This window comes from Rhinoderma darwinii, chromosome 2 (genome assembly GCF_050947455.1).
Source record: "Rhinoderma darwinii isolate aRhiDar2 chromosome 2, aRhiDar2.hap1, whole genome shotgun sequence".
Classification (NCBI taxonomy): domain Eukaryota; kingdom Metazoa; phylum Chordata; class Amphibia; order Anura; family Rhinodermatidae; genus Rhinoderma; species Rhinoderma darwinii.
This window is the reverse complement of record NC_134688.1, coordinates 252,522,433-252,594,521: the sequence shown is the minus strand read 5'-3', so window position 1 is coordinate 252,594,521 and position 72,089 is coordinate 252,522,433. Positions and strand designations below refer to the sequence as shown.

The 72,089-nt window shown below is 43.2% G+C and overlaps 1 protein-coding gene across 2 annotated transcripts; it reads right to left on the bottom strand.

Annotated features, from left to right (window-relative positions):
- Nucleotides 1-26,215: 26,215 nt before the first annotated feature.
- On the bottom strand, nucleotides 26,216-69,863 carry KHDRBS1 (KH RNA binding domain containing, signal transduction associated 1). Of its 2 annotated transcripts, none has more exons than XM_075853136.1 (9): nucleotides 69,655-69,863; nucleotides 50,995-51,122; nucleotides 45,844-45,960; nucleotides 45,578-45,724; nucleotides 44,573-44,715; nucleotides 28,642-28,837; nucleotides 28,380-28,447; nucleotides 26,994-27,052; nucleotides 26,216-26,798 (listed from the first exon to the last, which is right to left on the bottom strand). In XM_075853136.1, the coding sequence occupies exons 1-9, from the start codon at nucleotides 69,746-69,748 to the stop codon at nucleotides 26,698-26,700; spliced, it is 1,053 nt and encodes a 350-aa protein (XP_075709251.1). In that variant the 5' UTR covers nucleotides 69,749-69,863; the 3' UTR covers nucleotides 26,216-26,697. The 2 variants fall into 2 exon arrangements, with proteins under 2 accessions (XP_075709251.1, XP_075709252.1); XM_075853137.1 differs by having other exon boundaries at nucleotides 44,573-44,691; nucleotides 69,655-69,862.
- Nucleotides 69,864-72,089: the final 2,226 nt, after the last annotated feature.

Here is a 72,089-nt window from a genome sequence, read left to right as displayed (position 1 = left end):
CACATAAGTGCGTGATCCGGGTTTCCTTCATCCGGATCGGATCTAAACTTAAAAGGGAGCGGACGGGTCACTTGAGTTAACTGTTATCTCGTATACACCTCCTCGAGCAGTCCCACAAGGCTTCCTTGGACCGGCTGATGGGGGTGGAGTTGGGGCAGTTGCGTATTCAGGTCCGTTCTCTTTGTCTTGCTAAGGCTAGGGCCTCCCTAGTAAAGTGTAGATGACATTTCTACGAATTCAGTAACAAACCAGGTAGGACTTTGGCACGGGCATTGCGGAAAACTAGGTCACGCACCTATGTCCCCCAGGTACAGGTCCCTGGAGCTGGGGGTTTACACCACCCCCAGGAAATCTCGGAAGCCTTCCGGGCGTACTACCACTCACTCTACAATCTCCCGCGGACCTCTCCCACCGCAGATGGGGGAACTAGATGGGAGCAGATGGAGGCATATCTCCGCTCCTCGGGGATGAAAAGTATCCCGCAGGAAGCTCTAGCGGCTCTGGAAGAGCTGATTTCGCCAGAGGAGTGGTCCTGGGCCCTGAAGGATTCTCCAGTGGGGAAGGCGCCGGGCCCGGATGGGCTCCCTATTCAGTACTACAAGGTCTGTTCAGATCTTCTCGCGCTTCATTTCCTGCAGGCCTATAACTCTCTCACAGACGGGTGCTCTCTACCTCAGGATGCCCTGCGGGCATACATTACGGTTATACCCAAAGAAGGAAAGGACCCCACCAGTTGCCAAAACTACCGCCCCATTTCACTGCTTAATCTAGACCTCAAGCTGTTTGCGAAAATCTTGGCCCATAGGCTCACACCCCTCCTCCACAGTTTGATCAACCACGACCAGGTGGGCTTCATGCCCCTTAGGGAAGCCAGGGATAACACCACTAGGGCAATTAATCTGATTTATCACGCGGCTGCCTCGTCTCTGCCCACGCTACTGCTGTCCTCGGACGCGGAGAAGGCCTTTGACGGGGTAGACTGGGACTTCATGTCGACCACTTTGCGGCACATCGGGCTGGGTTCCCACATGATGCAATGGATTTCGAGCCTCTACTCATCTCCTTCAGCCAGGGATAAGGTTAACGGTACCTTATCTTCCCCGCTCTCTATCTCCAACGGTAGCGGCAGGGATGCCCCCTGTCGCCCTTGATTTTTATTTTGTGCCTGGAGCCCTTCCTTTGTCGGGTTCGCTCAAACCCAGACATAGCGGGTGTATCAGTGGGTGGAAGATCCCATAAAGTGGCTGCGTATGCGGACGACCTTCTGTTCTTCCTCACTGCACCCAGGATCTCCTTGCCCAACCTCATGGCGGAGATGAGTAGATACTCGAAATTGTCAAATTTAAAAATTAACTATCAGAAGTCCAAGGCTCTAAACATATCACTGCCGCAGTCCCTAGTGGATGACCTGTCGGGGTCCTTCTCCTTTAAGTGGGCCAGAGACTCGCTTCAATACTTGGGGGTCCAGCTCTCCAGGGATCTCTGTCACCTTTATGCAGTTAACTATCCTCCTCTCCTTCAGCGTGTAAAAGGTGATTTGGATTCCTGGACGAAGGGTACCTTCACGTGGTTCGGCAGATGTGCAATCTTCAAAATGAACATTCTCCCACGGATACTGTACTTCTTCCAAGCCCTACCGATCCACATTCCCTGCACTTTCTTCTGAGCTCTGTTGTCCTTACTCCACCGCTTCATTTGGGTGGGGAAACCGGCCTGTATAGCTCGCTCCACGCTTTTTCACTGAGAGTGAAGGGGGCGTGGGGCTCCCTGACTTCGTATCTTACCATCAGGCCTCGCACTTGGCGCGCATTCTGGATTGGTTCCACCACACGGAGGTCAAACAATGGGTGTCGATGGAACAGTCTTCTATGGCTTTCGCCTTGCAGGCCCTACCTTGGCTGGGCAGGGATACCCCTCTACCAGCAAGGACTCACCCGACGATAGGGCCTTCACTGGCAGTTGTGTCGAAGGTCTTCCCTCGGACAGAGATCTCCCTTTCCCCGTCCCCCATGTTTCCAGTCCTGGGCAACCCGGAGTTCCCTCCAGGGTGGGAGGGGGGTCCATTTCGGAGCTGGTTGCAGGCAGGCAGGGCCCCCGCCTCTCATTACCTGCACGGGGAGTCTTGGATGACAGGCCCGCAATTGTTGTCTTTGACAGACCCTCCCCCCTCACTCCCTGGCAGGTAATTCAGCTGAGACACTTCCTGGTGTCCTTGCCTAACCCTGCGGAACATGCTCGTGTTAAAACCCTGTTTGAACTCCTCTGCGTGGGCACTGGTTCTATGCGTCACACACTATCCAGACTATACTCCCTACTGATCTCCCCATCTACCCTCTCCACACCCACATATTTGCTACGGTGGGAAAGGGACTTGGGAATCACGCTCTCGGCGGAACAAATAGATAGGATATACACAACGACACATAAATCGTCCATGGCCAGCAGGTATCAGGAATCAGGTTTTAAAATGTTAACGCGCTGGTATAGGGTGTCTTCCAGATTACATGCTATGATTCCGGCGGTCTCACCGCTGTGTTGGAGATGTGGTGACCAGGTGGGAACGATACTACATGTCTTTTGGGAGTGCCCGCGGCTGACTGCATTTTGGTCAGAAGTGTGGCGTATCACCTCCAAATTCACGGACTTCCCGCACCCGTGCACACCGGCCTTCTTCTTGCTCCATCTGTGCGAGGTCCCATTGTTCTCATATCGTCGCTCTGTGGTCCGCCATCTGGTGAATGCTGCCAGGGCCTGCATACCATCGCTGTGGAGACAATCGGCTGCGCCATCGCTCAGCATGTGGTTCGATAAGATACAGGAGATCATGAGGATGGAGGATGTCACGGCTTCTATGAGAGGTACTCACGCCAAGTTCATCAAGACTTGGTATCATTGGGTCAGGTTTCAATCATCTGTTTAAATTGTTTCATTTATCATTGGGCCTGTTAATATTCCAGGTAACAAAATTAAGATTGTACCTAGCCATTATCCCCTGGAAAGAAAATGTCACGGGGCCCGTCGATAGAGAGCATGGTGTGAACCCACTTTGTCACCAAGGGATTTGACATAGGATTAAATCGGGAAGCAAAGTCTAATACAGGGGTCTAAAACTCGGCCGGGTAAGTGGGCCACATATAGAAAAAATTAGAAGTTGACGGGCCGCATTTCAACAATCCAGTTTTCCAGTTTAAGTGTCGCTAAATGCAGTCCAGAGGCTCAGTTGGCAGCGTTTGGCAGACACACAAATGTCAAGATTGGACAGCCCCTTTTAAGATAGTGCCACGGAGCCCTCTGTAGATACTGCCACAGAGCCCTCTGTAGATACTGCCACAGTGCCCTCTGTAGATACTGCCACAGTGCCCTCTGTAGATACTGCCACAGTGCCCTCTGTAGATACTGCCACACTGCCCTCTGTAGATACTGCCACACTGCCCTCTGTAGATAATGCCACACATCCCTAGATAATGCCAGTGTCCTCTGTAGATACTGCCACACACCCACCCATAGATAATGCCACAGTGTCCTCTGTAGATACTGCCACAGTGCCCTTTGTAGATAATGCCACAGTGCCCTTTGTAGATAATGCCACAGTGCCCTTTGTAGATAATGCCACAGTGCCCTTTGTAGATAATGCCACAGTGCCCTCGGTAGATAATGCCAGTGCGCCCTGTAGATAATGCCACACAACCCTAGATAATGCCAGTGTCCTCTGTAGATACTGCCACACACCCACCCATAGATAATGCCAGTGCCCTCTGTAGATGCCACACTGCCCTCTGTAGATGCTGCCACACTGCCCTCTGTAGATGCTGCCACACTGCCCTCTGTAGATGCTGCCACAGTGCCATATATGGACAGTGATGTCAGGGGCTTGCCCAGAGCTGGAGTCCTGGAGCAGAGCCACTTCTAGCACTCTGCCTGGGACTCCAGCTATGCGCCTGACATCACTGTCCAGCTCTGGGGAAGCCCTAGACATTGCTGTCCATATGTGGACAGCGATGTCAGGGAATTCCACAGAGCCCCGGAGCAGATCCTATACTAGCGCTCTGCTCGTGACTCGGCTATGGGGAAGACCCTGACAACACTGTCCATATATGGACAGCGATGTCAGGGAATTCCACAGAGTTCTGGAGCAGAGCCGATACTAGCGCTCTGGGGAAGACCCTGACAATACTGTCCATATATAGACAGCGATGTCAGGGAATTCCAGAGTCCCGGAGCACAGCCTGTACTAGCACTCTGCCCGGGACTGCGCTCTGGGGAAGACCCTGACAACACTGTCCATATATGGACAGCGATGTCAGGGAATTCCACAGATTTCCGGAGCAGAGCCGATACTAGTGTTCTGCCCGGGACTCCGCTCTGGGGTAGACCCTGACAACACTGTCCATACATTCTATGAATGCTCGTTTGCCTGATAATTGGCCAGTGTAAAAGGGCCTTAAGCCAATAACTGGCAGTACACACTGCCAGTGATTGGCTTAGTTTTACATTTTTGACGCTCTGGCTGGGGATTCCGAGATCTAAAAGATCCTAACGTCACTATCCATATATGGACAGTGACATTAAGGGCTTTCCCAAGACAGGAGTCCCCGTCCAGAGCGCTTGTGATTCTCTGGCTGGGAACTCCTTTGATGTCAGGGGCGTTCAACTCTGTCCATATATGACAGAAAAAATGTAGAGTGATGTGAACCAGGCCTTAGGCCAGGGCTACTCCTAGACTTTTTGTAGTGCTACTGACTGATTTTAACTCCTAAACTACAGCTGCAGTCCTAAATGAATACATTGAGTTGCATGCAATCTTGTGGACTGCAGCTGTCACTCAAGAGTTAAAACCAATCAGTAGCACTAGAAAAAGCCTAGGTGTAGCCCTGTCTTTCCCAGAGCACACATAACATGGTAATTGTCAATGAGCTGCCTTAATTAATGTATGAAATAATAACCATCTTTATTTATATAGCGCCAACATATTCTGCAGCACTTTACAATTCAGAGGGAAAATATACAGACAATATCAGACATTACATATTTACAAAACTAATTTACAATTCAAACAAGAGAAGTGAGGACCCTGCTCGCAAGAGCTTACTGTCACGGGCACAGGGTATGTGGACCCACTAGGCCGCTCCGCCGTAACGGGGAGGCAGATGACCAGGTCACAGTCTAAGCAGAAGTAAATGACAGACAGTATGCTTGGGTACCTGAAATAGTCCGAGCGGTGGCTGTGGCTTCAGCACGGATGGAGGCAGGTGCGGCAAGTGGCGCCAGACGTGGCGGGCAGTATCCGATGACACTTGACGTGGCAGGTGGCACTTGACATGGCAGATGGCACTTGACGTGGCAGGTGGCACTTGATGTGGCAGGTGGCACTTGACGTGGCAGATGGCACTTGACGTGGCAGAAGACACTTGACGTGGCATATGGCACTTAACGTGGCAGATGGCACTTGACGTGGCAGATGGCACTTGAACGCGGGTAGGCACAGGAACAACACGGAATACAGGAACAGTAACAGGGCACGGGTAACAGCTGGAACGGGAGACACTACGGAACCATTTGCGAGACAGACTGGGAAAGACTAACAACGCTCAGGCAAGGATTAGAAGGCCAGGGGCCTTCTTATAGACCAGGAAATCGTGGCAGTTGATGGTGATGACGATTTCCTAATTGCGCGCGCTGGCCCTTTAAGGCCGGGCGCGAGCGTGCGCGCGCACCCTATGGGATCCAGCCGAACGGAGCGGAAGTGAGCGCTGGCATCTCCTAGGAGGGAGACGGAGGCCAGCGCTCACAGATCCATGGCTGCGGGCGTCGGGAGGTGAGTAAACCCGACGGCCCGCGGCCATGGGCGCTACACTTACAATCTGAAGAAATAAGGGAGACACAAAATGTAAAAAAGTGCTTGCTAAGTACAATAGTCCAGCCATATTTTATACATATAGGGCATCACACATAAAGCTGTATGAGCCGGTCACCAGCCAGTATCTGTGTATGACAGACATTGAAATTAATTAGGGTGCAAGGAGTGTGGGGGATACTGCTGAATGAGGGGGTAAAGTTCTAATGACTAATGTAAAAGGGGGGCCAGGGAAAGGAGTTAGATTAGGGAATGTTATAGGCCTGTCTAAAAAGATGTGTTTTCAGGGCATGTTTAAAACGGAGGATGTTGGGAATTATTCTGGTTGTCCGGGGTAGTGCATTCTAGTGCAGCACGAGGAAAATCCTTCGAGACGGTAGTGGGAGGTTCGAATTAGGGTGGATCTAAGGCCTCATGCACACTTCAGTTTTTTCCTTCAGGGTGCTATTCGTTTTTGTCACTGATAGCACCCTGAACCCATTCATTTCAATGGGGCCATGCACACTACAGGTTTTTTGACGGTCTGTTGCTCCGTTCTGATCCAAAGTAGAGCATGTCCTACTTTGGTCCGGGATTCCGTGACCGTGAGGCCCATGCAAGTCAATGGGGCCGTCAAAAAATCTAAAGGCACACGGAAGGCATCCGTGTGCCATCTGTGTGTGACGGAGCCGTTGCCTAGCAACCGCCCGGCGGGCAGAAAAACATTAGAAAAATATTACACTAATCGGCAGCCACTTGTCTCTATCAATAACTGATAGAGAAAAGAGGCAGGTAATTAAAAATAAAATAAAAAGCATTTCATACATACCCGGTCGTTGTCTTGGTGAAGAGTCCCTCTTCTTCCTCCAGTCCGACCTTCATTTGTGACGCGGCAGCCTGTGATTGGCTGCAGAGGACGCTGCTGCCTGTAATTGGCTACAGAGGCGGTCACGTGGGATGAAGCGTCATCCCTGGAGGCCGGCCTTCTGACATCATCCTGACGTGCGTGACCGCCACTACAGCCTGTGATTGGCTGCAGCGGCGACATGGATTGAACGTCATCGCTGGAGGCCGGACAGGAGGAATGTAAGTATGAACTTATTTTTATTAATTTTTTTATTACATTAAAATATTATTTTCCGCGCGCCGAACATGGTACTGTCCAGGGTGCTGAAAGAGTTACCGCCGATCAGTGCAGCCCATAAACTCTTTCAGCACCCTGGACAGTACCATGCTCGGCGCACGGAAACGGAAACACGGAGTGCACACGGGTGTGCATACGGAAATCACACGGCCGCTAAAACGGGTTCACGGACCCGTCAAAAGCGGCAGTGAAAACGGTGATGTAAGTGTGCACGAGGCCTTAATCTCGTTGGCAGACCGTAGCGTGCGAGTAGGGTGGTAGATAGAGATGAGGGTGGAGATATAAGGAGGTGTAGCTCTGTGGAGAGCTTTGAGGTTGAGAGTAATAAGTTTGAATTTAATTCTGAAGGGGATGGGCAACCAGTGCAGTGACTGGCACAGGGTAGAGGCGTTGGTGTAGCGGTTGGTCAGAAAGATGAGCCTGGCTGCTGCATTAAGGATAGATTGGAGAGGGAAGAGTTTAGAGAGTGGAAGACCGTTTAGTAATGAGTTACAGTAGTAAAGACGAGAGTGAATCAGAGTGAAAATCAGAGTTTGGGCTGTTTTTAGTTAGAAAACGGTAGATTTTGGAGATGTTTTAGAGGTGAATGTGACAGGAGCGTGTAAGTGATTGAGGAGTAAGGAGTAAAGGAAAGATCTGAGTGAAAAATAACCCCAATATAGTGAGCGTGCTGCCTGGGAAATATGGTAGTGCCACACACTGAGATGGAGACATAAGGTTTACGGAGGTTAGTAGATGGTGGGAACACAAGGAGCTCAGTTTTAGAAAGATTCAGTTTCAGATAGAGAGAGGACATGATGTTAGAGACCACTGATAGACAATCACTGGTGTTTTGTATTAGAGCAGGGGTGATGTAATGGGCAGAGGCATATAATTGGGTGTCATCAGCGTAGAGATTGTACTGGAAGCCAAATCTGCTGATGGTTTGCCCAATAGGGGCTGTGCAGAGACAAAAGAGAAGCGGACCTAGAACTGATCCCTGAGGAACCCCGATAGCAAGGGGAAGAGAAGTAGAACCAGCAAATGGCGCGCTGAACGAGCAGTCAGAGCGATAAGAAACTGCCATTTCTTGGTTTTCTTCCTAAGGCCGGATTCACACGAGCGTGTTCGGTCCGTGATATACGGACCGTATGCCGGCAGTATTTCCCGGACCGAGCACACTGCAGGGAGCCGTGCTCCTATCAACATAGTTATATATGACGCTAGGAGTCCCTGCCTCGCTGCGGAAAACATGATTACAGTACAGGACAGTTTCCCGGAGCGAGGCAGGGACTCCTAGCGTCATAGATAACTATGACGATAGGAGCCCGACTCCCTCCAGTGTGTTCGGTCCGCGAAATACTTCCGGCACACGGTCTGTATATCACGGACCGAACACGCTCGTGTGAATCTGGCGTTAAGGCCAATAGAGTGGAACATATTCAGTAGGAGCATTTGCCGTTAGTTTTAGCCGCCAAGAGATCGTTTGAGACTTTAGTAAGTGCAGAATCTGTGGAGTGTAGAGTGCGGAAACCAGATTGTAAGGGGTCAAGAATTGAGTTAGCAGAGGTATAGCGGATAAGGCGAGAGTAGACCAAGCGTTCCAGGAGTTGAGATGAAGGGTAGATTAGAGACAAGTCAGTAGTTAGCAGCGCTGGATGCATCAGGAGTTGGTTTTTTTTCAGTAATGGGTTTATAATGGCATGTTTAAAAGAGGAGGGAAAGATTCCAGAAGAAAGAGAGAGGTTAAATATTTTGACTAGTGACTGCCGAGGGGAGGGACTGGACGAGGTGTGAGGGGATAGGGTCACTAGGGCAGGTAGTAGGACGAGAAGAAAGGAGCCTAGAGACTACTTTTGTTATTGGGTCAAGTGCTGAAAGCAGGGTTGCCAACCGTCCGTAAATTTACGGACAGTCCGCAAAATTTTGGGTTTTTTTCTGCTGTCTGTAGCGTCGGCAGAAAAACGCACCGTCCGGGATTGTTCTGCAGTCTCCCGAAACTTTGCACTGCGCATGCGCCAAAATGTACATACGCAGTGCAAAGGAATAATAGGCTGATGCCGGGTATATTTTCAGATTCTGCAGAATCTGAAAATATGCAGGCTGGCCGCTGCCAAGTGAGGTCGGTGCCGGGAGTGGACCAATCCAGTCACCTGAGATGATCTCAGGTGACTGGACTGGTCCAGTCCTGTGCCGTCACCGACCCCAGTCAAAAGTGATCCTTTGCCGCATTACCACCTCCTGCCGATGGTGAGTCATGTCAGGAAGAGCCTGTATACGCTGCTGTCGGGCAGGGGTTCCAGCAAAGCGCAGTACCATTATGTCACGGTGAGCCCGCACCATCACCACCGGGTGCCAGCTGTATGTTACAGCTGACACCCTGATGTAATGGCTAGGACCGGAGGGGGAGAGAGAGAGGGGGGGGGAGAGAGAGAGGGAAGAAGAGAGAGGGAAGGAGGGAGAGAGAGGGAAGGAGGGAGAGAGAGAGAGAGAGAGGGAAGGAGAGAGAGGGAAGGAGGGAGAGGGAAGGAGAGAGAGAGAGGGAAGGAGAGAGAGATGCTTTTGAGGGTGTTGTGTGATTGTTTCCGTGGGCATATGTGTGTGGGGGGATGCGTGCAGGATGCTCTTGGGGACCTCTAGTATTTATTGTGGTGAGAAGACAGAAGTCGCTGTAGGTGAGTATAAGTATTTATATTTCTTATTGCTAACTTAATTTTTTTTGTTTTGCAGGTTCCGTTGGACCTATTGAACTTTTTAAATAAAATGGTTAGCGAGGGTCTTGTGGGGGAGTTTTTATTTCAATAAAAATATTTTCTTATGTCTCTGTTTTTCATTAATACTTTATCAGCGCTTAGTAATGGCAGTTGCCTGTTTGACGACGTCCATTACTAAGGCGGGGCTTAGTGTTAGCCAGTAAAAAGATAGCACTAACCCCCCATTATTACCCCGGTACCCACCGCCACCAGGGGTATCGGGAAGAGCAGGGTATGATCCAGTACCTGACCATCTGTTGTAATGGCCGTGCACAGGGTCGGCCGCAGGCTGGTATTATTAGGCTGAGAAAGAGCCAGAAACCGTGACTTTTCCCACCCTGGTTATGCTAGGTGGCTGCTGCTGTGTTGTATCCGGCTGGTTAAATTTTTTCTTTTATTGAAAAACTAAATGGGGTCCCCCCATTTTTTATAACCAGCCAGATATAACATAGCAGCACCCTAGAATTACCAGGGTGGGAAAAGTCATGTTTTTTGGCTCTTCCCAGCCTGCGGCCGCCCACGGTGCTCGACCTTCACAACGGATGGTCGGGTACTGGATCGTACCCGTCTCTTCCCGATACTACTGGTGGCGGTGGGTACTGGGGTAATAATGGGGGTTAGTATTAGCCTTTTTACTGGCTAACATTAAGCCCCGCCTTAGAAATGGACGTCGTCAGACAACTGTTAAAAGTATTTAAAAAAAACAGACATAAGAAAATATTTTTATTGAAATAAAAAATTTCCACACAATACTCACTAACCATTTTATTTAAACAAAGATTGCGAGGGCATCTCCTGTGTACAGCCCTCTTCAAGTCACCAAGATTTTCAATGGGATTCAGCTCTGGCTGGGCCATTCCAAAACTTTGATCATCTTCTGGTGAAGCCATTCTTTTGTTGATTTGGAGGTATGCTTTGGGTCGTTGTCGTGCTGAAAGGTGAAATTCCTCTTCAGCTTTTTAGTAGAGGCCTGTAGGTTTTGTGCCAATATTGACTGATATTTGGAACTGTTCATAATTCCCTCCAACTTGACTAAAGCCCCAGTTCCAGCTGCAGAGAAACAGCCCCAAAGCATAATGCTGCCTGTGGGTATGGTGTTCTTTTGGTGCTGTGCAGTGTTGGCTTTTTTCACCAAACATAACTTCTGGAATTATGGCCAAAAAGTTCAACCTTGGTCTCATCAGACCATAACACATTTTCACACATGCTTTTGGCAGACTTGATGTAGGTCTTAGGAAAATATCCAAGCCCGGTTATGTTTTGCATTGTTAGAAAAGGCTTCCGTCTTGGCACCCTACTCCCCCCACCCAGACATAGAAGTATACAGGAGATTGTTGTCACATGCACTACACAACCAGTATCTGCCAAAGTCCTGCAGCTCATTTAATGTTGCTGTAGGCCTCTTGGTAGCCTCCCAGACCAATTTTCATCTGGTCTTTTGGGTGAGTGACAGCAATTAGATATGTGTATACTGTTTTCCACACACCTGCAGACTTACAGATGTTTGTTATAAACCTGTAATCACAATCTAGAGAATTGTGATGGTATTTTTGTGTTTTATTGTGTCTTATATTTTTATATGCATATATTGTTACACAATATTGACACCATATATGTTGTATGATCAGTTGATTGTGCTTTTATAAACTTTAAAACTTGTACTAGATGCAAATTTTGATGGGGCCTCCTCCCACTGTGAGTTATATAAATTAACTGAATTGTGAGTTGTATTTTGCTTGACAAAGGCTGCATGGAGCAGCTGAAACGTTTCAATCTTTTTTTCACTGATGGGTGAATAAATTATTCCACTTTGATACGACTTTTGGAGTGCTGCCTCTTTTGTCTACATTGGGGATTTACAAGTCAGATCCCTGTAGGCTTGCACCCCAATACCCTGAAGGTTTCTGTTCTCTTTGGATAGTTCTTGGTAATGCCACTGTTGTGCTAAATGTAATCCACCTCTTGATGACCATCTTCACTGTGTTCCATGGTATATCTAATGCCTTGGAAATTCTTTGGCCCCCTTCTCCTGACTGATGCCTTTCCACAAAAGATCCCTTTGATGTGTTGTAAGCTCTTTACGGACCATGGCTTTTACCGTCAAATGCAAACGTAAATGTCTTGAAAACCCTAATAGAACAGCTAAACTTTATATGGGGTTACTCAGAATCACTTTAAATAATGGCAGCTCTGTACCAACTATTTACCATTAGTTTAAATAGGACTGGCTAATTCTGAACACAACCATGTCTCCAAAAGTGTTCACACTTATGCAAAAAAAAAAATTCCCAACTGAATTGTACAGATTATGGGTCCCATTAAAGTTCTGAAATGATTCATCTTGTAATGATTTTTTTTTTACATGACAAAAACCTGGCATTTTAACAGGGGCGTGTAAATTTTTTTTTAACATCCACTGTAGGTGTGTATCCTAGAGGTAGAACAGCCCATCACCACCCTGAAAATGCTTCACAGGAGGGCTTGATGGGATGACAAAGGTCCCCCTCACTGCTTATGTCAACAGTGTTTAGACACACCCCACGTGCACCTGTATAAGACAGGTTATAATACTATCCACGACTTATCACATGTATATTGTGCCCGCGTATTTTCTCTCTAGTCCCTAATTACCCAGAGGATGGTTAGTCGGGCGCAACTAAGGTCTCACAGGTTTTCGACCTCACAGCGGAAACTATCGCCAATATCGCCTCTGTCGCCTGAGATAATCCAGGAAATCAACAAAAGGGTTCTACAGATCGCCACAAGATTGTCCACTAACACAGATCAGTCGAAGATTTATAAAATCAACTCGCTTACCGTGCTTAGTGGAGGTGATCAAGTGCCTATCAGAGTGGGCAATTTCGGGTCCTCTGTTTCACCCTGTGTTTGTCGATTGTCCAAATTACGATATATCCTCGAGTGAGGTCCCTGTTCAGGCGCCAAATATGTCAGGTCCGTATTTCACACCGAATAACCACCTCTGTAAATTGAAAGCTGAAGGCATGCCTGGAAAGCAGTAAACAGCCAGAGATGTTGGTACACAGCTTTCCCCAGATCAGACAGGAAGCAAACTGAACTTTATTCAGAACAAAGAAACACAGAAAAAGACACCTGCCACCCTCCCTAGAGATGTGGGAGTGCCCAAGCCCCCACCAGCTTCTCAGCTACAAGTCCTTCTGTACACTACTCTTGCATTCCAGGGGCAGTGTCTTCCATAGGTGTGTCCGACCTGAACAAAGAACTTGATAATATATATATATATATATATAATATATCATCATCTATATATCAGTATATTACACAAAGAACTGAAATGTATATACATGTGTGTGAGGATAATATTTTTGCAAACAATATACATGGTAATGATCCCTGACACTTACAATCACTATTCAGGCCTGATTTAGAGGTTTTGCTGTGCGGTCTAAAATTTAGTGAGTTTATAATTTAATGGTTCGAAACTGGTGTCTATTTGTGTTTCTACAGAGGCTTGGAAGACTGCAGAGGCAAGGGACCAAAGAGGACTGCAGCCAGCATAGCGGTCTGGGATAGATGAAAAAAAAGAGAACTAGTCAGAGAAACCATCATGAGAGTCAGTGAGCAGTCTCCTCTCCTGATTTATCATAGGCTGAGTTCTCTCACTGGTTTTGTGGAGTTTCTTTGCAATATCCCAACATTCTGCCACAGGAACTGGTTTCTGACCACTGTATAGTGATATTACTGGTTATATTGTTGCTTGTATAATGGTAGTGTAGACCTTTTGCAAACTGAAAAAGCAAGTCCCACCCCATGATAAAACTGTATATCGTGGAGCAGGGGTGTGTGAAGTTTGGAGCAGGCTCACACACTGTGCCCACTCCATACGCTGACATGCTGCTCTAATAGCCAGTAACAGCGATTGTGCTGTTCTGGCTTTAACTAGTTAAATGCTATGGCAAATAACGACCGCAGCATTTAAACTAGAGGGGGGCCCTCAGACAGCCCATTGCTTCCCCCTCCCGCGATACTGACTTGTCAAGACAGCCCAGGAACCTAATGAAGGCTCCCAGGTCTGCCTCTGCTAAGCCATGCATCCGGCAGGGCTTAGAAGCCTGTAAAAAAAAAAAAAAAAAAAAAGGACAGTATGCAGCAATGCATTAGTATTGACGTGTATTGTACCAGCAATCTGACGATTGCTGGTTCAAGTCCTCAAGGGGGATTAAACAAAACAAAAAAATTAAGGAAAAATGTCTGGGTCTCTAAAGTGTTTTTTCCAGTCCTAAGAATTGGATGGCCTATCCTCAGGATAGGCCATCAAACCTGTTCAGTGGGGGTCCTACTCTCGGCAGCCCCCGCCAATCAGCTGTTTTGAAGGGGCCCCAGCGCTGGTTTCTCCTTCATCACTGCTTGTACTATAGACAGCCTTCTCTTATTCACTTCAAAGGAAGAAGGCTGTAATACTGTGAACAGTCGCTACAAATGTCACCAATTCACAGTGCAAGTAGGTAAGGAATGAAGGGGAAGCAGCGTTTGTACAAGCGCTGCGGCCTTCGATTGCTGAAATTGCGGTCTTCTGGTATGCTAAAAAGGTTATTTTCATTTAGACACCGCAATTTGCTGATTTTACAATGACTCAATGGTCTGGCAATAAAACCTCCCATCTAGACTTTATATTGCTATGCCTCTAAACATGCGACTACGTTAACTAGTACATTGCAGGAGAAAATGAAAAATAAAATTACGTGTCAATAGAATTTAACAGTTGCACGAGTGATTGCCAATTTACACGTATTAACCAAGCGTATAAAATAATCATAAGGGTAAGATCACATGCAGCGTAAACACTGGAATTTCCATACATAAGTTTCGGAAATACCGCAGTCTTCGCAAGAGAATTAATATGCTGGAGATTGAGTCCATACCGCAAGTCAATTTCCACATTCAAATCTCATCCAGCCACTCTGCTGCTCCTGTAATACGCTGCAGAATTGCTGCACAGAAAATCCGGTTGGAAATTCTGCAGTGTTTAGACTATGTGAATGGACTATCAGATAAGTGACAGGGATCCCTATAAAGTGTCTTTTGAAAATTGCTATTCTAATCCAGACAACCCCTTTATGTGAGACAACATACCGATCAGAGAAACTTCCACTCCAAGTGATTGGCAAAATAGAGGTTACATTTTTTAAGCATAGCAAATGAGAAGTACACACACAGCTCCAATATATTCTTTTATTTCAGCATACAAGTGTTAATATTCTGCTTAAGAAATGAGAAGCCCATTGCTGTAACCGATGTGTTTCAACAGTTTCTTGCTGTATTATTGGTGTAACCTGCAATGGTACTCACAGTATGGCATGTTACTATAGTGGTTTTTACCACATGTTCAATAAAAGGAATTGAAAAATGGACAGCTAATTGGGAACATAGGATGAGCTGCTATTCAGCTCTGAAGTATTGGTGTATTATTGTCCAGAAGAGTCCCATAAGCTTTGAGATGCATGAACTGAACAACTTTACAAAAACCATGCAAGTTGCTGGCTCCCTCCAAGCTCCAAAGACCAAATCAGGTAAACAGACTTGATGATGTTCACCTTGTTGCACCTATGAAAGGAAAAACAGGCTTTAGAATTGCAGAGCGGCTTTTCTTTATCATTTATATATGGGGCAAAAAAAACAAAACGAAAAATGCTGATATGTCGCAGATGCGTGACCGTTGCATGTGATCCACCACCGACCCCATTCTCTTGTAAGTTTAATTTAAAGTCCATGAAAAGCCATTTCCATGGTATGGTTGTAGTTTGAATAAAAGTAGTATAGATGTTCCCTCTAAGAATCTTACCCCAACCATTGTAGCAGGGAATGTAAAACTAGAAAACCAGATAATGCTCTTCCAGCCTGTTAGAAGCACTTATTAAATCTGGTTTGATCACACTTTTTGCTATTCAAACAAGTAATCTTAGCAATAGTTTTGCTTCAATCAAGAATATGACTAGACCTCTACCAGCTAAATGAGATGCCAAAAGTAATGGACACTTTACACCTCCAGCTAAGGGCCTGTTCACGTGGTCTTTCCATTGAGGCCTTCCGTCCGAGCTTCCTGCCAGGGGAACTCAACGGAAAGGCAAACGGAAATTAAAGCTTCCGTTTGCATCGCCATTGATCTCAATGGTGACGGATACTATGCTAATGGCTTCCGTTTGAGACCATTGTGAAAGGGTTCCATTGACGGAATCAAATGGCGCAGACGACTGCGACACAACCCCTCAATGGAAAGACAACGTGGATGTTAACAGGCCCTTAGTGCTTTCGTTAGGGATGTCGAGAGTGACTACCACTGATCTAACATTGATGACCTATACTATGGGCACGCCATCAATATTAAAATCATAGATAAGCCCTTGAACAAGGAAACACTGTTTTGGTACTCTGTGCACAGCAAGTTTATGGCCTACGTTTAACATACGCCGGGAAAAGCTTTCGATGTTGACATTAAACGCAGGCTGTAAAGGATACTGTAAGTGGCATTCCTCAGAGTTTAATAGTATACATTAAATGTATACATCATGAACTCATGACCCTGTTCATGAGGTATACATTAACCCCCTTAATGACTGCCTAGCTTGAGCCTCAAACCACATTTTCAAATGTGACACGTGTTTACTTTGTGGTAATAACTTCGAATTGCTTGGATTAATAAAAGCATTGCAGAGATTGCTTTCTTGGGACACATTGTACTTTATAGTCGTGGTAACAATTGTTCGATACATTGTGTCTATTTGTGAAAAACACCAAAATGCTATTACCTAACAGCAACTGAGATTGCAAGCGCTGGATATCCACGGACGTAATCCGTGTCTGAAGGTCGAATGTAGACCGAAACGTTAAGCCTATTTCTGGAATACTATCTTTCGCTATATGTGAAATAAAATATCACTTATTGCATAATACCTTGGAGTGCGGAGTTCCCATTTTTTATACGTTGGCGTGGAAGCCTACTCACGCACCCTTGAAACAGAGTGCTGCGCGATCAAGAAAGTACCATACTAAGCTGGTAACTATATAAACTAAAGAAACCAAAAAAAGTGTAAAATAAAATAGGAGAAAAAAAAACAAAAAACACCAAAACAAGTGTGGCCCCTGAAGAATGCAAAGTAGTCAGTGATCGATCACTGGCCAAAAATGTGAGTGACAAGTGGGACACAAGCAGGAGGAGAAAAATTATTTTAGCGCAGCACTTAACTTTGTTTTTTCATACACGCTCCTAACACCCACTCTGAACGACTAAGGCCTCATTCACACGACAGGGTCCGAGTGTCGGCCGGGAAAATCGGCCGTTATTCCCGGCCGGTTTGCATCCGTTCCGATTCCGTTCTGCCGTTTTTACCGGCCGATTTGTGTCCGGTTTTTTCCCTGACCGTTTTTTAATCTGATTCATTTTTTGCACTTTACTTTTTATTATTATGGTCTGTCCCTCAAAAAGGTCAAAAAAGACCTTTTTGGAACTTTTAATATTTTTTTTTCTTTTTACACCAGGCTTTTCCCCTGTAACTAGGGCTGCACAGCAGCCCCAGTTACAGGGAAAATCAGCCCTCTCACAGGGACAATTGTCACCAATAGGGCTGTGCTGGGTCTAGTTAGACCCAGCAACAGTCTGGTCACATGATCGCCGGGTGCAGTTAGTGGCAGTCACATGATCACCGGGAGGAATAGACAGCGCCGCTGCTGCGGTCTCTATTCCTATACACAGCGTTCATTGAGCGCGTGTAAAAAGACATCGGAGAAGACAGAAGCAGCTTCTATCCTCTCCTCAGGGTCCCCGGCAGTCACTGACAGCCGGAGACCCGACATTCAGATGCCCGATCGCGCGGGCAGCAAGTTAAAACCCGAGCCGTAAAAAGTCTATGGCTCGAGTTTTAAGGACCCTGACCGCTGGCCGTAAAAACACAGCCAGCGGTCGGGAACCAGTTAAAACAAGCAGGGGAAGGGAGCCAGCGCAGCGCTCCCTTCCACCTGCTGTACACCCCGGCCCTGCCACACAGTATCTCCAGCGTAGCCATTTGTCCGAATGGCATCAACTCCTCCTCCTCCTCACATGCACTCTGGGCTGTGAGGAGGAGAGAGTGCATGAGCGACGGTAGACCAGGGCCATCACTCGGGACACATTCCGGTGATGGCTGTATATTACCCGGCCCCATAGACTTCTATGGGAGCCGGGCGGCCGGGTACCCGGCCGAAAATAGGGCATGTCCCATTTTTTGACGGCCGGTTTTCCCAGCCTGTCAAAAAAATCGGTCGTGTGAATAGCCCCATTAGGGGTCTATTATTCCCAATGCAGCCGGGTGATTTATGAACTGCTGGCACCCGGCCGGGAAACCCTGTCGTGTGAATCCCGCCTAAGGCTGGGTTCACACGACCTATTTTCAGACGTAAACGAGGCGAGTGCTTTAGAGGAGTCTGTCAGAATCACGATATACTGCAATACTTTAGTATTGCAGTATATCATGCAAGCGATCCAACAATTGCTGCTTCAAGTCTCCTAGGGGGGACTAATAAATAAACTAAAATCTTTGTTTTTGGAACAAAAAACAGTTAAAGTAATAAAAGTTTAAAAAAAAAAAAAAACCTTTCCACATTTTCCCCCTAAATAAATGTTAAAAAAAAATGAGTTAACATAACTGGTATCGGCGCATCTGCAAAAGTCCAAACTACCACAATATAGCGTTGTTTAACCCGCTCGGTGTATGTATATAAAACACGCAAATTGCTGTTTTTTTGTCACATTAGCACTCCAAGAGAATGAAATAGAAAATGATCAAGTCGCATATACCCCAAAATGGTATCTGAAAACTACAGCTCGCCCCGCAAAACTTAAGCCCACACATCGCTAAATTCATGGAAAAATAAAAGTTATGGCTCTCAGAATACAGCGACAAAACCATTTGCTAAATTTAAAAAAAAAAAAATTTTTTTTTTTTAAAAGTGTTAAAATAAATTTGGTATCGCCGTAATTGTATCAACCTGTAGAATAAGGTGAATACGTAGGTTAACGGCCTGATTGACGCCGTAAAAACAAAACCCCTTAAAATATGACATAATCGCTGTTTTTTGCCCATTTTACCCCACAAATTATATTTTTTCAGCTTCCCAGTACATTATGCGGTACAATAAATAATGCCATGAAAAACTACAACTTGTCGCGCAAAAAACAAACCCTCATATGGCTATATAGACTGTAAAATAAAAATTATAGCTTTGGGGGGAAAAAAACAAGTGAAAATTTGAAGGGCTTCATCCTAAGTGGTTAACAAAAAAAAAAAAAAAAGTTATATACCAGCCCGATAGGCCAAAAGTGTCCAAATGGAGCAGTGTAGACCAGTTAAGTGTAAATGTAGGGCCAAATCATAATGTGCAAGGAGCCCAACTATTGCAAAAGGTAAGATTTTTAGCATCTTGGGATTCCAAAATTGCCAACCCATAAGCCAGTTCTCCAGAAGAATTGGCTCATCGATAGTAGAACGTCCGGTCATGACTTTAAATTGTATGTGCTATAACAGTTAAACCTCCTAACGACTGCTGAGGATTAAGTTAGGATTGGTTGAGACTACACAATAAACGCTAGAATGAAGTGCTCCATTTCCCCATGGCATTACTAGATTTTCAATGGTCCGCCTGTCATTTATCATACATTGGGTATTGTTGCCAGTTCTGACCATCAACTACATTAGATTTCTGCAGACTGCAACTGAAAGGAGTTGGTCACAGAAACAATAAGCAGTTTGCGCAGGTACAAAGTTATGAATTATGTACGCTTATACAGAGGTCAGATATCCTTCATATACTTCACCTTTTCTACGGAATCACTGCAGGTTCTAACGTAAAGTTTAAAGAAAGGCCACCCCAGGTGTATGTGGCGCACGTTCCTCAGTTGTCCTATAAAAGAAAAATTTAAAGTTTATGGTAATCCTAAGTTGTTGTTTTTTTGGTAGGCAAGCATGTGCAGGACCTACAAAAGAAAACAAACCTAAAATTAAAAAAATGGTCTATGCGGCACAAAAATAGAAGTAGGTTGTTTTAAAGTGTGGAAAGTGGAGGAGCCGGTGTGGCTGGTTTTCCTCTGACTAATGCAGTATAATTGTATGTTTATGTAATTTTGTTTGCTTGTGTATTGAAATTCTAAAAAATATATATATTTTTAGCTTTAACACTGACACTAGTAGCGAGTATTCAGTGTATGTACTAGGGTCGTCACAATAAAATAATTTGGACTTAGATACCGATACGTGTAGTGTTGAGATACTCTATACCAAAATGATTCTTTTCGAACACAAAAAAAAAAAGGTTCTTCCATCTTCTGATGCGGCACATGGTGTGATGAATTTTGAGCCTCCATGTGCCACACATTAATAGTAATTAACCCCATCCTGTTTCTCAGTCATACTGGACAACATTGGGTTAATGTGCGAGGTACACGATAGGGTTAATTACTATTAATGTGAGGCACACGGAGGCTCAAAATTCATAATACCTCGTGCCTCACATTAATAAGAGAATATAAAATTTACTTTCAAACAGTAATCATATACGACGCTATAAATTTATTACGGTCACGACGATACCAAATGTGTAGATTTTATGTATTCACTTATTTAAATGTGTAAAAAAGTGTATTTTTTTTAATTTAACATTTTTATTTTTAAAAATAAATGTACTGGCATATATCTATATACCAGTACATTAGCCTGTGTACTGATTGGCCAGATTTCCTGTTAGTACACAGGCAGTTGTTGTAAGTATGCCCTGACAGCACTGGGGTCCTTCAACGGACCTGGGCTGTTTGACCCTATAGGGTGGTGTGACCCTATATGGTGTGTCACAGGGACTCCGTGACACGATCCCAACGGCTTCCCCCTTTTCATTTCTCATGAATGCTGCGGTCAGCTTTGATCTGCTGAAATTAGATTTCTGATCTCCGCCGTTATAGCGGGGCTGGGGCCGTGTAATACAGCCAATGCCCCGCTCCTGACAAGTGCGCGCGCCCGGTCAGCCTTAGGTGATGCGGCAGGCGCTGCACTAATGAGCAGCGCCGCAGGCACTGAAGACAGAACATGGGTGTTTTGCAGTGCGCCCGCCATGTTCTGTCTTCAGTGTCGGCACGCATTAGTGCAGCGCTTGTCTCATCACATGCTGAACGAACGCACGCTTGTCAGGACTCAGGGGCGGGGCAATGGTTGTATTACACAGCCGAAGCCCCGCTCTGACAACATTCACGTGTTAGTAAGTTGTGCGGACGCACGGCTTACTATCGAAATACATGAAACGGTATCGAACCGTTCGAGGGTGTACGGTATCGAAGTTACGATGCATCGTGCAACCCTAGTATGCACATAAGCATATGTGAATTGAGGTGCAGGGCCTGAGGGGTTGGTGCATGACCGTCATTTAATAAACAAAAGAGAACCCTTGCCACCCCATCAAGCCCTACACTAGGTGTAATTATACGTTTTGGTAGCAGTGTCATTAACCCCTTCAGGACTTGGCCTGTTTTGGCCTTGTGGATGTAGCAGATTTTTCAAATAGGACATGTCACTTTATGTGGTAATAACTTTGGAATGCTTTTACCTATCCAAAAGAAAATCGGAGATAGTTCTCAAGACACATTGGACTTGGTTTGTGAAAAAAATTTTAATTCAATATTGATTTGTGAACACCAAAAGAGAAAATTAGCAAAGCTTAGCATTTTTCTAAATTTAAATGTATCTGCTTGTAAGAGATCGTAATCCCACACAATAGTTACTAGTTAACATTTCCCACGTGTCTACTATGTTTGCATAGTTTTTTTGAACACTTTTCTATGATGTTACAAGGCTTAGAACTTTAGCAGCAATTTCTCATATTTTCAAGAAAGTCTCAAAATGCTATTTTTCAGGGACCAGTTCAGTTCTGAAGTGGGCTTTGAGGGTGTGTGCATGTATATATATATATATATATTAGAAATACCCCATAAATTGCCCCATTTTGAAGGCTGCACCCCTTGAAGTACTGGAAACCGCATTCAGAAAGTGGGTGGTGCAGACAGACAATTACAATTTTCCACTGATAAGCCATTTTAGTGCACAATATGTTGGGCCCAGTTTGTGGCACTGAAGACAAACCTCAAAATGTCAAGCTGGTTCTCCTGGGTATGGTAATGCCATATATGTGGACCGTAAGCCGTTTGGGCACACTGTAGGGCTCAGAAGGGAGGGAGCACAGATTTTGCTTGGTAGTAGTTCTGTTTGGGGTTTTACTGGCATTTCAGTTTATAACGTGGGGGTATATGTAAGCTGTGCGAAGTACATCAGGGTATATGTAAGCTGTGGAGTACACCAGTGCATAATAAGCGGGTATAATAATGGGGTAAATAAATAATTCACACATGTGTCCGGTGTCGCACTGATAAATTGTGCCCGATCTCATCCGCTTTTGGAAAACACTGCAGATTTTGCGTCGCCGTATTCCAAGAGCCAGAACGGTTTATTTTTATCCACCGGAGCAGTGTGAGGTCTTAATGGTTGCAGGACAATCTGTAGTTTACATTGGTACCATATTGGGGTATATGCAATTTTTTGATCACTATTTTTTTTTGGGCAAGCAACCAAAAACCATCAATGTTTTTATAGCGTTCACCCTGGGTTATAAATGACAATTTTACTTTATTCTGCGGTTCGACATTTTATTAAATATTTGTGTGTCACCATATTCCAAGTGCTGTAACTTTATTTCAGTAAAAAAAACAAAACAGTCCAAGGGCTTGTTTTTTTTGCAGGGCGGGTTCTAGTTTATTGGTACTGTTTTGGGATACATGCAATTTCTTGATCACTTATTATGCAATATTTTGGGAGGGATGGTGACAAAAAAATAAAGATTCTGGCATTGTTTTTCCCTTTTTTGCAGTGTTCACCGTGCGGGAAAAATAGTGGTTTGGGTCGTTACCAAAGTGGCGATACCAAATGTGTACTTTTATAGTGTTCATTTCTTGCCGGTCAAAATTATAGGAAAGACTTGAACCTCTGATCGCTGCATGATTACATTACACTGACTATGTAGTGTAATGTATTCCAACAGTCATTGATCGAAAGCCTGGTCTTCATAGGCTTCCATACATGGCAGCCCGGAGGCCATTGTCTGGCCTCCGGTTGCCAAGACAACCAACCATCAGCAGCCCACGCGATTGCATGTAGAGGCTGCCGATCTGCTCTAGACCCCTTAAATGCGGCGATCGCAATCGACCGCAGCATCTAAGGGGTTGATTGACTAAATCAGCGGCGATGGGCCGCTAATCGACAAGAGCAGGGCAGACACCCTGCACAGTAAAACGCCACTGCGATGCAGCACCGCGGTTAATTGTTGAAGGGCCAAACGTAACTGCACGTCAAGGTGAGTGAACTCACTGCTCACATTGACGTTCAGTTACGTCAAGGTGCGGGAAGAGGTTTAAGTTTGTCTGGAGATATGGGAGGAGTTACCCAATTAAGACCTCCCCTCCAGGGGAACACCAGTGGGACCACCAATAGCCAGCTTGATAAAAGCAATATGATTGAAAAAAACAAAAACTGTCTCCATGTTAAACTTTCAAGCATGGCTACATTACTGAAAGTACTTACCAGTAAAGTCAAGCATTTTACATATTTCCAACCACCACCTGGAAAATAAGATCGATAAGTCAGATAGTTTTTAAAGCTGGGTAGAAATTTAAATAAAAATAAATAATCACATTAAAAAAAACAATGGTTGTAGGAGCAGGAAGGGTTTTTTTTTTTTTAACTTTAAAATAACTGAGCAGATTATTATTAAAAAAAGTAGCAGATTTAAAGGCTATTGGCATTAAAGGCAACTTGGAAACCTTTTTACGTCAACTTACATTAATTGTAAAAGTTGTTACAGTTCTATTTTACATGGCTTTGAAGCTTTTTGACAAGTTCTGTAGAGAACGTTCAATCTGCTATCAGTTTATATGGATGTGTACACGACATATTTACAGCCTGTACACTTTAACCAGCAAACCTAGATATTCAGAAACTGATCCAATGATCTCTCTAGGCTAGAATGCACAGGACGTTTGTTTTGATACATTAACGTGCGGAGAGCAGTATTAGGGAATTCTGTTACCTGATTTGCGATGCATGATTTACACATCCTGAGTCTCTTGCAGGATTTCTCTTTTCTTTAATAAGGTTAAGGAACCTTGGCATTTGTACGATGTCCACAGGCCATGGGAACTGTCCAGTCTTTTTTTCCGTTAGTCTACAAACAAGCTTATTTTGTCTATTTTGAGTGTATGTACAAGGCTTACACCACGCAGCCAAACATCAACCCTGCCATAGGAATTAACACTCCTAGGAGGGACAGAAAGGACCTCAAATGATGTGGGAAAACAATTTATAAAATTTTCAATAATTGCATTAAAACTAAGTCTTTTTTTGTATATTGTATTAGAAGCTCTGGAATTGAATGTGACCTCCTTAAAGCAGATCTGTCACTTATAATATGCTGCCCTAGTTAAAAGTGGAGGTCCTCTATACGCCTGGTTCCAAACTAAACACTTGTTCTATTACACCAGAAGGAATGTGTACACTCCCATTTATGAATCTGCTGTATTCATAAGAGTGCTTTCCCAACGCTTGAATGATGGCCGCCACTACATATATGTGTACATTGAGGCAGCCATCAAGTGTGGGTGAATGCAGCGCTCTTCATAATTACAGCAGACAAGCGCGCATTTGCTGCATTCATTTTATAGCAATAGAAAAACGGTTATATTTGGCACAACAGACACCGTGGACCTCTATAATATAATATGTTGCCATTAACTGGGGCAGCATAAGTGACATATCCACTTTAAGTTAGAGCACTTTTACATTTTATCTGTCCACCAGCAATATTGAGTGGTCAAATCTTTTAATAGAATGTTGGTTCTAACATTAGCTAATACAATAAATGAATCTATGGGATTTTAATGTTTCATATGCTGTATGGTAGCTTGTGTATGAAAAGCCACGGGGTCTTTCTATAAGAGGGAAGCCTGTGCTGTTAACACAAATTTACAAAAGTTTCCATCTTTTTAGGTTAATAGATTTTTACCACCCGGATCCAGTCTCTTTTTTAAATCACTAAAACTAAGAAAAAGGTTAGTTTATTATAATGCAATGCATATGTTCATACAGATAAAATTAAGTAGGCTCTTCAAGTGCATAGCAAATCTGAAAAGGAGGAGATTATGGACCACGTGTTCCAGAATGCACAAAAAAGTTGGCAAAACGTTACTACAGCTAAAAACATTTGATTATATATTCAAGGGTATAATCAAATAGCACCACATGCACCAACAGTGATCAGTTATGTCGTTTTGTCTACAAGCAGCCCACTTGGCTTGTAAAATGAAAATGGTTTGGTGTAAACTACATTGTGTAGATCGCCTGCAGCAAGTCATCCGGTAGTAGTTTATAGAAAGGGCACCGTCTTAAAGGGGTTATCAAGGGGAGGGTATCCCTGCTTGAAAGAACGATTAAAGTGAAGGGCAGGGGAGGGCATCCAAATAAGAAACAGGTACTCACCCTTTAAAGAACCCTCTGCTCCAGCACCAACACCCCCGTTTGCCGTTGCTTGGGTCCCAGGAGCTCCATCAGCGGTCACGTCACTGCAGCTAATTGCTGGTCTCAGCGGTGATGCTGCCATGAACAGCACATGACCGCTGTCGAAGCTTCCAGGACTACAGGCGAAGGGTGGTCACATTTCTGGGGTGAGTTTCAAAGAAGGAGTACCTGTTTATTATTTTATAGACTCCTGCAAATTTTTAATACTTCCAAATAACCCCTTTAAGCTCTGTTCACACCACTACTCAGGGTCCCGATGGCCTCTCCAGTTTTGCAAAGCAGTCTGCACTATTTTTGCAGCTGAAACTGCTGATCTGTTTATTACTGAGCCAGGACATCTATTCAAGAACATGCTTGTGAGAATAGTGACCAACCTAGAACTGGGAAAAAGGTTTCATTCTTTTCTTAAAAATCAGGATTAGTCACCACATTCCAAAAAGGTATTTGAAGGCTACTTAATCCTCAATACACTGAGATTTCACATATTAGTATTGGAATATTTTATTTTACATCCAAATGTAAATGCCGACATCAAATACCCTGTGACTACCATTGTAAACCCTAGATGGCCAGGAATACAACCCTATATACAGGTACAAAGCAAAAGAACCGCTACTAAGGGAACTGGACTGTCTATACTATAAATTCCCATCTTTTAGTCCTTTGTACAGAATGAATTATGCTTTATTATTTTTTTTTAATTAACGAGACCCGGTAATCTCTCAGACATCAGTCCTCGAGAAGCGACACCACATCTCACCTAACCATTTTGTTGCGCACTACAGAGTTGGAGCTCATAAGGTGTCCCTACATTGGCAGGAGCCAGAATACATTATTTATTAATATTTTGACATCCTATTTGAGTACAAGTGAAGACAACATTAACAAGAGATTTGTCCATAAGGTTTAATAACATAAAGTGGATTATAATTACAAAGTCAACTGCTTGGATTTTTAAAACAGCAAACGATATTACAGCTAATTACGGTTTAGCTCAAATAAAAAAATGGAATATTGAAATGCAGCTTAGTTCAGGACAGAGTCTACAGCTAACACTAAACTTTGTTAGAAACCTTCATTTTCAAACAGTCACTTCGCATACTATTTAACATGAAAAGCATTTACGGTTTAAGTTTTTTTTTGTTTTGTGTTTTGTTAACAACGAAAATAAAACGGGTCTAAATATCCTCAAATAGATATTTTTTCACAAATTTTAAAAGCGATCCTATGAGGGGGGAGTTCAGGTTAGATTAAGGGAGTATGGATGGGAAAGGAAAGGAGTCACAGAGCACAGATAATTTACTTGTGTTGTGGGATAAGGAACAGGAAGTCCTTGGACACAAGATATCAGTAACAATTGGATGAGTAGCAGTCTTAGAAGCGTCTGTATGGATGGTCTCTGTAGGTACTGCCTTTAGCAGGGTGAGAAGATGGTACTTTCAGGGAGGGTCGAGAACCATTCCAATTGTCTTGTCCTACAGTAAGAAACACATGGTAGAAGGTTGTAGTTTAGTCTGGAGAATAGCTTACCACTTACGGTTAATCTTTGTTTTCCATAAAAAATTCAATCATTTCAAACTATGGTTTACTTAAACATTAAATTTTTTGCTAATTATTCCCAACATCCACTTTTGTTGAAATGGATCTTTGAAACAAGGGAACAGACTTACCATAACTTTCATAGGATTCCGGGGCCTCCCCATGCCCATAGTCATAATACTCTGTATCTCTAAATAGAAAAATACATTTGATACATTAGTTTCCAAGAAGCAGTACCCCTGACAGCACAAACTCACCTGGATTACCGACTAAATTTTAGACACGTCTCTTCCTTATACCACCATTTGGCTGGCTTAGTTTTAAGCCATGTCCCATTCACACTGGACTATTCCCCTTTTCTGCATCATTACATCACTTTTCGGATACGACGCAAAGTGTGTCTAACAGTTAACAAATGTGGCACAGCATCAACTTAAGCCAGAATTCTAGCGTATTTTAAGAAGACACTTGGGTAGCTTTAGGGTATGTTCACACTGAGTTTGGACGCGGAAACCGCGCCGCAAAACCGTCCGAAAACGCTTCCCATTGATTTCAATGGGAGGTGGAGGAGTCTCACGCAAGCGGTAAAAACAGTCAAGGGAGGAAGAAGGGACATTCCCTATCTTCGGGTGTTTATGCCTCGGACATCAATGGGAGGCAGAGAAAGTATTTCGTGGAGTTTTATGGCCGCAGGTGAAAACCGCAGTGAAAAATAGTCGTGCAGGGAGAGGAAAATCTGCCTCAAACTTCCACACGGAATATTGAGACAGAATTTCCACCTGCAAAACACTCAGTGAACCCAGCCTTAATGTTTAACTAAAATACTGACACTTCAAGCAGAGAAACCGTGTAGATTTGTTAGAGGGGCTTTCTGAGGAAACAAATATTATGGGTGTGTTTATTTCAGGTGGCCACATTATCCAATAGTGCCATCGTTGTAAACAATTAGCCATTACAAGGCAAACTAGACAGGTTACTGGCTGGTGTGTTGCTAATTTATTTCCTAAAAAGCTTTAGAGCATGGGGCTGTGCACAAAATGTGAAACCCCTGCTAACTGTACAGGCTTTTATGAAAAAGAAAAAAAAAACAACCATGTTCTTAGAAAATCTGATTCCTGAAAAAAAAATACAAGAACTTAAACAGGCACTGAATGTGCATTTTTACATTTAACCCATTGAAGTCTATGGGCTAGAAGCTACCTATACAGATCCGTTAGCACGACACGAGCACAAGATGAAAATGTGCATAAAACCCTTTAAATGGCAACCTTTTTTTAAAAATATATATATATATGGTTCTATAATACACTAGTAGGCACAGATCATTTTAGATTGTCTATTACTTTTCTTAGCAAAGGGCAGAGCCATCAGTTGCTACACCATGAAGTACATAGATTAATAAAATGCTAAACTTGAATTGAACTAAAGATTAACCTCTTTCATGATCAAGAATGTCTAAATTTCCTTCATAAATTTATAATCGGTACTGATCAGGTGTCATTGTCTAATAAACTTACCCCTGGCTCTGATTGTAGTAACTCTCGTAAGCTTCGTAACTTTGCTCTGCATATGCATCATCATAGCCCTGCAAAATGAAAAAAGTTAATTAAAATAAAACTGAACAAAAACTGACAAACCCCTTCAACAAAGAAATTTACAACTCTATAAACAAGGCATTGGACCATTCCACCAGTATACCAAAGTCTGTTTCCCATAAGTTCCGCACTATACAATTAACAGTAAACCAATCACTTTGTGAAAGGTTAGTCATATACTCACATATTCATCATAGGCTTCAGGTGCAGGTGGTGGCAAAGAGATCCTTTGTATTGAACCAGCCCGAGCCCTACCAGATGGTGCTCCTCTGGATGTAGGTGCAGGTGCTACACTTCGGCTAACGCTGGCACCACGTGAAAGGGATCCTCTTCCTGGGGCTCCCCTTGGAACAAGGGGACGTATAGGGCCAGCTCTGCCTCTAATAAAAAAAAAGAAATTCCCCAATTTTAGAGTCTAGCTGGTTGCAAAAAAAAAGTACCAAGTAGTCCCTGCCACTTGCTTTTGAGACTACACGGAAACAGGCAATTCGTTAAAAGTCTAATGGACATGCCCAAGAGTGATATGCTTCTGGTTCCACGTATTCAGCGTTATAAATGTTTCCTTCCGAGTATCTGACTAGAGACCTCTGGAGAGCACAAACCCTCTAAACTTACGGCTTCTTATACAAATTGTTCTAGCAGCTTAGCACTAACCACTGCCCAAGCTTCCTGTATTATGGCTTAACGCCGTAAAAACTAGAATAGATTCATATTGTAAATGAGGATAACCAGTGTATTGAAGGAAACTACTGCTTACTTTGAAAAGGTCCAGTGCTCCTGACCATCTTACGCACACCCACAATTTGTACTCCCACATCCCTCATATTAGAGATAGTTCTACCACAGTCTCAATAGAATAGATTCCCCAGGGGGAATTCGCCCTCTGATAGTAACCCCCCCCCCCCCCACACACTTTCTATAGGCCCAATAAGCCTGGTTCCTCTACTTAAAGGGTTGTCCACATACGTACAACGGATGACCTATCGACAGGATATATATCCACAGTATGTGTGATTGGGTCGGACCCGGACCTCACACCGATCAGCAGCTCCGGGTGACTACGGGCACAGAATAGTGGCCAAGCTAAAGTACTGCTCCTATTCAAGCGAATAGGCGCACAGCTGCAGCTCTGCAGTAGTCTGAGCAATCTGCTGCCGGCACCAACTACTGAATAACTAACATTCTGCACCTGGAGCAGCTGGTCGGTGCAGGGTGGGGGTGTCAAACCCACAACGATCATGTACCGATGACCTTTGTCCATGTGTGGACAACCCCTATAGTTAGTTTTAACGTACCTTGATTATAAGCCCTCAATGTACTTAAGTTGAACATCTTTTTCCTATTTTTAGCCAACATGTTATCTGCACTTTGTACCCTTAGTATATAGTAAAAACTGTTGCAGCAGTAGCCGCTCGTTTTAACCCCTTTCCAATGCTGCCATTTGTCGGATTCTCTTTAATACCTTCCAAAAGCCATAACATTTTTCAGTCAACCTAGCCATGTAAGGGCATGTTATTTTGCAGGACGAGTTGTAGATTTTCACAGTAACATTTATTATACCATATAAAGTAGTTAGAAATTTTTCCAGTTTTCCTTGTTGTGTGGACTGGGAAAAAAGGCACGTTAACATTCTGCTAGTTAAAAATTAAACACACGTGTTTTACTACTTTTTCAAAGGAAAACAAAGGTTTAAAAAAAAATAAAAAAATTCTTCATGCTGCTGCCTATGAGGGTGTGCTACACGGATGAGAAATAACTCTGTGTACGGGAGCCATCAGCTAGACACTGCACCCTCTGGAGCCGAGCAAATCTCATGCGTCCTGGCAGGAAGGAACTTCAGTTGCCAAGGAAATATCGGATATGCCCTTGCTACTAAAAGCTATAACTCATGCTAGGTCACAGTTCAACCTGCTCTTGGCTTTGAAGAAGGACCTGGATCGCTGGTTTGTTGTTTTTTTTTAAATTCAGTACATTCATTGTAATTTGTTTTTACAGTACAAAAACGAGCCCCAACCCCTTAAGGACACAGCCTGTTTTGGCCTTAGAGAATCTTTCACCTGCCCATACATGTGCAGCATTGTAATGGGCAGGGCTGCACAAACCCTGGGGCACTTAATTTTTCTCCTCCGTTCTTCAGATATCGATGCAGTTATAATTGATATTTAAATAACCCCTTGAACAGTCAATGGGCGTGCGCTCTGCAGCTCTTGCACGGTCCTTAGCAGTGACATGCCCCCTTGCCAGTTCGGCAGACAAGGACAAGACTGATCTCGCGTGAGATCAGTCTTGTCCTTGTCTGCCGAGAGCTGAAGAGTGAGCGCGTGCACACTCCTCTCCAGCTCTTGCTGTGACAGTCTGTAGCTGATTGGACAGTGTCACAGCAATGTTACACGCCCCCTTGCCATTAAACTCCTCAGCTCAGCGAGTTTTTTTAAAATATCGGGCGCCAAATATAATGGCACCGTTATCTAAATAACGGAGGAGGGTAGAAGAAAAAAAAATGTCACTATGTGGTAACTTTGGAAGGCTTTTATATATCCAAGAGATTGAGATTGTGTCACGAGAACAACGTACTATGTTAGTGGTAAAATGGTCGATATTTTCAGTGTTTGTGAAAAATACCAAAATTCTGAGAAAATGTGCATTTTTCTAAATTTAAAAGTATTTGCTTGTACGACATAGTAATGCCACACAAAATAGATACTAGTTAACAGTTCCCATATGTCTGCTTTGTTGGCAACGTTTAAGCCCTTTTATTTATTTTAAGACGTATCAAGGCTTCTAACTTTAGCAGCAATTTCTCACATTTTCAAAATGCTATTTTTACAGGGGCCAAGTCAGCTCTGAAGTGGCTTTGAGTGCCTTATTAGAAAGTCCCCATAAAATCACCCCATTTTAAAAAATACACCCCTCAAAGTAGTCAAAACAGCATTTAGAAAATTTAACTCTTTAGGTGTTTCACAGGAATTAACGCAAAAGTAGGTGAAATTTACAATAAATTTTTTGCCAAAATTCATTTGTAATAAAAAATGTTAACAATGTTTTACCAGAGAAACGCAACTCAATATTTATTGCCCCGATTCTGCAGTTTAGAAATATCACACACGTTGCCCTAGTCAGCTAATAGACAAACACCGGCCTCAGAAGCAAAGGAGCACCTAGGGGATTTGAGCCTCTTTTTTTTTTAGAGTATATTTTAGGCACCATGTCAGGTTTAAAGGGGTGCCAAAATAGTGGAAACCCCCCCGAAAAGTGACCCCATTCTGGGAACTACACCCTCAAGGTATATAGTTAGCAGTATAGTTAGCATTTTGAGCAATTTTATACTAAACTTATTGGAATTAGAAGTTTACAAATTTTTTCAGAAATAGGTTTGTTTTTACAGACTAAGGAATAAATGAGAAAAAGCACCCCAATATTTGTAAAACTTCTCCCGATTACGGCAACGCCCCATATGTTGTCATAAACTGCTGTGTTATCAGGGCTCAAAGGAAGGAGCGCCATTTGGACTGGAGGGCAGATTTTGCTGGAATAGTTCAGTGCCACGACATGTTGGCAACGCACTGGAGGGACCAAAACCGTGGAAACCCCATTTTAGAAACTCCACCCCTCAAGGAATATTTCTAGGGTATATATGACATGAAATTGAAAACCTACATGTTTTTCTAATAAAATTTAGTTTTAGCTAATTTTCACAATAGAAAAAGCATTTGTAAAGCAAACTCTGGAGCACAGCAATACCCCAATATGTGATAAACTGCTGTTTGGACACCCGTCACGGCTTAGAAATGACAGAGCGCCGTTTGACTGAGCTCAAGTTTTGCTGGAATGGTTTGCGGTGTCATGGCACATTTGCAAAGCCCCTGAGTGAGGGGGCAAAACCCACAAAAGTGACCCAATTTGGGAAAATACAACCCTCAAGCATTTTGACCAGTGTTTTTTTGCAGAATTTATTGGAGTTAGGCCGTGAAAATTTAAATCTACATTCTTTACACTAAAATGTGGAATCTCTCTAATTTTCACAAGGAATAAAAAAAAAGGAGAAAAAGCGCTGCAACAATTGTAAAGCAATTTCTCCCAAGTACGGCAATACCCCATATGTGGTCATAAACTGCTGTTTTGACACACGGCAGGGCTCAGAATGGAGGGAGTGCTACTTGGTATGCAGATTTTGGTTGATTGTTTTTTGGGTACCATGTCGCATTAGCAGAGCCCCTGAGGTACCGGTACAGTAGAAACCCCTGAGAAGTGACTATTTTGGAAACTATACCCCTCAGTGCATTCATCTAGGGGTGTAGTGAGCATTTTGATCCCACAGGTGTTCCATAGATTGAATTAGGCTTCAAAAACCACTATCCCCAAAAATAGCTTATTTTCACAAGAGGTAGTTAGAGAAATTGGTTAACAAATTTTTTTATTTTTTTTTCTCCTGAGTACGGCAACACCGCTTGTGTGACCCTAAATTTCTTTTTGGGCACATGGCAGAGCTAAAAATGGAAGCAGCGCCATTTGGTTTTTAGAGCGCAGATTTTGCTGGAATGGTGTCATGTCGTATTTGCAGAGATCCCTTAGGTATCAGAGTAGAGTACAAGATGGGGTCGCTTCTCAGGGTTTTAAACTACACTCCTCAAGGCATTTATCATTTGCCTGACATACGACAGGGCTCAGGAGTGAAAGAGCAAGTGTGCATGTGAGGCCTATTTGTGATTTTCGTAGCAGTGGCCCACAATTGCAGGGCTCTGGGGTCAAATAGTAAAACAAACCCAAGTAGTAACCCCCCCCCCCACACATTTTGGAAACTGCACCACTCAAAGCATTTTTAAGGGGTGTAATGAGCATTTTCACCCCACAGGTTATTTGGGGTTTTTTCAGGAAAAAACCCAGTGGATTGTGCAAAGTGAAAACTACAATTTTCCACAGGTATATGTCATTTTAGTGCACAATGTTGTGCCCAGTTCGTGCCACTGAAGACCTATACCTCAAACGGTTAAGCGGGTTCTCTCGGGTATGCAGATGCCATACACGTGGACGTAAACGGCTGTTTGGATCAGAAGGGAGGGAGTGGCATTTGGAGCACAGATTTTGCTTAGTGGCAGTTTTTTTTGAGTTTTGCTGGTATTTCAGTTGATGTGGGGAGTATACATAAGCGGTGCGGAGTACATCAGGGCATAATGAGGGTATAATGCGGTAAATAAAATCCAGATGTGTGGCCAGTGTAGCACTAATAAAAAGATCTTACCCGCTTTTGAAAAGCTCTGCACGTTTTGCATTGCCATATTCTGAGACACAGAACTTTATTTTTTCGCCACCAGAGCTGTGCGATTGCTTATTTGTTGCGGGACAACCTGTAGTTTATTAGTACATGTGATTTTTTTTAAACCACTTTTTATTCCATTTATGGCAAGCAAGGTGACCAAGAACCAGCAATTTTTTTTTTACAGCGTTCACCGTGCGCTATAAATTACAATTTTACTTTATTATGCAGGTCGATAAGATTACGGTGACACCAAATGTATATTTTTTTACGCTTTGCAGCAGTCTGCACAATAAAATGACTGGTTTCAAATAATTTATTTTTTGTGTTGCCATAAGTTTTATTTTTCTGTCAAAAAAGCTGTGGGAGGGCTTGTTTTTTTAGCGGGACAGGCTGTATTTTGTAATTGTATAATTTTGGGGTACATGCAACTTTTGGATCCTCTTTTATTCTGTTTTGGGAGGGTTAGTGACTAAACAGATTCTGGAATGGCTTTTTGCAGTATTCACCGTGCTGGTAAAATAGCATGATCTTTCTATAGTTCGGGTCATTATACCACATGTGTACTTTAATGTTTTTCATTTTTCCTAAAATAAAGGACTTAAAAAAAATAAAAAAAATCTGCCTTTATTCCGATAACGTGAAACGTCATTATTAACTTTTGTCCCACTAGGGGACTTTAAGGCATGAAGCCGGACCGCTATTCTAATACATTGTATTACAGCTGTCAGCTATTCACTGACAGCAAGCCTATTATGTTTTGCCTCCCAGCGGGGCCTAATAGGCTTCCGTACTAGGCCATTGTGAGTATGTTCATACACTTAAAAACCGGCTGAGAATACGGAGCTGTTTGAGGGAAAACCGCTCCGGATTTTCAGCCATTTAAGCAACTCACATATTGAACGGCCGTTTTTGGAGCCGTTTTTCTATTGAGTCAATGAAAAAGCTCCAAAAAGTGTTTAAGTAGTGACATGCACTTTTTAAAAACTGCAGCGTAAAAAACACCCCGTGGGAACGGAACACCGTTTCCCATTGAAATCAATGGGCAGATGTTTGAAGGCGTTCAGCCCCCGCATTGGCAGTTTATCGGGGCATTTACAGCCTGAAAAAGGCTAGTGCGAAAATAGCCCGTGGGTGCCGATGGTTGCAATTAGCAAACATAGGGTGCAATCTAACCACCTAGATGCAGCAATCGCTTTTGCTCACTGCATCTAAGGGGTTAATCGGTCGGATCCTAGCTCCGGTCCCGGCTGTTACAGCGGGGTGTCAGCTGTAATATACAGCCAACACCTGGTGGTGATGGCGCTGGCTCAGCTTCTGAGCCAGCACCATCACATACACATTCTCAAGAAGCTGTGATTGCCATCTTACTGTGACGGTCAACTGTCAGAGGACCAAACACTTGACAGCACAGTTCTGTCACCTTGTCCTTTGACAGGGTGACAGTTGTTAGCCAGGACGCACTGGTATGTCTCGGTGCCTTAAAGCACTGCCATACAGGATGTACTGGTGTGGCAAGGAGTTAAAGGGGTTTTCCAACACCTTAATTTTTTTCTCTCATCTCTGCACCGCTTATTTTCTATATTAAAGCCCCCTGAATATAGTTCCATTTTTTCTTTTAGCATTACATGGAGAGGTTTGTATACCTCTAAGGGTATGTGCACACACACTAATTACGTCCGTAATTGACGGACGTATTTCGGCCGCAAGTCCCGGACCGAACACAGTGCAGGGAGCCGGGCTCCTAGCATCATACTTCTGTACGATGCTAGGAGTCCCTGCCTCGCTGCAGGACAACTGTCCCATACTGTAATCATGTTTTCAGTACGGGACAGTTGTCCGGCAGTGAGGCAGGGACTCCTAGCATCGTACATAAGTATGATGCTAGGAGCCCGGCTCCCTGCACTGTGTTCGGTCCGGTACTTGCGGCCGAAATACGTCCGTCATTTACGGACGTAATTAGTGTGTGCACATACCCTTACTTCTGTCACTCCTCCAGTCAGTTATTCTGTTGTATGCTGGTAGACAAGTGGTGCATGCCGGCAATGAGCCAGCAGCAGTGCTCTCCCGCGCCATTTTACTCAGTAGATCAGTGAGAGCTGAAGAGAAAGTTCCATCATAACAGTGCTGTACCAAGCAACATTCTCCCTTGCATACGTATTAGCTTATAAACAGAAGTTACGGGCTGGCCATGCAGGCGCAATGAATTTGCTTAGGCTGTGCAGGCGCGATTCTAATAAAACTTTTATTGGAATGCACAGGCGCTAGTTTAGCAAGTAGTTCGGAACAGCCCACTACAGGAACGTCAGACTGTTGGTGGAGGACAAGACAGGAAGAGGAGCTCGTCCAGAAGTAAAGAATAAAGACCCGTCAGCAGGAGGAAAAAAAAATTCAGATGGTGACGGAGTCAGGTGGCACTACTCAGTATTAGAAGCCATCCACGGCTTTGACTAGTTAGGTATATTAGAGATAGTCTAGTACAGATTTAAAAATGTTTTGCCAAATTGTTTTACAAGGGTGGAAAATCCCTTTAAACATGGATCGCAGGTCTAAGTGAGCTGAATATTCTTCCAGCTCTTTTATCCCACGGGATGAGAAGCTGTGATCCTTCTCTGGTCTCTGTATGGCTTTAGATAGCCTCAGGGGGAGGGGTAACATGACCGCTTCTCTAGAAGATACTAGATATACACTACAGATATCCATCAGTCAGAAAATAATTTTTTTTGCCACAGACTAGCACCATAAATGATTGAATCAGTATTAGTTAATGCATTCAAATTAGCTTGGGTAATTTTATCAGATTATGTTTGGTGTGTGTTCACACAATGCGATTAATATATGTACACAGCCAATGGGTTAGTATATGGGTAAGGAATATAAGACCTATATAATCCTCAGTTTAAATTGAATGCAAAAATAGGTTGGCGCATTCCTGTGGTCCTGCTTGTGTAGACGTGTGATACGTATCAACTCCTCACAAAATAGTTTTTTGCAAAGTACATTTTGTTTGCAAAAGGGGTCTGCTTGAATACACAATTTAGTCAATTGAATTCAGGCAATTTTTGCTTATAATTACGGTTTGAGCAATGTTGCATGAAGGCAATTGTGTGTATAAACGTTCATGTTCTATTTTTACACGGAATGCTGGCGCTCAATTTTTGATTTTGGTAGCACCATATTGAACTTAAAATAGTTAAGACTGTAGTATCAGTCCTTTTGGCGAATGCATAAATCTGCCTAAGAATTAAAAACATTGATTCTCATCATTAACTTGTGAGCTACTAGTCAGTTTGGACTTTTTCAGGCTCTTTACAAAAGTACTCTGTGCAGGTGAGGCAATTATTCAGGGTTACTCATGTGTCAGTATTCACATTCCATCTCCTAATTTTTCCCTAATACCAAGTACACCTTATCAACCAGTATGTTTGAAGCCTGCGCGTTTCACTAGCAGTATCAAGCTATATCCTCAGGAGTATCATTAAATCTGCGTGGGTTGCACTTTGCCCATTTTAGTTTAGCAGAGTGACTGTGGTGGCAGAACAGCCATGAAGTTTATACCGGCCAGTGCCTGTATTAAAGCTCAACAGCCCTGCCAAAATAGGTGGAGCTGCCTAATTGAATCACCAATCCACTATTCAGACAGAAGTAATAGATTACCTATCCTCAACAGCCCAAAAAGCAATAGGCTGCTGCAGGAATAATCTTGTGCTTTTAACTCATTACCCGCATCAAGTCCATCCATCCTGCACTGAACCAGTGGTGGTACACTGTCTCACAGATGGGGCATTTATTGCTGTATCATTTTTATGAGCAAACCTAATAAGCGGAGAACAGCGTTCTAATAACAGCCTGTATAGATATAAATTGTAGATGAATAAGTACTATAAGGCTGGATTCACACGGTCATTACGTCCGTAATTGACGGACGTATTTCAGCCGCAAGTACCGGACCGAACACAGTGCAGGGAGCCGGGCTCCTAGCATCATACTTATGTCCGATGCTAGGAGTCCCTGCCTCACAACTGTCCCGTACTGTAATTATTACTACAGTACGGGACAGTTGTCCGGCAGCGAGGCAGGGATTCCTAGCATCGTACATAAGTATGATGCTAGGAGCCCGGCTCCCTGCACTGTGTTCGGTTCAGGACTTGCAGCTGAAATACGTCCGTCAATTACGGACGTAATGACCTCGTGTGAATCCAGCCTTAAAAACACAGCAGATGTAATTGCCGAAGCCATCGTAAATGGTCTTATTTTAGGACACAAATTCAAACAGCATTAAGTCTCCCGTGTAATTTCACTTTTTAAAGGGCCAGTAATATCAGTTAGATCATTTTAATTATTCATGCTGCCATATCCCATAATTTTGCTTAGGATATACGGTCTCATTTTCTGAAATGGTTATATTTAATAAACAGGCATCACCCCACATTACATTGGCCCATTAGGATTGCGACAAGGCTTTTGATCAAGCATGCATAAGATATCGGGTCATTTAGGCCCAATGTTTTAGCCGTATTTAACCTAAAAATACATTGCAGCCACCTATTGTCACCTTCTTACATTTGGTTTAACCAGTTCTATTCCTTGGAAACTGATCTTTGAGTCTTCTTTATGACAACCATACATAGCACAGTTGGAAAAAAAACAAAAAAAACAAAACGACATTATGTCCATCAAATTCAACCAAGTTAGGTATGGGCTTTACCTCCTTCCTATGTCACAATGGCGGTCTCTTAAGCACCTGTGGAACCTCCTGAACGGCCTTGCTCAAATACTGGAGCCTGCAGACGCATGTCATGAAGTATGCGATACCTTTACTACAGTAGTTGATGAAAGACCTACTCTGGTATAACTGGCCAGTAGACTTACTGATGAATTGCTTCCCTGTCAAAATAGAGTTACATTACAGGCCCTACAGAACCCACAACCGTTTGTACCAGTGACTTTGTAAAAGCCACTTCCCCCGGTTTCCTCCTGCATTTGGTGACTGTGCACATTTACCCCCCTCCTGTATGTAATATGGGTTTATCACCCGAGTACTCTGCTACATCCGGGTGAGCCTTGAGTATCCCCCAGTACGTTTAGATTATAGCTTGTACGAGAGGGAGCGGATTCATTGGTGGCAATGATCCTCAATTGTGGGTTTAACTCAGCAGTCTTCCTAGGGTTTAGGAGTTGGTCACAATTAACTGACAGTAAGTGTTGGACATTTTCTGGGTAACCCCCAATACGAGACCTCTGTTTAAGATCACATGCAGCAGTTTTAAAGTCCGTACTTTTAGAGCAATTGCAGTGAGCCCTCAAATACTGTCCCTACGGGATGCACCAACGAAGGGACTGAGGGTGCCAGCTCTCCCATCTAATCAGGTTGTCAGTGTGGGCTCTCTGTAGCTGTTCATTCTAATATTGCCACCCCCCAGATAAGTTGATAGAAATCCAAGTAGTGTTACTTTGAATTTATCTGAGGTAAACAATGCCAGGGTGCTGTCGTTAAGTACCCCCACAATGGCCTCAAGCTTCTGCTTAGTGTCAGTCCATATAATGAAAAAAATCTGAAAGTCTGAGCCAGACTGAGTCCATGAATCCATCTCCTGGCAGAACATTACCCTTTCCTCCCACCAGCTGAGTGAGAGTTGCATAGGTGGGTGCACCGGGGCTGCCCATCGCAACTCCCCAGAGCTGGTGGAAGAATCTGATGTCAAATGTGAAATAGTTATGCTCCAAGATGTACCTGAGCAATTCCCCTACAAAGTTATGTTCCTGGAAATGCACACTTCTAGTTGATAGGAAGTGTTCCACAACCCAACTCATGCAGAATTGGGCTTTAGAGGGCCTCTACATCCAGGCTAGCCAGCCAACACTCACCTTCACATTAGACGCCCACTAGTTTAAGGGCATCCCTCATACGATGTGAGGGCTTTGACATAGGGGCGTAACAGTCTAGATACGGACCAGCATTCTGGGTCAGACTGTTTATTTCAAATAGAGACGCTCTTTGTGGTTGCGTCCCTTTGTAGATTTTTGACAGACTAAAAGGTCGCTAGCTGAGGATTTTCCTGCGACGTGTTTAAACTCATTATTGTCAATTAGTCTCAATTGTTTGGCCCTATCAAGTATCCGTAAAAGATCTAACCTGAAAGGACCTATAGGGTCTGTCTGTAGAACTGCAAAGCAAATCACCATCATTTAAAATGATAGCAAATTTGAATATACTGAGAGCAGTCCAGCACTCCGTGTTATCACCTTTATGGCTTGCCGATTCCCCTTTTCCCCTCAAGTAAAGATTCCAGAATTCTCAAATCTGGTATATCCACCTCGCTAATGCCCAATTCAAGACACGGACGTCTCATGAGTCTAGAAACTTTTCTGCCATTTTAGGCCAAGTACAAAAAAAATGCAGATCCTTGACCCAATTAAATAGGTCGAACCTGCATCTAGGTACAAGTGACAGGCCCTTTCCCAGTACCTGAATTTTCCACATCTGTTAGTACCCTTTGAGACATTGACAATCTGAAAAACACTAGTAGACTGTTATGGGGGACTTAAACTACCTATTGAGGGAACAAAAATATGCTTAGACATTGGAGGTCCCTTAGCCAAAAAACCACCCCTCCGGCTTCTGCCATTACCACCCCCTCTACATGCACCCCTAGAACTACCTTTTCTCAGGCACTCTGATTCAGAGGGGTCATGTGCAGAGGAGGAGAGATAAGTGTCTTGATATGTGCGAGGTCTAGTATTAAAATCAAAAATGTTTAAATTTCGGAGTATCTCTAATATATTCAAAGAGGCTCTGTCACCAGATTTTGCAACCCCTATCTGCTATTGCAGCAGATAGGCGCTGCAATGTAGATTACAGTAACGTTTTTCTTTTTAAAAAACGAGCATTTTTGGCCAAGTTATGACCATTTTTGTAGTTATGCAAATGAGGCTTGCAAAAGTCCAAGTGGGTGTGTTTAAAAGTAAAAGTCCAAGTGGGTGTGTATTATGTGCGTACATCGGGGCGTTTTTAATACTTTCACTAGCTGGGCATTCTGATGAGAAGTAACATCCTCTTCTCTTCAGAACGCCCAGCTTCTGACGGTGCAGATCTGTGACGTCACTCACAGGTCCTGCATCGTGACGGCCAGAAGCTGGGCGTTCTGAAGAGAAGAGGATGTTACTTCTCATCAGAATGCCCAGCTAGTGAAAGTATTAAAAACGCCCCCACTTGGACTTTTACTTTTAAACACACCCACTTGGACTTTTGCAAGCCTCATTTGCATAACTACAAAAATGGTCATAACTTGGCCAAAAATGCTCGTTTTTTAAAAATAAAAACGTTCCTGTAATCTACATTGCAGCGCCTATCTGCTGCAATAGCAGATAGGGGTTGCAAAATCTGGTGACAGAGCCTCTTTAAGGACAAAGTTATTTCAGCTATGGGTTGCTCAGAGGTTTGCTGCAGAACCACTTCCTTCCTTCCATACTCAGGATTATGGAATTTCCTTGCAACTTCAAGACTCTCCTTAAAGGAACAGTGTCATCACAATTTTTTTTTTAATATGTTAAAGATGTTAGTGCTTTATTAAAAACGTTTGGATTAATTTGTGTGTTTCTTTTTCTTATTTTTACACTTTCTTCCCTATGGGGGCTGCCATTTTTTTTTGTCCATTTCTGTATGTGTCGATTAACAACACATACAGACATGGAATACGGCAGCTCCAGTCCCATAGGGACTGCGAACGGGTCCCGTCCCATCCACTTCTGTGTACGCCGTCTGTGTGGGAAGTGCGCATGCGCCGCTCCCACACAGTCCAATTTGAAATGCGCGCCGTCCGGCGCCATTTTCCTGTGGACCGGAAGTCGCGGCCGGACAGTAAGATTACTACTTCCGGTCGCGGCTTCCGGACTTGTGCACTTGGACCAGCGGCAGCAGATGGGCCGGAGGGAGCCGCGGCGGCAGGAGCAGGTAAGAGATTTCTATGTATGTTCGTGTTTTACTGTGTTTACTACTGTACGTAAACCTACTACACTGTGTTAGCTCAAAAAATGGCGACAGTGTAGGAGGTTAGACCGTTCAATCCCCTCGTTTATCCCGGCACTAGCCAGATAAAGGAGGGGGGGATTCTCCGAGCTCACTAGAGCGAGTGCTTTTTTCCAAATTTTGCAGCAAAAAGCAATGTGGTTGCTTTACCACAAGCAACCACATGCAATGCTGCAATTTTGGGAATAGCTCCATCTAGTGACCAGTGCTGGGAAATATTATAAATTAGAATCTAATTTATAATATTTCCTGACTCGTGAAAAAAATTTGAACAATGTTTAATCACCTACACACTAAATGTTTAACTAAAAAAAAAAAATACATGTTTTGCTGGCAACACATTCCCTTTAAGGGTCACTGCTAGAATATTTTCCTCTAATAGTATGTTCGTAAGTTTGTGAGAATATTCAATGGACCCCATTTCCCACTGACAAGTTCAGCAATTCCTCACCCTCAGTGATTGTTCCTAGGGGGTCTCAGAAGTCCTCTAGTACAATTTCATTCTTATGGTCGGTCTCCAGGGATTGAACCTCCTACCATGATCTTAAATGGTCTGAATATTTTTGGTAGGTGGCAAAAGGAAGCGGTAATCGCAAGATTTATAGTTTATTGCATTAGTTCATTCAGAGAACACTTCTCTTGCATTAACCCATTTTTCTGCATTCGGGTCAGAAGCAAGAAAGCCTGTCGTTCCTTTATTTTTCCACCAAAAACTTGGATACCCATCATGAACTATATATTTTCTGTTACGTCTATTTCGCCAACGCATAAATCTAATAATTAAAAGTTACTATTGATTCTGATCATTGTGTGAGCTACTAATCAGTTTTGACTTTTCCAGGCTCTTGACAAAAGTACTAGGGGGAAGTCAAGGTTACTGTTCTGTCCCACCTACTAATTGTTCCCCAATAGCATGCAGCGGTCCTGCCAACACCGCCAAACCAAACTAAAATGGGCAAAATACAGCCCATGCAGTTTTAATGTTACCCCTGAGGATGTGGCTGGATAGAACTGCTACTAAAACACGTATGGTTCAAACACTGATTGATGAGGTGTACATGGTATTAGGGAAAAATTAGGAGATGGAATGTGAATAGTGACAGAAGAGTAACCCTGAATAGTGGTCTTAATGGCCTTCGTTTGGTAGCAGCATAGTACCGATTTTCACATGTGCACGGGCAAATATTACACGGCCTTTGTTTCAGCATTTGAGAGCACAACCTCTTGTTATATAAGACGTGTTATATATGCACTTTCCACACCTTAGTCTAATTTTACAACCTCATGAGTTTTAGCGGAAAATGTTATAACGCATTTCTGAATAAAATGAATTCCTGTGTCAAAAATTATGTGACTGGACATGGCGGCCAAAATCACCAAGAATAGTGCAATCGTCAGGTTTCCGGCTTTCAGGAAATACTGAGTGCTCCCTCAAATGCTATATAAATTATGTAATCCCTTTATTTTATTTATAGATTACTTGTACTTTGGAAAAAAGAAAATTTTTTTGGTAGCAAACACTGCAGCAAGAGGTTAGCTTGAAGTCAGTTGGGAATTAAAATGCACTACATGAAGTGCATTTGTGTTTGTTTTTTTATTTTGTGGCATTTGACAAAGTAAAAAAAAGTGTGACTACAAAAGTTGCCACACCATTCATGTTTTTTTTTTTACAAGCCCAATATAAAATACAGTTGTCTGCTGTATAATAAAGCAGTCACTTAACAGAACGCCGCTTGATTAACCTCTTAGATGCTGCGGTCAATAGCAACCATGGCATCTAAGGTGTTAGAAAAAGGGGGCGCAATCCCCTCAGGCCCCCGATGGCAGGCATGTCAGCCTAATGAAGACCTGCCAGGTCTGCCATCTTTGCGTCAGTGGTCCAGACCTGTGGCTTTGACGGGCAATTTCCACATTCATTTGTAGGAGTCCGCAGGATGCCGATACAATTAAATACTATGGTGGAGCATTGAGCTGTCAAAGCTCCCTGCTCTATCATTCACTCGGCTACAGGTCACTGCAGCCTATAAGACGCTGGCACAGAATCCCTGCGCAGGCTGTTGCGATGAGGTCATTGCATCGACCTACGCAAGGCTCCTGTCAGCATCTCATGGGCTTTGTCTATGAAGCTCCGTTAATGGGAATGTGGCTAGACAAGTACAGTTTTTTTTATACTGTTTGGGGATGAATTCAGCCGGTTTGTGTTCAGTTCAGCCCTTCACATGACGGCAGACCCAGGTAAATGGACCTTCAATAATAGTGGAGTACCCCTGCTCTAGACCTTTAGATTTGATTAATTACTGCAATGGGTTGAACGTGAAAAGGCTGCAGTATGTGCTCATGCTATGGATAAAGGTTTGTGAGAGACAGAGACAGAACTCTCGCTCTCTTCAGCTTTGAAGATCAGTCTTCTGCCGTACTGGCAAGGGGGTGTGTGTGTCTGCTACTGACAGTAAGCGCTCCCCAGCTCTTTTAACACTGACACACCCCCTTGCCAGTCAGGGCATAAGACTGATCTTCAAAGCTGGAAAGCGTGCGCGCACACTCTCCTCGCTTCTGCTGTAACACTGTCCATATCTGATTGGACAGTGTCAAAGCCATAGTAACACGCCCCATTGACTGTTCAGGCGGTTATTTAAATATCGGGCACCAAATATAACAGCACCGATAGCTAAATAACGGAGGGAGGTAGAGAAAAAAATGTGAAGTGCCCCAGAGTTAGTGCAGCTCTCCCCATTACTTGCTGCACATCTATGGGGAGGTGAAAGGTTCTCTTTAATCTCAACCTACTACAGATCATGCATCAATGCAAATGCTAATTTCACAACACATTACCTTGCTGATGGAGCTGATGCAGATGGCGGTCCTCCTCTACCACGAACTGGTCCTCCTCTTCCTCCACGGGCAGTCTCTGGTGGGGCTCCATTCAAATATGACAACTCCAAAAATTGTTCCTGACAAATATCATCCATCATTTCCTGTGAGTAAATGTGAACATACACATGGGGCTTTGACAATTTAAATAAGGCACTTTTAAGAAAAAGGACAAGTCCGCAAGCATGTCTAGATCCGTTCTCTCAATTCACTGCTCCAAAGTGGGAATATTGCAGTGGAGATAGTGGAATTGCCAGCTCTGCTCTGAAACAAGGATTTGTTTTGGACGATCACAACTTTCCCAAGAAGTGTTAAGGAAAGGATTTTGTTCGAGCAACTGTCCTATATACTTAAAGCGTACCATCATAAAGAGTTCAGAAACCTCCTCAATAACAGTAAGTATCCTACCAGAAAAAAAACAAAAACATAATCTCAAGTAATACAGTAAATACTAGACACGGAGTGGATTGCAGCATCTTTCCATCAGGGTATCTGAAAGGCAAATCAGCAGAAGAGGAGTGCTGGCTCAGAGCACACAAAACAGCTTAGACTGGGTTCACACTGAATTTGTTAATTTCTTTTTTGTTATTCTCAATGGAAGTTAAAAAAAAAAAAAAAGTGAACCCAGCCTTACTTATCAGAAAGAACCTGCTTATCCCATTACTTAGAGACAGAATTTCAGACTGATTGGTTTGTTTTAGGATTTCAGATCACCCTGATAGACAATCAATACAGTGAACAGACTCATACAACATCTAAGAAATGATCTAAGTAGCAAATATCTGGAACACATTTATTTAAAAAAAAAATAGATTACCATCAAAGGGTTGTTTTGGAAATCTTGACACACTTATCAGATTGCTGCACACTACCATGTCTTGTTACAATATCAGCACTCACTCATAGCATGTTAGGCTACACAAGTAAAAAGCAGCACAAATGTCACGAGTACAACAGTATACATACCGGTACCAAGAACTTCTTAACTTCCTCCATTGCATGTGCCATTCGGGTATATGCCTCACATGGTGGGCCAAAAACTTCAATGAAAACATGAAGGTCCATATTTAAGTGACTATACTTTGGGTCTCCTCCCTTTCGCAGTTCCTCCTCCTAATAAAAAGGATTAAAAATATATATTTTTTATAATAACCAGCTGAAAAAGCTATTTTACCACCAATAATGACCAGCTATTTATCAGTCAGCAGCTATTAGCACACATGGCAACATACCTTGGACTTATCTCTCATTGAGCCTTTCCCTAGTACAGAAATTTTTGCTCCAGTCTCTTCCTGCAGCCTCTTGATGGTATTGCCTTGAGGACCCAAGATCTTGCCAACAAAGTTAAACTAGGAATAAACAAATCAATTAAACCACAGTAAGGAATCTAAACCATACATATAAAAAACACATCACAGCTGCTTAGAGGGCTTAAAGAAGCTGGGCTGGAACGATGAAGTGTAGGACACTGATTGGTCAGCGTCATACACTTCTCCTTACAACACCAGTTAGTAAAAAGTTAGACGCCCAGTTCTCTATTAAGAAACTAATTAGCATAAATATAAAATTGCTCATAACTTGCTCAAAATTAATTGTTTTCCAAAATAAAAACCACTGTTATCTACATTACAGCACCGATCAGATTATGTAGAATATAGGGCACTTATGATCTGGTGACAGAGCCTCTTTAACCTTTTAGATTCCACAGTCACTATGCCGTTAGAAAGAAGTAAAATATGGACAAATGTCAGGAATATCAATGTCCGAGTCCACAGCTGGGGTGTCGAAGGGACACTGACCAGCAACACCATCTCTGGAGAAGTCCTTGACATCACGGTCCATACATGGGAAGTGATGTCGGAAGCATATCGACGTACACATTTAACGAACACCTGTGACGTATGCACACGGTGGCATATGTCACCCATATAGTCCAATAGAGAAAACAAAGCTACTCCATGTGGCATGTGTTTTTTGCAGCTAATTATATAGACTCACCTATTCTATCACTACACCCCTAGTGCCATAGATAGGACAGAAATAATCTCTTCAGTAGCACTATATGCATCGGGGACATAAAGGAGGGATATGGAAGTGTCTTACTGGCAGAGGGAATTGGCTAGAATATAATCCTGTAGTTCACAGGGTGTCAGCCATACAGGAGAGACTGACCTGTCTACACACCAGAGCTTGGTTTATTTTGGTGATCAGATGCCCATAACAAAAGGGTTCAAGATGTAGAGCAGGGGTCAGCAACCTCTGGCACCAGTGGCACACTTCCCTTAGTGTCCAGAGCTGTTGTGCTTAAGGGCATTGCACACTGGGAGAGAAAGTGGCCCTTCATAAGGCGCTCAGCGGCGCAGATTACCAGGAGAGAGTAGTACTTCATTTTGTTTGTCGCTGCTGAACCCTTGGCAAGCACACAATGCAGCAATGCTCTCTTCTGGTGTTCAGCATCTCCAAATGCATAATGAAGCGCTGCTCTCTCCTAGTTATCAGCACCACAAGGACGGCGTCCAGTAACCGCTCTGTAGAAGAAAAAGTTAGTAAAGGTTGACAGCTCTGTCCTGTGCGCAGCACCCCCAAGCCGGTATTCAGTAGCCAGTCTCCCCCAGCTAGTGTTCAGTAGCGACGATCTAGTGTGTGAAATACATAAGTTTGTCTTATATGACTTCTATTTGCATGGCACACTGAGATAATCATTGATTTTTTTCAGCACGACATACAAAAAAAAAAAAAAAGTTGTCTACCCAGGATGTAGAGGATGCAACTGAGCAGGGAAGAAACAGACTACATTGGTAGCGAATTTGCATGATATGTGCACAAAAGTCTTTGCTGGAGTGCTTCTTTAACCCCTTAAAGGAACAGTGTTACCACAAAAATTTATTTAATATGTTAAAGATGTTAGTGCTTTATTAAAAACATTTGGATTAATTTGTGTTACTTTTTCTTATTTTTACACTTTTTCTTCCCTATGGGGGCTGCCATTTTTTTTTCCATTTCTGTATGTGTCGATTAACGACACATACAGACATGGAATACGGCAGCTCCAGTCCCATAGGGACTGCGAACGGGGCCCGTTCCATCCACTAACATGTACGCCGCTGTGTGGGAACGGCGCATGCGCCGCTCCCACAGTTCAATTTGAAATGCGCGCCGTCCGGCGCCATTTTCCTGTGGACCGGAAGTCGCGGCCGGACAGTAAGATTACTACTTCCGGTCGCGGCTTCCGGACTTGTGCACATGGAGCAGCGGCAGCAGACGGAGCGGATGGACCAGAGGGAGCAGCGGCGACTGGAGCAGGTAAGGGATTTCTATGTATGTTTGTGTTTACTACTGTATGTAAACCTTCTACACTGTGTGTTAGCACAAAAAATGGCGACAGTGTACGAGGTTAGACGGTTCAAACCCCTCGTTTCTCCCGGCACTGGCCAGGATAAAGGAGGGGGGGGGGGATTCTGAGAGCTCACTAGAGCGAGGGCTTTTTACCCAATTTTGCAGCATAAAGCAATGTGGTTGCTTTACCACATGCAATGCTGCAATTTTGGGAATGGCTCCATCTAGTGACCAGCAATGGGAAATATTATAAATTAGAATCCAATTTATAATATTTCCTGACTCGTGGAAAAAAAATAAAAAATTAGAACAATGTTTAATCACCTATACCCTAAATGTTTAACTAAAAAAAAAAAAAAACCATGTTTTGCTGACACATTCCCTTTAATGACCAGCCCATTTTGCACATTAATGACCAAGGATTATTTTTTTTTTCACCGCCCCATTCTAAGCGTCGTAACTTTTTTTTATTCCATCAACCTTGCCATATATGGGCTTGTTTTTTGCAGGACTAGTTGTATTTTTCAATTGCTCCATATTTGGGTGCATATAATATATTGATTAACTTTATTTTAAATTCTTTCCTAGAATAAACAGCTATTCCAGCTTTGTTTTTCACCTTAGAAATTTACGCCGTTCACTACGCGGCATAAACAACATGTTCCCTTTATTCTATGGGTCACCACAATTACAGGGATACCGAATATGTAAAGGTTTTATGTTTTTCTAAGGCCTTATGCACACGAACATATTTTTTTTCCTGTCCGTAAATACTGGTCCTTGGTCACACATTCGACCCATATCGCACCAGTATTTACGGACTCGTGCCTGTAATTACTGGTCCGATGTCACCAGTATTCCACCCGTATTAACGGGCATGTTTTCGCTGCAAAATTGCACTGCACTAATCAGCAGCCCCTTCTCTCCCAGAGAGAAGGGGCAGCCCTTTCCGCAGTAAAATAAATTCATACTTACACGGCCGTTGTCTTGGTGACGCGTCCCTCTTTCGACATCCAGCCCGACCTCCCTGGATGATGCTGCAGTCCATGTGACCGCTGCAGCCTGTGATTGGCTGTAGCGGTCACATGGGCTGAAAGGTCATGCAGGGAGGCCGGACTGGAGGAAGAAGCAGGGAGTTCTGTGTAAGTATGAACGTCTTTTACACGTTGGTCGTAGTCACTGTCCCCGGTGCTGAAAGACTTACTGCCGATCGTTTAACTCTTTCAGCACCCTGGACAGTGACTATCCCCCGACGTCACCTAGCAACACTCCCGTAATTACGGGTGCAAACACGTAGTCATCCGTAATTGTGGGAGCCCCATAGACTTCTATTGGCCTGCTCGTGCCGTTATTACAGCCTGAAATAGGACATGTTCTATATTTTTCAACGACACTGGCACCTTCCTGTAAGCATACGGGAAGGTACCCGTGGCCAATAGCAGTCTATGGGGCCGTGATTGCGTTTGTGTGCATGGGGCCTAAGTTTGCAAAATAAAAACCCTTTATATAAACAAAACAAAAAAACTTAATCGCATCACCACAACTTTTATTTTTTAGTCGATGTAGACATATGTGGGCTTGTTTTTATTTATTATTATTTGCAGGACAAGGTGTGGTTTTCATTGGTAGTATTTTGGGGTACATGGGGCTTATTGATTAACTTTTTATTTTATTTTTATGGTGGGAATAGGAAAAAAGGAATTTTGCCGTTTCTTGGACGCCGTTAATCCGCGGTTTAATTAATGTGTTAACTTTATTGTTTGACACTAAAAGTGGTTTTTAGTGTTTATTTTTACTGTAATTTTTTTTCCCATAAACGGTAACGGTTTTACTTGTGTCCCACTAGGGGACTTCACCATGTGATCTGCTGATCGCTTATATAATGCTTTGGTATACTTCGTATACCAAAGCATTATTGCCTGTCAGTGTAAAACTAAGGCATGGCGTAATAGGCAGTTGCTGAAGGCTTTTGTTAGGCCCCTGGCTGCCATGGAAAACAGACCGTGTCCTGCGATTTCTATGCAGGTGCCCTGATGGGGTGACAGAGCTCCCTCCCTCTGTCAAACAGTCGATGCCGCTGTCGCTATTGACAGTGGCATCTAATGGGTTAAACTGCCAGAATCGGAGCATACTTAGATTCCGGCAGTCGAGGCAGGAGTCAGGCTGTGTATAACAGCCATGCTATGCGCATCGCGTGGGTACACTGGCAGTACCCACCAGATCAGAGCGACAGATACGTGGAAACACCTGCTTGCGACAGATATATCCGTTGCCCGTTGTTAAGGGGTAAAAGGGAATCTGTCAAAATGAAATGTTTTAACAAAGTATTAAGAATTTTGCTTGTCCTCATTTGCTTTGTCATTATCCATTTTAAGAAATCATTCTAAGATTTTGCAGTTTTCATTCTGGGGACACAATAGACGGCTTAGAAGTGATCTCTACAGAACAGGAACTTTCAGTCATCTCATGAACACAGGCAGGACTACAGTGAAAACTAACTCCCATATATAGAGAACACAGGATCCACCATTGACAATAGGCAATTGACACAGCTCCCTTCCTATACTTTCCTGCACAGGTCATAGCATGCCTAGACACTGCCATAAATATAAGTGTGTTCCCTACGGTTCGCAGGTTACTATGGACCATATGGCTGTTGTAAAGAAACTCTGAAATACTGTTTTTAGCAGGTCAGGCAAGATGGCTGCCCCATTATATTCAGTGAAAAAAAAAAATTGAATACAATATATAATCTACAAATCAAGAAATAAAACGCTGATCAGAAACTCACTGGTTTTAACTATGGAAAAATTATATATATATATATATATATATATATATATATATATATATATATATATAGTAGAGCGAACAGCACCAGGACTTCATTATTGATATATATAAATATAATCTCCCCATCAATATTGAAGTCCTGGTGCTGTTATTCGCTCTACATTTCTGCTGTTGATTACCAAGGAGTTGATTCATCCTTTCACTGGTAACGTGCACACGGCCTACCACAAGATCCAAGTAACCACATCACTCACTTTGGGGTACAGTTTGACCGGAATCAAAATGCGCTCCTTCAGTTTCATGTTCTTGTGAGAAAACAAGTCCAAGTATGCATCATCTTCCTCCTTTTTCGGTTCACCTCCTTTCTTCAGTCTTTCAATTTCTGCAATAAAGTAAAAGGAAACCATTAAACGGTCGGCTACTGGATATGCGCTGAACAAGACGTTTTAGCCATTGGTCACAGTGAAAAAAACCCGTACTTTTCCTTTAACCCTTTACTGACATCCGCCATATATATACGGCACACGTCAGGTGTGGGAATATGGAGTGGGCTCAGCATCAGCTATGTGTCATAGCCGACATTTCTGGGTAATGAGCGGAATCCCGCTAGTTTAACCCGTTAAATGCCACGGTCAATAGCGACCGCGTCATTTAAAATCACTGAAAACAGGGGGGGTGGCGTAGAAGATTAGTGTGATAAAAGTTAAAAACATTTCCCTCAAGCACAATGTAAAAAAATAATAAAAAACTAACAATTGGTATCGACACGTCCGTAAAAGTATGAACTAAGACAATCATTTAGTCCGCACGGTGTACGCAATAAAGAGTTAAAACGTCAGAATCGCTGTTTTCGGTCACTTAACCCACAAAAAAAATTAAATTAAAAGTGATCAAAGAGTCTCATGTACCCCTAAATGGTAACAATATAAACTACAGCCCACCCTGCAAAAATAAGCCCTCATACCAGTAAATCGACAGAATAAAAAAAAGCTATGGCTCAGAATATGGCGACAAAACTATAATTTTATTTTTAACAATCAGTTTTTTTTTTGTTTTTTTTAACTACTTTTACAAGTTTAATGAGAACCTTTCACCTCCCCATACATGTGCAGCATGTAATGGGGAGGGCTGAACAAACTCTGGGGCACTTTACATTTTTTTTTAATCTACCTCCCTCCGTTATTTAGAAATCAGTGCCGTTATATTTGGAGCCCAATATTTAAATAACCCCCTGAACTGTCAACGGGGCGTGTACTGGCAAGGGGGAGTGTCACTGCTACGGACAGTGTTAGCGCTCCCGAGCTCTTACTGTCCATAGCCAGTTCGGCAGGCAAAGTACAAGACTGATCTCTCACAAGAGCTGGAGATGAGTGCGCATGCCTACTTGCCAGTTTGGGTGAAAAGACTGATCTTCAAAGCTGAAGAGGGAGTGTGCACTCTGCTCGCTCTTGTTGTGGCACTGTCCATACCTGATTGGACAGTGTCATAGCCATAGTAACACGCCCCCTTGAATGTTCAGGGGGTTATTTAACCCCTTAACGACCAAGGACGAAAATGTACGTCATGGTCGGCTGCTAGTTCCCGCACCATGACGTACATTTTTGTCCGCATTTCAAACTGTCACTCTGTGTAAACACAGAGTGACAGACCCGCGCTGACAGTTGTCCCCGACAGCTGAGACATCAGTCTTGCCGGACAGCGGACCATCGCCGCTGATTTCGGCAGTTAACCCCTTAAGTGCGGCGACTGATTGCCGTCGCCGCATTTAAGTGGTTTGAAGCACATCAGCAGCCCCCACGAAGTGATCGTGGGGGCTACCGATGCTTGTCACGGCAATCGGAGGTCAGATAATGACCTCCGGGTTGCCATGCACGGAAGCCTCGGAGGAACAGCCTCCGGCCGTTCCTCCTCTGCTTCCTTTCAGTGTGACAGTCACGTCACAATGACAGTTAGAGTACATTACACTACGTGTGTAGTGTAATGTACTCCAGCAGCGATCAAAGCTGCAAGACTAGGTGTCCCCTAGTGGGACAAGTTAAAAAAGTAAAAAAAAGTAATAAAAATGTTTTAAAAAAAGTGTAAAAATAAAAGTTATAAGTTCTATAAACACAAAATGCTTTTTTTCCTATAATAAGACTTTTATTATAGAAAAAAAATGAACACGTTAAAAAAGTACACATATTTTGTATCACCGCGTTCGTAACGACCCCAACTATAAAACTATAATGTTATTTTTCCCGCACGATGAACACCCCAAAAAAATAAATAAAAAACTACGACAGAATCGCAATTTTTTGGGTCACCACCGCTCCCTAAATAAATAAAAAGTGATCAAAAAGTCGCATGTACCCAAAAATAGTACCAATAAAAACTTCTATCCGTCCCGCAAAAAACAAGCCCTTACACAGCTTTGACTAAAAAATTAAAAAATTATGGCTCTCAGAATATGGTGACACAGAATTTTTTTTTTTTTTTATAAATAAGTCATTTTATTGCGCAAACGCTAAAAAAAAGGACCAAACCTATATACATATGGTATCGCCGTAATCATACCAACCCGCAGAAAAAATAAAAAATGTCATTTATTGCGTACGGTGAGCGCCGCAAAAAAACAACCTAAAAAAACGGTGTCAGAATTCCTGTTTTTTGCTCAGGATTGCAAAAAAATTTAATAAAAAGTGATCAAAAAAAAAAAAAAATCGCATGTACCCCAAAATGGTACCAATGAAAACTACAGATTGTCCCGCAACAAATAAGCCCTCACACAGCTCTATTGATGGAAAAATAAAAAAAGTTATGGCTCTTGGAAAGCGGGGAGTGAAAATCTAAAATATGAAAGCAAAAAATGGATCAGTCCTGAAAGGGTTAATTCATTTCTAATGAAAAAACGTATGACCCCATGTGGGGTATTTCCGTACTCGGGAGAAATTGCTTTATAAAAAAATGGTTGTTTTTTTCCTCCTTTATCCCTTGTGAAAATGAGAAAATGCAACATTTTAGTGGAAAAAATGTTGATATTAATTTTCGCGCCCTAATTCTAATAAACTCTGCAAAAGACCCGTGGGGTCTAAATGCTCACTATACCCCTAGAAAAATTCCTTGAAGGTTTTTCCAAAATGGGGTCACTTTTGGTGGGTTTCCACTGTTTTGGTCCCTCCAGTGCATTGCAAATGCGACATGGCACCGAAAACCATTCCAGCAAAATCATAAATCCAAATGGAGCTCCTTCCCTTCTGAGCCCTGCTGTGGGTCCAAACAGCAGTTTATTACCACATATGGGGTATTGTCGTAATCGGGAGACATTGCTTTACAAATGTTGGGGTGCATTTTCTTCGTTATTCCTTGTAAATAATAAAAATTTCTATGTTGTTTCAGAAAAAAAGTACATTTTAATTCTTACAGACTAATTTCAATATATTTAGCAAAAAACCTGTGTGGTCAAAATGCTAACTATACCCCTAGATAAATACCTTAAGGGGTCTAGTTTTCGAAATGGAGTCGTTTATGGGGAGTTTCTATCATTCTGGCAGCTCAAAGCCTCTCCAAATGTACATTGGGGCCTAAAACATTTTCAAGCAAAATATGAGTCCTGAAAGCCTCCGGGTGTTCCCTTCCTTTGGGGCCCTGCCGTGTGTCCAAACAACGCATTAGGGCCACAATGTGGGTATTTTTGAAAACAGGAGAAAGAGGGTGATAGATTTTGGGGTGTGTTTCTTCATTTTCATGGTCGCTTTACAAATAAATCGGTCTTCAAACAAATACTTTTATGAAAAAAGTGAAATTATTATTTTTTTCACCTGATATGCATTAAATTTAGCAAAGAACTGTGGGGTCAAAATAATTACTATACCCCTAAATAAATACCTTATGGGGTCTAGTTTTCTAAATGGGGTCGTTTATGGGGAGTTTCTATCGTTCTGGCAGCTCAAAGCCTCTCCAAATGTACAGTGGGGCCTAAAACATTTTCAAGCAAAATATGAGTCCTGAAAGCCTCCGGGTGCTCCCTTCATTTTGGGTCCTGCCGTGTGTCCAGGCAGCGCATTAGGGTCACAATGGGGGCATTTTTGAAAACAGGAGAGAGAGGGTGATAGATTTTGTGGTGTGTTTCTTCATTCTCATGGTCGCTTTACAAAGAAATTGGTCTTCAAACTGATACTTTTTTTCAAAAAAGTGAAATTATTTTTTTTTTCACCTGCTATGTATTACATTTAGCAAAAAACTGTGGGGTCAAAATACTTACTATACCCTTAGGTAAATACCTTAAGGGGTCTAGTTTTCTAAATGGGGTCATTTGTGGGGGTTTCCATCACTCTGAGACCTATGAGCCTCTGAAAACCTGGCTTGGTGCCGGAAAACAAAATGTACTTCAAAATTTATAAAATTATTATTCAATTTGTAAGTCCTCTAAATTGCTGAAAATTTATTTTATTTTTTCAAAAGTGCTGCCAAAATGGAGTAAAGAGATAGAAATATATATTTAATTAAAAAAATTGTACAGTATGTATGTACATATGTGACATATTGCAGTTAAAAATAGGGGAAAATGGTAATTTTTACAAAATTTCTTCCATTTTTCTATTTTTTAATTAATTTCCGCAAATCGTATCAGTCTACTTTTACCACTAAAATAAAGTACAACATGTGACGAAAAAACAATGTCAGAATTACTTGGATATTCAAAACTTTCACAGAGTTATTCTCTGATAAAGTCAGACATACCAGATTTGACAAATCTGGCTTGGTCATTAAGGTACAAACATGCCCGGTCATTAAGGGGTTAAATATCGGGTGCCAAATATAACGGCACCGATACCTAAATAACAGAGGGAGGTAGAAGAAGAAAAAAAAAAAGGAAAAAAAAAAAAAAAAAAAAAAAAAAAAGAGTGCCCCACGGTTTGTGCAGCCCTCCCCATTATATACTGCACATGTATGGGGAGGTGAAAGGTCCTTTTTAAATTTGGTATGAACATGGTTTTTACCACATGGATGAAGGCTGTAAGGCCCTGTTCACACGCAGTTTTGAAACTTTGTGGCAAAAACAGCCGTCTTTTGTTTTTAATGGGAGGTGGAGAAGCTTTTTTTCCCACAAGCACAAAAACGCTCGCGGGATAAAGCAGCGACATGGCCCATCTTTAGGCGTTTTCCGCCTCAAAAAATTAATTAAAGCAGTTTTGCCAGCTACTGAGAAGTTCTATTGCCATTAACAGACCAAAGAATTATAGTTTCATGATTTACCCCTACACCGAATTCCACTATTGCTCTGTATTTCATGCACAGCAATAAAGGGTCGGAAGTGCTGTCGTTTGTGTGTGTTGATACGGTTTGCCTACACGGAGCAAACCGCTACCCCTCCCTTGTGTGAACATCACTGATGCGTGACCATAGGGGGTTTGGGCTACAGCATCTTTACATGCATTGTGATACAAAACTGAACTATTGCAGATCCGTTATTTTGCAAAGGGGTTTAAGCACCAAAGATGTGGCAAACAGAATGACGGACGAGTAATTTTCAGAGGATAGGTAGGTCGGGCGCTCAGTTTTTGGGCCGCCAGACTGAAGTTGAACTGGTTTGCTGATTGAGAGAGCAGGCAACAAATATAATGAAAATTTCTTAAATAAAGTTAAACATAAAATGTGATGCAGATAGCCTGGTCATATGAATTTTTTTTTTTCCTCGAGGGGACATCAGGCGGGCATTTAATTCCAAAATCCCTTTTAATGGGTGACAAATAAGCAAAGTGCAAATCAAGCAAGACATTTTCACACCTGAAGCTAGGAGCTTGAACTTCATACAGAGTATCGCTATTAGCCATAAGATATTCCTGTGTATTATTCAGCTGCTGGTGAAGGGGTTAATCTGTTAGGTGGTGGAGACAGTTGCTTGTAAAGCGTTCATTTTAGATCTACTACACAGAGCCAGCAGCAACGACTGTAGAGAAAGCGGTGATAGGATGTAACTATGCTGCAGCCTCTTCTAGCCTCCTCCTACTCTAGCCGTGGCAGAAAACCCAGGAATCCATCTTACATTGCTGCTAATATACATCCAGCATGAAGATAGAAGCCGAGATCTCCCCTGTATACATGCCGCACACTCCATCTCCCCCACCACTTCACAGAAGCAGGACATTTGAGCAGTCAAAATCTCCCGACCCTTATGCCTCATGCACACAACTGTTGTGCCACTCATGCAGTTTGACAGCATCCGAGTCGCACCTCAGCGGGTGAATCGGCTCCGTGAAAAACAGTCCAAGTCTCCAATCCGAGGAAAGATAGAACAAGTCTTATCTTTCCTCGGATCACTGACGGAACACACTGTCGTGTGCATGAGGCGTAAAACCCAGTTCAAAGTTTCTTGCAGCGGAAGCCATGGCAAAAAATTTCCGAAATCACCCCCCATTGGGGCGGATGAGGTTTTTATTCCCCACGAGCGTAAATAGGTTACATGCCTTTCAGGCATTTCAGTCTCTGACATCCCATTGACATCAATGGGTGGCAGACAAAGCGTTTCACCCGCAGCGCTCAATGGCCACGGCCAAAAAACGCCATGAAAAACGCAGCAAACTACATGCAGGCAGGTCAAAATCCTAAAAAAAACTTATGCAAAGAGGGCCTAGGGGGGGTCAATGCATACCATGCGTATTACGTGTGGTTATGCCGCACGTATTTGTGTGGCAAAACCACAGCGTAATAGAGTACTAGCATAAGCAATGATTCCAGGGAATCCCAGGTCCATGCTGTGGTATTTTACTACACATAAATTGACCCGCATGTGTATTTTTGGAATCAGCATTTCAATCCCGCTTGCCAATTCTATCTCCCTAGTTCTACAGATATACGCAGCAAAACCCACAGCATAAATACGCAGAAAAAAAAAACCACTTTTCCTGCGAATTCGTTCTGGTTATGCTGCGGATTTTCCCAGCAAAATATGCAGCGTGTGCATGTAGCCTACGGGTATGTTCCCACATACAGGATAAGCTGCAGATTTTTATCAGAAATTCTGCAGCGGAATCTAGAAAAACGCTGATAAATCGGTCACAGAAATCCGCAAATAGTGTGCTTTTTCTGTTCACATTGCTCGGAAACGCTGCGGTTTTACCTGTGGATTTAGTGTTAAACATTGGTTATAGCAAAGTATGTGTACCTGTGGATTTCCAGCAGTTTTTACTGCGTTTCCACTGCGTAAACGCTATAAAACCACAACAAGTCTGTTGCAGAATTTCTGCTCCTCATTGAAGTCAATGGGCCAAACACGCAGAATCTCCGCACAGAACACAGCCTAAATGGACGTGCTGTGGTATTGAATGCAGAACCCAATACGCACCACTTTTTTCTGCAGTGTGGGCATGACATTTTCTAAGTTTCATTCACTTTGCTGCTACTGTAAATTCTGCAGAATTTCCGCACAGAATTTTGTTGTGGAAAATCTGCAGCATTTACGCTAAGTGAGAACCCAGCCTTCGGCTCAATGCACACGACTGTAAATTTAGTCTAATTACGGACCCATTCATTTCTATGGCCGACCAACAACTTCCCGTATATTTACAGGAAGGGGTCAGTGCCGTAGAAAGGCTCAGCAAAAGTTAGGAAAAGTTTGCTTTTTACAAACCATGCTCCCATACTTTTTATGGGAGCATGGAATGCAAATGCGAGTGGCTGTCCGTGGCAGTCAGCGACCGTGTGCTTGGGGCCTTACAGGACGAAGCCATGTTTTGTTTCACTTCCCACCTTACAAGCGGTACCTTATTTCTCGGTCAGTAGTATGGTGTGTAGGCTTTGTTTTTGTGGGATGCGTTGCAGTTTCTATTGGTACTATGTAAAGTACCATAGAATGTAAAACAAAACAGTAAAGCCCCAGAATTGTTTCTTGGTCACCTTAGCGCTAAAAAATTAAATAAGTGATACTATTTTTTTTTTATGTACCAAAAAATGGTGCCAATAAAAACAGCTAGTCACGCAAAAAATAAGCACTCACACCACGCAACCGATGCAATATAAAAAAAAGTTATGGCTCTCAGAATATGGTGAAACAGAACAATTTTTTATTTAAACAATTTCCTTGGTAAAAGTAGCAAAATATGAAATAGTTTCCCATTTTCTGTAGTCTAAAACCTGGGTGCGTCTTCTAGTCTGAAAAATACGCCACTTATTAAAAAAAGATTAATGCCTCCCCAGCATGCCTTAATAGGATGTCAGAATCTCATGATTTTGACAGCACAGTGAGGCTTACTGTTAACAGCTTGGAGCACTGACTGCAGGAGGAGACTTTGTGCAGCCCTGCCATCACCAGAACCTTTCTGCTGTGAAGTGGATAGCAGATTAAAAAAAAATAAAAAATTTAAATAACCTTGCATGAAGTAGAGCACCCATTTACTAGAGAAACTGCAGATTTACCCCTTAAAGAAGGGGTGGGGAACGTCCAGCCCGCGGGCCGTATAAGGCCCACAAAATCATTTGGTTCGGGCCGACATCACTTAACGCAGATGCTGCTGTCTTCTGCTACTTGGCTCTGTCCACCCTACCCTCGCGCATTTAGGAGCAGAAAGGCAGATGGAGCCAAGCGGTGGCAGTCTGAGTGAGGTCGGTGTTTGCTGGCCCAAAACTGGACCAGTCCTGTCACCTGACCTGACTCAGTGACGAGGTCAGATGACCGGACTGGCCCACTCGCATGCCGGCACAGTCCAGTCACCAACAGTGACGTGAGGTCAGGTGACTGGAACAATCCTGTCACAGCACACCCCGACAGCACTGACCGCTGCTGCCCCTGTGTCATTCCCTCCTTGGCTCCATCCTCCCGCCTCACTTGAAGTGCGGTTAGGTGACTAAAGGTTTTTCTTCGTCTAGGGCATTTATGATCTATCTAAGGATATGTCAGATAGGTGCAGGTCCCAGATTCATCTCTATAACGGGGCCCGCTACCCCATTCCACCTCTGTTGTGGCTGAATCACGTAATATCCAACCACGAGGAAGAAAATGTAGCTCGCTGAGCTACGCTGTTTCCGTAAGTCCCATAGAACTAAACGGTGGATACGGAAACAACGCAACTCGCTACCGCATCTTCATGGTCAGAAATCAGCCTGAACAGAGGTAGAACAGGTTTTAGAGGGCCACCATCCTAGAGATAGGTGTGTTTTGACCAGTGGAGCACGGAGACCCCTACTAATTGCCAAAACGAAACGGCAGAAGCGTTCGTGTGAGCTGCTTTGTTTCGGTTCGCCTTTTTCTGGAAATCAATATATTGGAGTACAGACTCAATAGAAAGTCTGAGCCCTTACTCTGTTCCGGTAAAAGCCGAAAAGAAACGAAGTGGCTGAGGGCTCACACGAGCACATCGTTTTAGCAATTGCTAAGACCCCCACTAATCAAAGCTTCTGACATGTCAGAAGTTTGAACGTTTAGTTACCCTTTAAGGCCCTTAAACACTGGCAAATGTTTGTATGAACGCTCGTACCCGTTCATTGCCCAGTGTAAACATGGCAGCAATCTGCCTACAAAAAGACCGCAAACTCATTTGTCAGCTTCTTGCATCTTATATGCAGCCCAAATAAATAAAATTACCATTTATTAGCATATTTACCATATCTCCCCATGTAAACAGGGATGAACGATTGAATTAAAAAGTACCTATCCTTGCTACAAGGGCCATTAAGGATGAGCGAGGAAACTTATTCACCTTTGTTGCATCTAGTTCAAGCTTTCCATGCATTCTATGGCTCACTTTAATACAGATGAAATACTTACATGCAGTCACTCCTTTCCCAAGTTTTTTTTCTCAAATGTTTTTTTTTCAGTAATGTGTAATAAGACCAGCCATAAAACAGAGATGGCACACAGGCCAAATCAGAATCAAAACAGTACAAAAGACCAGTTTTATCAACAACGTATAGAAGACTACAATACAGAACAGTGGCGATACAAATATAGTTCTGAGCGTGACCTTAGTTCTTGCTATTCATTTCAAGAAGGGGGGGGGGGAAGAGGCCCTAAGAGTAACCAAAACCATATAGTGGATAAAGCGAGTTGGGTAGATAGTCGCTTAAAGAGGCTCTGTCACCAGATTCTCAAATCCCTATCTCCTATTGCATGTGATCGGCGCTGCAATGTACATAACAGTAACGTGTTTTTTTTTTTTTTAAAGAAAACGTTCATTTTTGGCCAAGTTATGAGCTATTTTATATATATGCAAATGAGGTTTGAAATGGACAACTGGGCATGTATTGTGTTTTTAACTGGGCATGTTTAAGTGTATGACGCTGACCAATCGGTGACTAGTCAGCATCATACACATCTCCATTGATTTAGACAGCAGCGATGTGCAGCCACATAAACAGAGATTAACATTAATCAAGTGCCCTGATGATGAATACACATGACCATCCAGCCTGGACGTCATGTGTATTCAGAATCCTGACACTTCAGAAACTTTTCTGTGAGATTTCCAGCAAGGGAAACGAAATCTCGCGAGATTACAGAGGTAAACGAGTTTCGTTTCACTTGCTGGAAATCTCACAGAAAAGATTCAGAAGTATCCGGATTCTGAATACACATGACGTCCAGGCTGGATGGTCATGTGTATTCATTATCAGGACACTAGATTAACGTTAATCTCTGTTTATGTGGCTGCACATCGCTGCTGTGTAAATCAATGGAGATGTGTATGACGCTGACTGGTCAGCATCATACACGTAAACACACCCAGTTAAAAACACAATACACGCCCATTTGGACATAACGAAAAAAAACAAACGCCCAGTTGTCCATTTCAAACCTCATTTGCATATATATATATATATATATATATATATATATATAAAATACCTCATAACTTGGCCATAAATGAACGTTTTTTTAAATAAAAAACACGTTACTGTTATCTACATTGCAGCGCCGATCACATGCAATAGGAGATAGGGGTTTGAGAATCTGGTGACAGGCTCTTTAACTCAAGGCCCAAAGACAAAAAAAACGTTTAATGACATATCTTGCTATACTTTGAGCCCCTATCACCCTAGACTATTTTAGTGTGGCCATTGCTCCTTTCTATCTGGAAAAAGTCCTGGGACCTGATGGGTCCAAGTTGAGCAGATCAAAGCCCATCTCCTAGGCATGTACAATGCTGGTCTTGAGTTGGGAGGCCTGCCCTCCATCATAGTCATACCTAAAGCAAGAAAAAAAAAACTCAGGATATTGGGTCATAGAGACATATCCCTGCTTAAAGAGGCTCTGTCACCAGATTTTGCAACCCCTATCTGCTATTGCAGCAGATAGGCGCTGCAATGTAGATTACAGTAACGTTTTTATTTTTAAAAAACGAGCATTTTTGGCCAAGTTATGACCATTTTTTGTAGTTATGCAAATGAGGCTTGCAAAAGTCCAAGTGGGTGTGTTTAAAAGTACAAGTCCAAGTGGGTGTGTATTATGTGCGTACATCGGGGCGTTTTTAATACTTGTACTAGCTGGGCGCTGTGAAGAGAAGTAACATCCTCTTCTCTTCAGAACGCCCAGCTTGTGACAGTGCAGACCTGTGACGTCACTCACAGGTCCTGCATCGTGACGGCCACATCGGCACCAGAGGCTACAGCTGATTCTGCAGCAGCATCAGCGTTTGCAGGTAAGATCGACTTACCTGCAAACGCTGATGCTGCTGCAGAATCAGCTGTAGCCTCTGGTGCCGATGTGGCCGTCACGATGCAGGACCTGTGAGTGACGTCACAGGTCTGCACTGTCACAAGCTGGGCGTTCTGAAGAGAAGAGGATGTTACTTCTCATCAGAGCGCCCAGCTAGTGAAAGTATTAAAAACGCCCCGATGTACGCACATAATACACACCCACTTGGACTTTTGCAAGCCTCATTTGCATAACTACAAAAATGGTCATAACTTGGCCAAAAATGCTCATTTTTTTAAAATAAAAACGTTACTGTAATCTACATTGCAGCGCCTATCTGCTGCAATAGCAGATAGGGGTTGCAAAATCTGGTGACAGAGCCTCTTTAACAGTGATTGTAAGATTCCTGCTAAAATACTTGCCCTTCGAATCAATCAGGTAATCCTTTGTTATACATAACAAATCTGGCTTTATGCTAGGGACGATCATTCTACGTAGAGGCCACATGTGAACATATTGGGTTTTGCATCATTAGATACAGCCAAGGCCTTTGACTCCCTGGGGGGACCAGGTTTTTTTTATGGGCTTGTATTAGCGCTTACAGCTTCGGGCTAAATCTTGCACTATGGGCGAGCCTTTTATATGTTTACCCTGCGGCAGATATCATAATTGTCAATTCTCCACCAAAAGAAAGATGATACCCCTCAGGCCTTTCCTGTACAGGCACTCCGTTTCAAGGGTCTGTCTCAGCATGGGGTCAAACCTGAATTAGTGCTTTATGCTGACCTCATACTGTTTCTGCAGGCTTCAGGGGGCTTCCCCAAGCACTGCAATCTTACCAATGACTGGCTCATTTGGGACAAGTCGGGGCTATACTGCTTGGATGACAACTATGGCCATCATTTGGCAGGACTTCCCCACCCTGTGGCTTCTAGGTTTAAAGAGGCTCTGTCACCACATAAGTGCCCTATCAGCTACATAAGGAGATCGGCGATGTAATATAGGTGACAGTGCTTTTTATTTATAAAAACTATCTATTTTCACCAAGTTATGAGCGATTTTAGCTTTATGCTAATGACTTTCTTAATGCCCAACTGGGTGTGTTTTTACTTTTGACTAAGTGGGCGTTGGAGAGAAGTGTATGACGCTGACCAATCAGCGTCATACACTTCTCCCCATTCATGTAATCAGCACATAGTGATCCTGCATTGTTCACTATGTGCCGTCACTTACACCCACATAAACGTTAATGAAGTGTCTTGACAGTGAATAGACCACCTCCAACCAGGACGCGATGTCTATTCGCAATCCCGACACTTCGGTAACGTTTGTGTGGGATTTACAGCACATCGAGATCACGTTGTGCTGTCATTTACAGCGTGATCTCACGAGATTACGCTTGCTGTGCTGTAAGTCACACAGAAATGTTACCAAAGTGACGGGATTGTGAATAGACATCCCGTCCTGGCTGGAGGTGATGTCTATTCACTGTCGACACTTAAGTAACGTTTATGTGGGTGTAAGTCACAGCACACGTTTTTCTAAATAAAGAACACTGCTGTAATCTACATTACAGTGCCTATCACATTATGTAGGAGATAGGGCACTTATAATCTGGTGACAGAGCCTCTTTAAATACCTGGGAATAGAAGTTACCCATACTGATACAGAGTTCTCAATGTAATATCACACTAGTCAAGATGGTAAAAGGATAAAACCAGAGCTTGGAGCACCCTCCCCATGTCAGTGGTTGGTCAGGTTAACCACTCCATTTTTTTTTTTATTGCCCCCTTCATTTGTACATTGGTGTTTCAGTGGGGTGCTTTGTGCAAAAATACTTACCAATCCCCAGATCTGGTTTTTCAAGGGTCCAGCACCGATCGTGTGATCTTCCCTCTGACTTGTCTGGAGTAACTGTGCTTTTGAATAAACAAGAACTCAGGCTCTCAATGCATTAATATGGGAGCCAGAACGAGGCTCCATATTAATGCATTGAGCGCATGAGTTCCTGGTTTGTTTTTTTTAAAACAGTGATTCCAGACCAAGTCAGACTGAAGATCACGTGAGCAGCGCTGGACACGAAAGACAATATGCGGGGACCGGTAAGTATTTTTGCGCACAGCACCCCACTGAAACACCAATGTTCAAATGGAGGGTGCAATAAAAAAAGAAAGTGGAGTGCTTCTTTAAAAAGTTATGGTTTTGCCTAAGCTTTTGCATACTTTAAGGTATATCTGCACTCCTATTCCTAGATTGGTCTCTACAAACAGACTGTTTCCTACTGTCCTGTCTGGCACAGTTCCAAAACTAAATTGCAGTTACACTTTAACGCCCCAAGGTGTTGACTGGGCCTTGCCCCGCCCCCCACCATTTATTTTTCTACCTCGCCACGCAGGCTCGCTTTCTTAACCTTGACTCCTGCCCTCCTTAGGGGCAGACCAAAACGCTGCTGCAGGATTCAACGGGTGTCCCTTATAATTACAATTTTACAACTCCACTACATAAACTGGATTGCCAGACATGGTCTCTTGTACAAAACTAAAAAAAACACAACACTGGGGAAATCCTTTGCTCTGAGGTTGTGCAGGGTGGGATATTGGGTGCAATAAAAGGTATTATATATGTTCCGTAATTGGTGACTGGAGACTCCTGGATGACATTTGGACAGATGCAAGGTTCATTTGATATACCAAGAAAAGCTTTCTATTGATCTTTCCAGCTTCATAACTTGCAGGCGTTATTATTTCTAGAGTATCGCAGGACAGTTTACTGATTGCCCTCTGCTTTATCTCAGTGTAAATAACTGGTTTCTGGGTCAATTTCATGAAGGCAGTGATTTCTGGCACTGTATTTGGTAGTCGTCCCCTCCATAGCAGATTATTGGAAAGATGTATTGGGTGCCTGAAGGCGTGCTGGTGCATTGTAAAGCCATTGCCCCTAGGTGGACGGCCCCACTGCCCCTAGGAGGACGGCCCCACTGCCCCTAGGAGGACGGCCCCACTGCCCCTAGGAGGACGGCCCCACTGCCCCTAGGAGGACGGCCCCACTGCCCCTAGGAGGACGGCCCCAGCCACCCTGACTAACAGTTTCTGCATCAAGTTGCTTAATGCCATTTGTGAGAAGTATGTGTCAGCACGTAGATGCCCCAACAAGTTTTAAAAGGTTTGGGCCTTTAGTGTGTTTCACACAATACTCTGCCATTGGATACGTATGACTTGATCTGCTAAGAATTCCCAGGTCAGCTGCTTTTTGTGTCCTTATACATTTTCCATTGATTGCTGCTGGACAAACACTATGCGTATCTGACATGTATTGTATATTGCCCAGTGTGGGTGATGCATGGGATGCCCCGACCTGAAAGTAGGGACCGGAGTCCTGCATGGAATCTATAGACATTTGAATAACTAATGTAAGACATGGTTTCTTAAATCTTTTTAACATTTAGTAAAATTACTTATTTCTCAAGGAGCTAATGGGCCTTCAAAATAAAAAGTACCCAATTACAGGTGATCGGTACTTTTGAATTTGCATGTATGTCCCCAAACTCCCAATCATTGCACCATGTAACTGGAGAAAACAAGCACTTATGGACTAAAGAGTAAAATGTCAGTCAGGCAGAAAATCTGCACTTGTAAAACGTTACTTTAGTGTCTTGACAGATAGACATCGCTTCCAGCCAGGACGGGATGTCTATTCACAATCCCGACACTTCTATAACATTTGTGTGTGACTTACAGCACAGCAAGCGTAATTTCGCTGTAGAAGACAGCACAAGGTGATCTCGATGTGAAGTGTCGGGATTGTGAATAGACATCGCGTCCTGGCTGGAGGTGATGTCTATTTACTGTCACAATTCAGTAACAACGCAGGATCACTATGTGCAGAGTAAATGAATGAGGTGAGTGTATGACGCTGATTGGTCAGAGTCATACACTTCTCTTCACAACGCCCACTTGGTTAAAAGTAAAAACACGCCCAGTTGTCCATCAAGAAAGAAATTAGTATAAATCTAAAATTGTGCATAACTTACTCAAAATTGATAGTTTTTCAAAATAAAAACCACTGTTATCTACATTACAGCGCAGATCATATTATGTAGGAGATAGGGCACGTATAATCTGGTCGTGTAGAGCTTTTATGACTAAATGTGTGTTTGTTTTTCTTCAATTAACAAGATGGATTCACATTTTGATCCATCAATAAGATCTCCCAGAAAGGATAACGTTTCCTCCCATTTGACCACTGCAGTCAGTCAGGCTGCAGCATCACATAAGACTAGACGTTCCTGGCTAATTAGTGCTGACCGGCCTCCTGGGATAAGGGACATGATACGGGAGGGCCAAAATTATTCAGTGATTACTTTTGTACGAAAATCCCTTAGGAATCTAAGGCCCTGTTCACAGAGTTAATCTTCAGGCATGTTCCATCTCAAAAAAAAAAAATGTAAAAATTGAAATCAATGGGAGACAGAAAAAACGCAGCGAATGGCTGCAGCGTTTTACGTCAAAAACAGTTCACGGTTATTCCTTTGCCTGTTGGTTAGAAAAAAAAAAAAAAAGCGTACAAAAACAGCTGTGGTGCAAAACCACCAAAAAACGGAGCGGATTTCTACATGCAGAATTTTCTGCCTGCAAAAAAACTGTGTGAACAGGGCCTGAGTCTGATTTGCTGCAGCGTTAACCCTGCAACAACCTGACCTGTCTAAATTTACCCTAAGGTTTCATTTTGTTCAGTTTTATCACCACGCCTTCTAAGCCAAGGACAGTATAAGATTTTTCCTACACCATCATAAATGTTGCAACACGATGGCCATCTGCAAATATACTTGAGCAAACATGCTGTTAAGGGTTACTCAAATCAGCTCTCAATCAAAACACTATTCTCTAAGGATGTATATTACAGTATATCTTATACAGCAAGTTCTAGTAAGAATCATAGGATATACAGGAAAATTCAGGTCAGCCATGAAACCAGGCCACACAACATGCTCCCAAACCTCAGACAAAGAACGGCTGCTAAGAGGGAGGGGAGGGGGGGATCATGGAGGCTCTAGCCGCTTTTCACACACAGAACAAAGTAGTGCTGTGTGCAGAGCGTCAACCTGCACATAAAAGATATGGGCTGTAGGAGCTAAACCAATAAAACCACTACCAAAGACACAGAAGTAACAGTGACCACCATTAAGGTATATAGAGACAAGGCTAAAAATATGCTTCTTAGCCAATCACGGTTTAGATAAACATACAATTAGAGACATTTCTACGACAGCACAACTTTACGGCAGATTAGTTGTGGCACACAGAATGAGTGGAAAGAGGAAAAAAAAGTGTAACAAAAATGATATATGACCAGAAAATAAGCCAGAATGTCAATTTTCCCTAGAAGATGGTTTCCAAACTACCGTAGACAACATAAGTGGCAGTCAGTGATCATAGCTGCACCTAGACATTGACAGCGTTTATTTGCTGCGTTTTACGACCAAAAACTCATCATTTAAGTTGCCCATTGACATGAATTGAAAAACGCATTGCAGTGCATACAACTCGTTTTTTTTTTACATGCGCATTTTTAAAAACGCAGTGTGAAATACCAGCATCAGGTCAATTCTTGGCGAGTAAAACGCGCCAAATCCCCATAGTCAATGGGAGTCCTAATTAGGCGCCCAAAAAGGGTGTTGGGTTTAAGTGTACATGTTAGAAGGGAGCTGTGCAGATTAACTGTTTTACAGAAAATAAAAAGGAACCCTACCCAAGGGTCTGCAGCTGCTACCTACAGGCTTGAATTTTAGGTTCCCATTGATCCAGACCATTAGAACATATGTGCATATGGGCCACAAAGGGTCAGTCCATAAACAGAAGATCTCCATATGTCCCATTAAAGACAGCCACATAATCACTGCAGGAACTCTTGCACACAACTTTTTGGCCACAGGAAACAGAAATTGAATTGTTAGGACGATCTTGTGACTCGCATACACCTTTAAAGCGCTACTTACATTGCTAGGCTATGCCATCCAATCTAAGGGTCATGGTGGTCCCATCAGTAGGACCACCACCATTTTAAGTGATGGAACATCCTAGCAATGGGATTTCTTCAGACTAATCTCACACAGACATGGGTGTTCTAAGACTACTTCGTGGCATGCCCATATATTGACAACGCTACTTGACTTTTTCAACTGTTAGCCACGTTTCGGATCACAGACGATGACGGGGCTATTAAAAAAATATGAAAAGTGAAGCTTATTCTCCTTTGAAGCAGGAACATAGACCTTAATACTGCTCAAAACAAATTGGTCACTCATACAGATACAAGTCCTCTCCTGTCTACTTGACCAAGAATCCACAGCATCTTCACTACAGCTTTTGCTGCACACTTAGAATAATAGTGTTATAGCACATAATAAATAAATCCGCACAATTTAAGAGTTGGCCCAGCTTGGATAGACCCCCCCCCCCCTGAGGAGGGACACAAGTGGAGATGATCATTGGTGGGTGGGTAGCTGCTGTGACTCCATGTACAATGAAAGACAGGGTTATCCTTTACCCTACAGCAACCCCTCATGGCGCTTTCTTGTAGAGATGAGGAGTCACGTGATCCTGGACACTGGCTTACATAAAGCAGTCTTACAGCCCTGTGCTCAGAAGTTTGGGGAGGGGCATCAACGCCATCCAGTACTTCACAGCACCTAAATTAATCCAGTAAGATTCTCTACAGTCAAATAAGGATTTTCCCCATAAATTAGATTGCTCTATTGAAGTTGAAGGTAATCTGGTCAATGTAATACTATAGGCCCTAAAAAGTAGTCCGGCAGGCTAAATTGTATAAAAAAAAAAAAAAAGTGTAGTCTAGTGATCTTTACTAAAGACGGAAAAGTCAATTCATAAAGTTAAACAGCCGCCTCATAGACAACAGTGTATACGAGACTGTCTGTAACTGTATGTTCATGTATTATAACAATGTCGATTAATAGAAGCAGCGAGAGCTTCCCGCAGTGATCGAAGAGGCCGGGATACAGAGCTGGGCTGCGTAGCACCAACCGTGCCGACGCTTCACGGGCCATTAACTGAAAGCACGATATCGCTAAAATCCTTCTATTCACGAAACAAGAGAGTGCCCTCTAACGTCGAGGCCCGAGCTAACAATCCACTACACGGCGTAGTATACCCTAGACACAAAAGCCACGTACTACCCAGGAACGGCCGACTAGGCTTTTTTCCCGCCCTCCCTCCATCCCCAGCATCGTACACGCACGAGCGCATAAATACCTCACCAACCCCCCCCCGCATCCCCCAGGTTTACTAACCGCTCGAAAGCAGGCTCATAGCGTGTGTAAATGACGGGTCCAGGCTGTCCTTCTCCGCCATCAGCTCAGGCAGGTATTTGGTTTCGGACTCCATTGTTATCTAGCGAATTCCTACCACGCAACTTCAACAAAACCTAATTCTGAGTCTGGCGGAGCGATTCCTTCTCAATAGATAAAGGCAAAGAGGGTGACCCGCCCTGTGGAAGTGACGTCAAGGAACGCCTAGGATGGGGTGGGGAAGCTCATTACCACTGACAAAGAGCGATATTGCTCATGTCTCTAGTACAGGCGCCATTTTAGGTGGGTCTTTCGTGCTTGCTATTGTGTATTTTGTGAGCATTTGGTTTTCATTTTATACTGGCGTGCCTAGAGACATTTTTAAATAAAAAAGTTACACATATATGCTCCCTAGCAGCGAAAGAATATAGCTACTTCCGGCCCAGAAATGGTCGCCGTAAGAGACAGTATACCACGTGGTAATGCATTGTTTGCAGTAAAGACATGAAATCTGCAACTGTGTAGATGGCCTGTCCAAACAAGTCAATACCCCATGTATTACATTTTATCAGTACAATAAAACAAAAGTATATACATTCTATATGTAGTCAGTCATGTATCCTTAGAAAAAACATGTGCTGCTCTTCAAGGTCATTGCTGCGCATTTATAACATTTTGGCTAGGGCGACTTTGGTCGAATAACAAAAAAGATTTGTGACTTGCGGCCGCATGGCTGTTTTAGGTTGCAATTTGGTTGCAAATCGGATATGATTTCGGCTTTGTGACATTCAAAAGACGCTCAAAGAACAATCACTAACGTGTTGCAAATGAGTTGTAGCAGATTTGGATTTTTTGTGCGACTGTCGTGCTGCAGTCTCATCGCCTCACGCGTAGTAAAGCAAACACTCACAAGCATTACTTGCAAATTCGGAATGAGACCTGTGTGTCGCTGTGAGGCCCCATTCATGCTGCATTTACTGGAGATCTCGTCATGTAAATACTTCTGACATATACGTCACCCATAAGCTCCCATTCTAAAAAAAAATGATACCATGCTGTATACATATTTTTACTGGATGCCTCTGAATGGAATAGCGGCTACAATATCAACTACACTGTAACAGTTAGCCGATATTTTCCGTCTTGATGGATGCCAAATGGACACTCTGGATATCCGTTGGGTGAATGGGGCCCTATGGATACCCTCATTCCCACCTGTATGTTACTTTCGTGTACTGTCAGTGTGCAGTAGGTACACAATACGCAACCAATGTTATTCTATTGAGGGGGTTAACAGCACTGTATTTCGATTCAGACATACACTATATGGACAAAGTATTGGGACACCTACACGTTACACCTACAGAAGCATTTAAAGACATCCCATTCTAAATCCATAGGCATTAATATGGAGTTAGTCCCACCTTCACAGCTAAAACAGCTTCCACTCTCCCCGGAAAGCTTTCTACAAGATTTTGGAGTGTTTCTGTGGGAATTTTTGCCCATTCATCCAGAAGAACATTTGTGAGGTCAGACACTGATGTTGGATGAGAAGGCCTGGCCCACAATCTCTTCTAGTTCTTTCCAAAGGTGTTCGATGGGGTTACGGTCAGAGTTCTGTGTGGACCAGTCAAGTTCTTCCAAAACAATCTCACCCAACCATGCCGTTATGGACTTTCTCTGTGCACTGGAGCACAGTTATGCCGGAACAGAAAAGGGCCTTCCCCAAACTGTTCCCATAAAGTTGAAAGCATATAATTGTCCAAAATGTCTTGGCATGCTGAAGCATTAAGATTTCCTTTCACTGGACTAAGAGGCATAGTCCAAACCGTGAAAAACAATCCCATATCATTATCCCTCCTCCACCGAACTTTACAGTTAGTACAATGCATAAGGGGTGAACCTGCTACTCCCATTCCCCACTTCCTACCAAGTAAGACAAAATTTTCGTGGCATCCGCCACGCTTTATTAAACAGTGCAAGTTAAGACAATACATTGGGGAGTCTGACACAAACCACGACACTTCACCCAAATGGTCTGCAAATGGACTACAATAAAATATGAAGGCCCTTCCTCCTGCCAGGCCATGCCTGCACCTGGCTGGCAATCCTAAGGGCAGTGGTGTAACTACCGCGGTAGCAGCCGTAGCGGCTGCTACGTGGCTCGGGGCTTGAGGGGGCCCGCGCCGCCAGCCGACACGCCCCCCCATTTCCCCGGTGGCACCACTAGCAGCCGTTATGGCTGCTACAGCGGTAGCGCCGCTACTATGGGGCCCGCACAGCCGAGCCTCCAAGTATGGGCTGGGCGACACAGGCCCTCTCATGCCTGTAGGTGTCGCTAGCACCGGAGGGGGCCCCGGTGCTAGCGCCAGCCAAATACATGCATTAGCACTGAATGGCCGACCATCCAGTGCCTTACAATGACGCTGATTGGCTAG

Excerpts from the sequence above, each read along its gene's own strand:
- KHDRBS1 (XM_075853136.1), bottom strand. The coding sequence starts at position 69,748 with ATGGAGTCCGAAACCAAATACCTGCCTGAGCTGATGGCGGAGAAGGAC. Across the intron at positions 45,961-50,994 it reads CGGTCAAACTGTACCCCAAA|TTTAACTTTGTTGGCAAGAT; the intron begins GTGAGTGATGTG and ends GTTTATTCCTAG. Across the intron at positions 28,448-28,641 it reads CTGAAGCCTATGATGAATAT|GGCTATGATGATGCATATGC; the intron begins GTGAGTATATGA and ends TTCATTTTGCAG.